The following is a 72,089-nucleotide window of genomic DNA, read 5'->3' on the forward strand; positions in this document are numbered from 1 at the left end:
ATAATAATAATAACAATAATATACCATCAATATAAGGAATAGGAGGTACCAAAATGAAATCAACAGCAAGTACCACTATAGGGCAGGCAAATATGCTAAGAAAAATAGGACTCAAACCCAAATGATACACCCATAGGTAAATATCAATGTGGATCAAATCCATCCACTACTAAAAAAATAATCTATGGGGGTAGTCAAATAATCATGTACTCTATACCAAAACACACAACAATCAATATAAACCAACAAAGGAATAAAATCATCGATAGGTACGAGAACGCAAATACACATAAATAAAAAGGTCAGGGCAGGAAATAAAAGCACACCTATCATGATAAAATCAAAAGTCACATATCTTATAAGTATGAGAGAGAATGAATCTGAATGATTTCAAACTTGGACTGATCGTCTGAATTATCAACTGTGGCACTAAGAGTATTGCCTCTGATAGAAGGTGCCACAATACTACAAGACTAATCTGAATGAGCTGAATCACTAATAATCCTACATAAGGGACACTCTATGGAAAAGTGGCTGATCTCTCTACGATCATAGCAAATACCTAAATCCCTAACCTGGCAACAAACATGAGCTAACCCCAACTGGCTAACCAACTATTGAGATAGATATCCTCCCCATAATTATAGCATACCTTAGGAAATCTAGACTGGAGAGGAACATAGACTAACTCAGTCTTAACAATTAACTCGCATTTAGGAACTCTCTAGACTAATGTACCATCTCATCCCAATTAAAATAAGCTCTTAGAATACTCTGAGATCCTGCCCTTACTGATCCAAGATGGTCATCGTGGCCTAAAAACCCATACCAAAAAATCCAAAAGGTCAGATGAGAACTTTGCCCATTGTGACCACCACCACTAACCTAGAGCTATCCATAGTCTGAGATGCTACCTGTGTAGAACCGATAGGCTACAAGTAAAGATGACCTCCGCCAGGAGGATCCTTACTCCCAAATAGAATAGAATTCCAATAACACTGTACTGATGATATGTTCTCTTACCATTACCTCCATAAGTCTAAATGCATGCTCCATATATGGACCTCACATGATCAACTACCTGAGGGAAGGAAGACCTAGCTGCTATCAAATGCTCGGATGCCAAATAGAGTGGCAACTCTTATCCTTTAATAAATACATGGACCATGTCATGCTCTGAAGGATATAGCATAGCAATATTCCTGGTCCACATAAGAAGCCCAATCTCCTATTTTGAAATCAACAAGGAACCTTGATGAACACCAACAAACCCAACTTTAGCCTAAGAAATGCTCGATGAATCGAATGGTATCCCTGGCTGTGAGGTTTCCACAAAAATACTTGGTATCCCCATTGCTGACTCTCAAAAGGTTGAAGCAATCTTAAACTCTACTTGAGCCTGGGTTGGCCCTAAATCGTTTGACTGATGTTGAAGATCTTCAACATCTATCCCTGATTCCCTAGCCCAATAATGTACTAAAACTCTGGAAATATATGCCAAAGTCCTGCTCACCTATATTGACAACACCACATCATCCTTTTGGTATAGAATAGAGTCAATAAATGTACTTTAGGCTCAATGAAATATAGATACATGACAAGGAATCAAGAATAGAATTTCCTAAAAATATCCTATAGCCTTCCTAGGATAGGATATGGATGTCTTCATCCCGATCCACAGGGCTCTACTAGTCACTTAAATCTTGTACCAACACACCAATAAACTTAGACTCTAATACAAGTTTGTCACGACCCAATTCTCAAGTCATGATGGCACCTACTATAACCCATCAGTAGCTAAGCCAACTCGTAGTTCGAAACTTCTAGTCACGGACTAGCAAGAGAAATGAAGGAAGAATGCAAAATAAATTTAGTAAAAAGGCTAAAATACACAACATAGTCCAAAAACTTGGTAGAATATCTATAAGAGATTCTAATGTAATAAAGTTGCAACATAATGTACTAAATGAATATACTGATACAATATATCTCTGAGTAAAACATCAAAATTAGTCTAGAACATAGGAGGTAGAATAATAATACTCTAAACACCAGGAGCTCACCTTATATATCTGAACCATAGTTGCCCCGTATGACTCACATAATAGAGATGAGAACCTATACTATGATTTACAGACTGTAGAATTGTAGTATGAGTACCTAACATGTGGTACTCAGTAGGAAACTACCAACTAAGCTTAAAATATTATGCAATATAAACAACATGGAAATAGGAATGTAAGTTATGCTTAAATATCCAGGGACTATTATATTAAAGCTAAGGAGACAATAAGGATAAAACGTTCTAGTTTAGCCATACTCAGGAGCCTAAGCACTATACTCTATAACATTGGAAAATATGTGAATAAAAAGAAGAAGAAGGATATATAATAGTATACAATGCCAAGGAATAGACAAACAATATGAATGAATGAAGAGAGAGAGGTATATATGGAAATACCATGGACTAATGATATGTAATGTGCATACAAGGATGAATATGTATAATCCATACTACCATATAACAAGTTGATTTTTATGACTTATGTGAAATATTCATTTTGTGTGGTTTGACCATCTTACCTCTTCCCGTGGTTGCTCTATCGTATTTCTAGTGTGTGGAGATGATTCATGGTTTCCAATTCATATCAGTGTGATTTATATGATATTATGGTTTTTGGTAGCTTATGAAGCCTTATAGTTGACTTTGGTTAAATTTTGGTGATCTGTGTGTTGGATGGAAAAACAGACTGTGCTAGAAGATTTAGAGCATTGATTTTAGGCTAGTAACCTAGTTGGTATGGTTTTATGGCTTTTATATCTCATTTTTAGTCTTAATTTGAAAAGTTATGAAATTGGGTTTCGGGGGTCAACTTTAGAAAAATAACATTTTTTTAAAATATGATATTTTCATTGAGTTTAGGGCATCAAATTTTATAGGGTTGCATAGTTCATTTAGGTTCATAGGATGCAGCATAGGAAGGTAATTTCCTATGCTTCTAGGAAGTTGAAGGTATATGAGAGGAATTATCCTACTTATGACTTAGAGTTGTTGGAGGCTGTGTTTGATTTGAAAATATGGCGGCATTATTTGTATGGTGTTTACGTAGATATCTTTACTGATCACAAGAGTCTTCAGTACGTGTACTTAGAAAAGCTTAATCTTAGGTAGAGGAGGTAGCTTGAGCTTCTGAAGGATTATTATATGAGTCTTCACTACCACCTAGGTAAGGCTAATGTGGTTGCTGATTCTCTTAGTAGGTTATCCGTGGCAATTTTAGATCACGTGTAGGAAAGTAAGCAGGAATTAGTAAAGGATATTCACAACTTGGATAATCTTGGAGTTCATCTCTTGGAGTCTAAGGATAGTGGTGTGATGGTGAAAGGAGTGGTTTGGTCGTCTCTTGGTGAAGAGATTAAAGACAAGAAAGTGTTGGATCCTGCCTTTGTACTCTTACAAACATATATTGATTTCAAGATTGACTTTTGATCTTAGGATCCTTGTATTCTTGGATAGTTGGTTGATTATTAACTTAAGACTTTGGGTTTTCTTCGTAAATTATTGTGAGATTATTACTATGCGTCCTTTATTGAATTCCATGGAGTTTCTTGCAACTATGAGTGGTTAATTCTATTAGCTAGGATTGTGGAAATCCTAGTGGATTAATGAAATCAGGGAAGTGCGAGATTTGTCTAGATCACTGTGAATGCATGTATTGTGATCTTCTTCGAATCGTTTGCTCCCTTATCTACTACAGAAACTAAGAACTTGCCTTTATTCTTGATCATCTTTATAAGGGAGGTCAAGATTGGGACAAAAAGATCACAACAGTGATTTGAGGCTACCAACCCTCGTCTAATAACTTGATACTTACATGGTGATATTTAAACTAGGAGTGAAGACAAGGGTTTGAAAGGTGACATTCTGAAACTCATAAGGTGAAGAGTGAGATTCACTAAGGCATTCACAAGACGGTTGGCGATACCTATCTTGTTAGATTCAGCATACATATCACTAAGATAGTCAGATTGAGCACGAGAAACCTATTAAGTTAGGAAGCCAAGGGGAACATAGTCCTAATTTTCATCTCAGTTTGATTAAAACCAAAAGTGTTCCAAACTTGTGAACTGTTTAGATTTAGTGGCAACTCTCCCCCATTTACTTTCCTGTATTATTCGGCTATTTCAGTATGTTTGAGAGAGACTTTTGTCCTATTTTGAGTGGGTTAGACCCCAACCTAGTTGGGTTACTATAATTTGACAGTGACCGCATTATACTTCACTAAGCGGTCATTTGATTTGAGGTATAAAAAAATCTAAGGGATAAGTTATCCTGGGATAAAATAAAAGTTCACTTAATCTCTTATTTAGTTGGAGGGATTAATCCAACCCGAGATAACTTATCCCACCATTTTTCCCTTAGTGATGGGATAACTTATCCCATATACATGGTGGGATAAGTTATCCCGGGTAATCCCAGGATGACAATTTCACAACCAAACGACCCCTAAGGGTATAGTTTTTGGCGACATCAAATTTTGATGTTGTTGCCAGGAAATATGATTGTGGATTGATTGATTAAAGTTGTTGAGGTTATCGAGTTTTACTTTTCTAATTTTATTTCAGCGTACATCAGTGTATGAACTGTACTAGGATTCAATGCAATCCCTTTATCCTAATTAATTAAGATCCAGAAAAAATCCTATAATAGAATCGTAGGATGACGGACCACGAACGTGAAGCTTATTTTGAGGAGCTTCGGAATAATCCAACTGACTTGCCTTACCCTCCTCTGCCTAGTGTAGTTCAAGAGACTAGATCATACCTGTAACATCTTAGAAAATAAGTCCCGGAGCATTACACGGTGCTTGAGGCTACGAGTAGTCCCAAGCTAACCCTTTGAGGCATTTTCATTCAGTTCGACACAAATCAATGGGGTTTCCATAAATAACCCTCAAATATCAACAGAGTAATCATCATCCAAGAATAAAAGAATTTAAAAAAGATAACAAAATATGACTTATTAGTCAACTCCCAACATCTATACTAGTCTGACAAGCCTCTAAGAAAATCAATAAAACCAGCGAGCCATTGAGACATACCCCAACTAACTCATACTCAGTTATCAAATGTGAACAATTTCGTGAAACCAACATCAGACATCACGTCCTTGGAACATGAGGACTCACCACAACAGAGGATGTAAAACATCATGCCCGAAGAATCACTGTCGAACTTGGAACTGAGCACCTGAACTTACATTCTGAGAAAACGCAGCCCACATCCGAAGATGTGGGTCAGTACCATGGAAAGGAACCGAGTATATGGGGGTATATGCAGTTATATAAACATCATCATCATAAATATTTATAAGAAATATGCAGGATGTATGAAAGAGTCAAATAGCTCGAAGAAAATCATCATAATCATAAGAGAATGAAATAAGTACAATAACACATGTGAGTCATCATATAATTTGTCAATCACTTTCAGTTCATCAAGAATATCAATTCTTATAATATAAATATCATTTAAATCTTTCGAAAGAATAACTTTCACAATTCCACTTTCAAATCATTTCACCATTCACCATAGACACAAGGAAACACACACACACTGGGAGATCCTATAACCGACATAAACCATGTGAGCTACATAGAGTCCAACATACAAACCACGTTGGGGAGAGCCGTCCTATCCTTGCCATCAAAGTAGGACTATCGATATCAAATCCACACAAACTAGTGATCAGTATATAAATTAGCCTCAGGCTTACTCCTACGGGGGCACGTAGTTCTAGGAAAGTAAGGTCGTTTTATATCTCCCACTCGGTGCTAAAGATATCTCTCGGACTTAGCTCAGATCATTTCAAAGACAATCCACAACAAAACAATTTCAGTAATATATAAATATACATCGGGAGCCATTATGCTTCCCATCTATCAAAATCAACCACGTTGTGGATTTCTTTCACACTCGAGTTCAAAACAACTCCATTAAGACCAAAAGGTAAAATCATTCAAAATATCTTCAATATTAAACATCAACGTGCTTATAACACACACTTTCTCAAAAAAACACAATTTCTAATGGGGATTCACGACCCAAATATCAAATCATGATAAATATCGTTCAAGATTCATGCTTTATATCTCCACACATGTAAATTCATCTTTCAAAATCATAAACATCAAGATTTCATAATAATCATCATAAGATATGGGTTATTGCTTCAAATTCGTAAAAATCAAATAAAAATTATGCCTTTGTAAAGAAAATTACTTTTGGGCACAAGAACGAAAGAGAGTTCTTGTTGAAAAATCCCACATACCTTGAATGATGAAATTTAGATTGATAATTATTTTTGAGATGTTAATCGTGCCTTTGAATGATGGTTCTTGGACTTCTTGAACTAGGAACTTGAAATCTTGAATAAATTTGCAGAATTAATGGTGAACTTTGGAGGTTCTTGAAGTTGGATGTAGGAGCTTAGAGTTTTCTTTTTGAGGTAATTTGATGAAATATAACATATAATGCTTTTAATAGGCTTTAATATAGGGTTTGGACGGATTTTGGGTTAGGGGCGATGACCAAAATGCCCCTAAAAATTAAATAATTATTGAATTTGTCCTTTGGTGGACTGTTTTGATAGTTTGAAGTAGATCAACCATAACGTTTTACTCTGATAGCCAAATTGGATGTAACCAATTTCATTAGAAAGAGGACTCTCATATCTTTCTGTTGATATATAGTATCTCACCCAGATCATTGTGTACAAGGAGTTATGATCATTTGAAATTGACCTAAAAATTCACTTTTGGTGGGCTGAAGTAGATCGACCATAACTTTTTACTCCAATAGACAAATAGGATGAAACCAATTTCATTAGAAAGAGGACTCATAGAGCTTTCCGTTGATATATAGTAGATCATGCAGATCATTATGTACAAGGAGTTATGATTGTTTAAAGTTAGAGAAAAAATAGCCTAGGCCTCAGTACTTTTTCCTTCACGTTTTACTGTTCACTACTATTCACAGTTCGATCGGAATGTTCATAACTTGTCGCTCGGGTGTCTGTTTTGGATGATCCACATATCGTTGGAACGCTTATTCAATACTCTACGCAATGGTGGGTCATAATCTAAGACATTACACATGAAAAATTTATAATTCATTCTAGAAGAGAGAACCCAACACGTTTACGCACCAAAGTTCAACAAAAAATTTCCCGGGGTATTACATCATCGCCCCCCGGAAACATTCACCCTCAAATGACACTAGACATGACAAGATTAGATATGGAATAGTGAATACAGCTGAAACCATTAGTTAGACTCATTACCACATCGTTTCTCACTCCGAATGCAACATAGAATGCATAAATTCCAGAAACTACAGTTGAACATATAATAAATGACAGCTGAACTGCTGCAACTTTTATCAAAAGTGCATGATTAGGAAAGAACGGTACCTTCAGCTTGATCGGAGTTCGCGGAAAATAGGTGTGGGTAGTTGGATCGTATATCTGCCTCAGCTTCCTAAGTTGCACCCTCAACTGATTGGTTTCGCCACAACACCTTGACCAAGGGAACTTCTTTTCCTTAGTCTTCGGACACTGAAATCAAGAATGTCAATAGGAATCTCATCAAAAGAAAGATTTTCTTGAATGTCAGTACTCACAGAGGAATCCACTACCACAACATAGCTAATATGCTTTCTAAGCATGGAGACATGGAATATTGGATGAACAGGGGACAACTCGGAAGGCAACTCGACCTCATAAGCTACCTTACCAACACGGCTAAGAATTTTTTAAGGACCAACATAACGGGGACTAAGTTTCCCCTTCTTTCCGAATCTCTTCACCCCCCTCATGGGTGAAATTTTTAGATACACTAGGTCACCAACTTCAAACTCAAGGTCTCTCCTTCTAACATCCGCATATGACTTCTGACGACTCGGTGCAGTTTTCAACCTTTCCCTAATAAACTTAACTTTTTCCATTGCCTCAAATACCGAATTAGGACCATTCACAACCGCTTCATCCATCTCGAACCAACCTATGGGTGATCTACACTTCCTTCTATATAAGGCTTCAAATGGAGCCATGCCAATACTAGAGTGGAAACTGTTATTGTAAGCAAACTCTATCAATGGTAAGTGATCATCCCAACTTCCCTTAAAGTCAAGTGCACAAGATCTCAACATATACTCTAAGGTCTGGATGGTCCGCTCAGCCTGACCTTCGGTCTACGTATGAAAAGCAGAACTGAAAAGAACTTGGGTACCAAGACCCTTCTAAAAAGCTTTCCAAAATTGCGAAGTGAACTGAGTACCCCTATCCGAAATGATAGACAAGGGAACTCTATGCAGTTTGACTAGCTCTCGGATATACAATCTAGCGTAATCCTCAGTAGTATATGAAGTATAAACAGGTAAGAAATGAGCAGACTTAGTCAACCTATCAACCACAACCCAAATGGAATCATGATGGCGTCGGGAAGGAGGTAAACCAATCACGAAGTCCATATTTATCTCTTCCCACTTCCAGGTAGGAATACTAAACTCTTGCATCATACCACCAGGTCTTTGGTATTCAACCTTAACCTGTTGGCATGTTGCACGCTTAGCTACAAACGCTGCTATATCTTTCTTCATGCCACTCCACTAATAGATTTCTCGCAATTCTCGGTACATCTTGGTGGCACCAGGATGAATAGAATATCGCACCCCATGTGCTTCAGCCATAATCCTCTGTCTCAGATCATCAACATTCGGGACACACAATTTACCCTGCAATCTCAACACACCATCTCCCCCTTAGGAGAAAACCTCTACTTTTTGGTCCTTGACTGACTCCTTCAGTCTGACCAAACTAGCATCTAAGTATTGCTTTTCCTTCACTTCCAAAACCAAGGAGGATTTGGAACTACTCTGAGCCCCTATACTACCTTCAGCAGAGTCAAACAAACTAACCCCCAATCTAGCCAAACGATGTAAATCACGAGCCAACTCTTTCTTACCTTCTACCACATGCGAAACACCACCCATGGACACTCTACTTAGGGCATCCGCCACAACATTGGCCTTGCCCGAATGGTACATCACACTCATATCATAGTCCTTTAACAATTCTAACCACCGTCTCTGCCTAAGATTCAATTTTCTCTGGGTAAACACATACTGTAGACTCTTATGATTAGTGAAAACATCAACATGGACACCATACAAATAGTGTCACCAGATTTTAAAAGCAAACACAACAACAGCCAACTCAAGGTTATGGTTGGGGTAATTTTTCTCATGGGATTTCAATTATCTAGAAGTATAAGCTATCACCTTACCCTTCTGCATCAATACGCAACCCAACCAAACTCTCGAAGCATCACAGTTTACCACAAAACCATCAACAACATCAGGCAAAGTCAAAATAGGGGCTGAAGTGAGTGAAGTCTTGAACTCCTGAAAACTCTTCTCACAAGATTCGGACCACAAGAACTTCACTTTCTTTTGGGTCAATCGAGTCATAGGAGATGATATATAGGAGAAACCCTCAATAAAACGGCGGTAATATCTAGCTAAACCCAATAAACTTCAGATATCAATTGGAGAAATAGGTCTAGGCCAATTTGTAACAGCTTTGGTCTTTTGGGGATCAACTCTAATACCCTCGAAAGAAATGATATGACCTAGAAAAGCAACTGACCTTAGCCAAAACTCACACTTACTGAACTTGGCAAATAACTTGTGATCTCTAAGGGTTCACAAGACAGTTCGGAGATGATCAGAATATTCATCCTCACTACGGGAGTACACCAGTATATCATCAATGAACACTATGACAAACATATCCAAATATGGTATGAACACTCAATTCATGAGGTCCATGAAAGCTGCTGGGGCATTAGTTAACCCGAAAGACATAACAAGAAACTCAAAATGGCCATAACAAGTTCGAAAAGCGGTTTTTGGGATGTCACACTCCCTAAATTTGAGTTGATGATAGTCGAAACGAAGATCTATCTTTGAGAAATAACTTGCACCTTGCAATTGGTCAAACAAATTATCTATTCTCGGAAGGAGGTACTAATTTTTGATGGTGACTATATTCAGTTGGCGGTAATCAATGCACATATGCAAAGAGCCATCTTTCTTTCTCACAAACAACACAGGAGCACCCCAAGGAGAAATACTGGGCCTTATGAAACCCTTATCTAGTAGATCTTTGAGTTGCTCTTTCAACTCTTTAAGTTCTGAAGGGGCCATACGATAAGGAGGAATAGAAATAGGATGAGTATCGAGAAAAAGAACAATCCCAAACTTTATCTCTCTATCAGGAGGTATCCCTGGGAGATTATCTGGAAAGAAATCATAAAACTCATTGACGACGTTAACAAACTGGAGAGTTGGAGTCTCAGACTTAGTGTCTTTGACTCTAACCAAATGGTAAATACACCCCTTGGAAATAAGCTTTCTAGCTTTGAGGTAAGAGATAAAATGACTCTTGGGTGACACAGAATTCCCAGACCACTCAAACACGGATGCACCCAGAAACTGAAACTTGACCACTCGGGTCCGACAATCAATAGAGGCATAAGAAAATACAGCCAGTCCATACCCAGAATCACATCAAAATCTACCATGTCTAACTCAATCAGATCAGCCAACAAGACTCTATGAAGAACGGTAACAGGACACTTTTTATACACTTTTTGGGCAACAATCGAATCACCCACTGGGGTAGAAACTAGGATAGGCTCAGGAATAATCTCAGGACTTATTTCAAAATTCATAGCAATCAAAGGTGTATCATATGAGAAACTGGATCCAGGATCCAATAAAGCATACACATCAAACTGAAATATATGAAGCATACCAGTAACAACATTGGGAGAGTCCTTCTATTCCTGGTGGGATGGTAAAGCATAGAATCTATTCTGGCGCTGCCCGCCAGCATTGCTAGAAGAGGCACCCTAAGCTAGGGCTGGGTGAGTCGCTGGAACTGGAGCACTAATAGTCTGAGTCTGGGTCTGAAGGCAATAGTCACGATTCCCTTGTCCATCCTGTGGACAATCTCTAACTCTGTGACCGATGTCACCACATCGGAAACAACCTCTCTTCTCACCCCAACACTCACCCGAATAAGCCCTACCACACTTAGGACACAGGGGACGATTTGGCTTACTACTAGCACTGTACTGGGACTTGGATGCATATGACCTGCTACCTTGCTCCTGCCTATCTCCAGGCACGGGAGCACTAGCAGATAACAGTGCTGGCATAGATGAACGATTCTGATACTGAGGGCAACTCCCTCCCTACGATCTATTCTAACCTTGTCCGTACTGCTCAAACCTAGCTCTCTTATTCCCCCTTATTCTATCTCTCTCCTTAATCTTGTCTGCCTTACTCTGTTGGGCATGAGTCATCAGCCTAGAAAGATTCATCTCACTATTCAGCATAGCAGACCTACACTCCATAACCACATAACTAGACACTCCAGTCACAAACTTACCCATACTAGCCCGATTATCAGCCACTAAGTCAGGAGCATACTTGGCCAACTAATTGAACTTTAGACAGTACTCCCTAACAGTCATAGAGCCCTGTCGAAGGTTTATAAACTCTTCCACCTTTACCTCCCTCATCTTGAAAGGGAAAAACTTATCCAAGAATGTATCCTGGAACTCTTGCCAAGTTGTAGGGACAGCTCCCTCACCTCTACTTTTCCTCCAAGCAACAACCCAGTCATAAGCAAGGTCTTTCAACCATGGATCCTCATCAAACTTGGACTCATAAAATTCCAGCAGATTCATCTGCATAAAGTCACGAATCTTGGTAGCAGCTGAATCACCTCCCTGCACTGTGGAGCCGGGTCCCCGTTGGCTTGAACATTTGTAGAAACAGCTTGGGCCAATGCCTGAAAGGCTACCTAAAATTCATCATGAGACACATTTTTATTCAATGGGTCAGTGGATTGAGGTTGCTGACCATCATTATTTCTTCTCGCTCAACGTGGAGGCATATTTCTAAAAGAGGATAGCACGAATCAATAGCAGAGAGAGACACTTTTTCCGAAAATATCTTATAGCCTCTAGCTCATAGATGTGACGCGCTATACACCGATGATCAAGACTCTACTTAACACAGCTTGTCAGACTCCCTAGGACACCTTAAAACCTTAGGATTTGATAACAAGTTTGTAACACCCCGGAAAAAGGGTCTCGGAGCGTCACACGGTGCTTGAGGCTACGAGTATCCCCAAGCTAACCCTTTGAGCCATTTTCATTCAGTTCAACACAAATCAATGGGGTTTCCATAAATAACCCTCAAATATCAACAGAGTAATCATCATTCAAGAATAAAAGAATTTTAGAAAGATAATAAAATATAACTTATTAGTCAACTCCTAACATCTATACTAGTCTAACAAGCCTCTAAGAAAATCAATAAAACTAGCGAGCCATTGAGAGATGCCTCAACTGACTCATATTCAGTTATCAAATGTGAATAATTCGGTGAAACCAACATCAGACATCACGTCCTCGGAATATGAGGACTCACCACAACAGAGGATGTAGAACAGTATGCTCAAAGAATCACTGTCGAACCTGGAACTGAGCACCTAAACCTACATTCTGAGAAAATGCAGCCCACATCCGAAGATGTGGGTCAGTACCATGGAAAGGAACCGAGTATATGGGGGTGTTTGCAGTTGTATAAACATCATCATCATAAATATTTATAAGAAATATGCAGGATGTATGAAAGACTCGCATAGCCCGAAGAAAATCATCATAATCATGAGAGGATGAAATAATTATAATAACACATGTGAGTCATCATATAATTTGTCAATCACTTTAAGTTCATCAAGAATATCAATTCTCATAATGTAAATATCATTTAAATCTTTCGAAAGAATAACTTTCATAATTCCACTTTCAAATCACTTCACCATTCACCACAGACACAAGGAAACACACATATACTGGGAGATACTATAACCGACATAAATCATGTGAGCTACATGGAGTCCAATGTACAACCCACGTTGGGGAGAGCCGTCCTATCCTTGCCATCGGAATAGGACTATCGATATCAAATCCACACAAACTAGTGATCACTATATAAATTAGCCTCAGGCTCACTCCTACGGGGCACGTAGTTCTAGGGAAGTAAGGTCGCTTTATACATCCCACTCGGTGCTAAAGATTTCTCCCAAACTTAGCTCAAATCATTTCAAAGACAATCCACAACAAAAAAATTTCAGTAATATATATATACATCGGGAGCCATCATGCTTCCCATCTATCAAAATCAACCACGTTGTAGATTTCTTTCACACTCGAGTTCAAAACAACTCCATTAAGACCAAAAGGTCAAATCATTCAAAATATCTCAAATATTTAACATCAACGTGCTTATAACACACACTTTCTCAAAAAAACACAATTTTCATTGGGGATTCACGACCCAAATATCAAATCATGATAAATATCTTTTAAGATTCATGCTTAATATCTCCACACATGTATATTCACCTTTCAAAATCATAAACATCAAGATTTCATAATAATCATCATAAGATATGGGTTCATGCTTCAAATTCATAAAAATCAAATAAAAATCATGCCTTTGTAAAGAAAATTACTTTTGGGCACAAGAACGAAAGAGAGTTCTTGTTGAAAAACCCCACATACCTTGAATGATGAACTTTAGATCGATACTCATTTTTGAGATGTTAATCATTCCTTTAAATGATAGTTCTTGTAGTTCTTGAACTAGGAACTTGGAATCTTGAATAAATTTGCAAAATTAATGGTGAACTTTGGAGGTTCTTGAAGTTGGATGTAGGAGCTTAGGGCTTTATTTTTGAGGAAATTTGATGAAATATAACATATAATGCTTCTAATAGGCTTTAATATAGGGTTTGGATGGATTTTGGGTGGGGAGAATGACCAAAACTCCCCTAAAAATTAAATAATTCTTGAATCTCTCCTTTGGTGGACTATTTTGATAGTCTGAAGTAGATCAACCATAATGTTTTACTCCGATATCCAAATTGAATGAAACCAATTTTATTAGAAAGAGGACTCTCATATCTTTCCATTGATATATAGTATTTCACCCAAATCATTGTGTACAAGGAGTTATGATCATTTGAAGTTGACCCAAAAATTCACTTTTGATAGGCTGAAGTAGATCGACCGTAACTTTTTGCTCCGATAGACAAATTGGATGAAACCAATTTCATTGGAAAGAGGACTCATAGAGATTTTCATTAATATATAGTAGATCAACCAAATGATTATATACAACGAGTTATGATCATTTAAAGTTAGACCAAAAATACGCCAGGCCTCAGTACTTTTTCCTTCAAGTTTTACTGTTCACTACTTTTCACAATTCGATCAGAATATTCATAACTTGTCGCTCAGGTTTCCGTTTTGGATGATCCACATATCATTGGAAAGCTTATTCGATACTCTACGTAATGGTGGTTCATAATCTAAGATATTCCACATGGAAAATTTATAATTCATTCTAGAATATAGAACCCAACACGTTTATGCATAAAATTTCAACAAAAAATTTCCTGAGGTATTACAATACCACTGATTGATTATTAGCAAAAACTAGTGCAAGGAGGAATGTGGATTTCCATTGTGCAGCTTAGGAGACAGTGCTAGCAAGATAGAGACAGGAATAACAACGTCGAGCAGAACTTAATGGAAACCAAGATAAAGGTAGAAGGGATAGAGCTCAAGTACTCCCAACCTATTAGCACTTGCCAGCATATGATGATATAGAAGAGGACATAGGGTACGTTGAGCCTATCGAGATAGGAGTTATCATTCTTTCACCATTTTTACTGAGTGTAAAGTTTGATATCACTAGTTCTATGATTTAGCTACTAAATATGAAGGGTATGTTTGTGAGTTTGCTAACAAATGATGCAGTCATGCACCTCATAAAATTTGTCGGAATCTGCACTTTATGAAATATCCCTGGGGTGAATCGAAAAGCTTTAGACTAAGGTTGTTGCTATTCTCTCTAACTGGTGAAGTGATATTATGGTTAGGGTAACTAACTCGTGGGTCTTTTACTAATTAGAACAAGTTACAAAAATAATTCTTAAACCGATTCTTCCCTCCCACCAGAATGCTACAATTGAAGGATGAGATCTATAATTTCAGGCAATTGCAGTCTGAGCTATTGTATGAGGCATGGTTTAGGTTTAAGAAAAAGTTGATGATGGTGCCCAATCATAGATTTATAGGGAGCAGCTTACTTGAAATATTCTATGAAACCCTAAATACCAGTTCCAAACCTATGGTGGATACTATTATTGGTAGAGCATGCAGACGCCTGCATTGAGAGGTAGCATCAGAAATATTAGATCAAATCTCTCTTACCAACCGAGTATGTTATATTCGAGAGGTAGAGAGAGGTACTGGTACTTATGTTATTGGGTATTGCAGTGAGCGCAAAATTGTAGATGACATAGTGGCTCAAGAGGTCGCACAACTAAGGACTAAGATTGGATTACTGATAAAATAATTTGTAACTATGAATTCTGAGAAGATGATGTTGTGAGTGCTCAAGGTAGAGCTTCCAGGTCATATGATTTTGATGTGGATGAATAGGCAATGTATCGAGATAGAGAGTTAGTGGGTTTCCAAACTAAGGGAAAATCATCTGCTCAAGGAACTCGAGGTAAGAAAATTAAGGTTGGAACTACTATGGAGATAAATATAGGGATTGGAGCAGAGAGAGAGATGGTGAGTGGAGGTGTGAGGATGATTATAAATACAAGGGTGGTGCGGATATTCCATCAGGAAACTGAGTTATTGATTCAAGGATGGAGGCGTTTCTTACTAAACTGGTTAAGGGGTTAAAGAATCAAAAGAGTTGCCTTAAGGAGATTAAGACAGCCATTTCAGGTTTGACCCAGAAATGGAATTTCATGCTACTACAATCAAGCAACTTGAGCAATAATTTGGTTAGATGTCGGCAAACTTATATTAGCATCTACTGGGTATATTTTTGAGTAATATGGTGCAAAATCCTAAGAATGATAATCATTGTTTGGCCATCACCACACAAAGTAGTAAGGCCACTATTGATCTCCTCATGCATGTAGTTAATAAAGCTAGGGATGATGTTTTTGATGCTGATAAGGCACCTGAAGCAAAATTAGAAAAACTAGTGACTAGTGCTGAGTCATAACGTAAATTTACAGGTGTTCACAAAGAAGCTTCCAAGAATAGAGGTAAGAAGAAGGTAGATAAGCCTGTACTGAAGACCATTCCATAACCACTCCAAAATTTTCCATAGAGGTTGAAGCAGAAGAAATAAGAAAGGAAGTATAAAAAGTTTAGTGCTATGCTAAAAGAGTTGCATTTGAATATCCCTCTTCTTGAGGCTCTTGTGTAGTTGATAGGGTATGTAAAATTTATGAAGTATTTGGTAAAAAAATAAATAACAGTCAGTTATAAGGATGTTGGTGGGTTGCATCACTATAGTATGATTACATTGCAATATTTGGCATAAAAAAGGTGATCCCAGAGCTTTGACAATTCCCCGCACCATTGGGACATCTAGATTTGCTAGAGCAATGTGTGACTTAGGTGACATCATTAACTTGATGCTACTGGCGATGTTTAACCAAATAAGCTTGAGACCTCCCAAACCAACAATGATGTTGTTATTTATGGCAGATCTCACAGTGAAAAAGGCCATGGACATATCATTTGATGTTCTGGTAAAGGTGAACAACTTTATATTTTTGATCGAATTTGTTGTCTTATATTGTGAAGTTGATTTTACGATGCCCATAACTTCGCAGAGACACTTTTTGGCCACGGGTAGAGCATTAGTGGACATGGAAAGAGGTGAGCTTAAGTTCAGGTTGAATGATGAGGAAGTCATATTTGATGTTCGCAGAACCATGAAGCAGCCAATTGACATGAGGGTGGTTTCGGTAATCAACCTTTTGGCTACCTTGATGAATTCAAAGTGATCAAGGTACCCACGTCATGCTGCAATATTAAATCATGAGTTGCTTGGTCAGCCCAAGTTATCTTGTTTTTTTTTACATTTGTGACATATTCGTGTTAGTGTGATTGACGTCAGCTCTGTAAAACTAAGGTGCCATAGGTATGTTCCTAACTACCTTGATCTTTAGATTCCTAATCTATTTGGGACAATGCATATCTATTTGATGGGGGTGAGGATACTTGTGCGTCTAGATGTCCTTTTGGGGTTTTTGTTGTTGTATCTCTTTCATCGGAGTCTATTCTTAGTAGAGTCGGCATGTATTGTTTCGTGATATTTTGTGTTGTCTTTTAAATTAGGAGAAAAATAAGTACCTAAGGTAGTTGATGTATTTTGTTTGTGTTTAAAGAGTTTTTGAGAAAAAAATAATACCCCTTCAAAAATTTTATGTTTGAACTATGTGTTGTGTATATATATGTAACCACTGTAAATCTCGTTATGGCATTAGGATTAGAGACATAATAATCATAGCCAGAATTTGCATGAACCGGTTAGATAGTAGATTTTGATACAACCCCGTGTCATGTGTGTGTGAGATGCTTACTTAGTTCCTCTTGTCTGTAGAATCCAGAACCTACCCGGTTAGTCTTTTCTAAAGTTGTAGGCTAGTAAATTAGGAAAGGATCATAGATTATTCTTGAAATTAGTCAATTTTTAGCCTAAACAGCCTCCCAAATGAAAATAAGTATCCCCTGATCCCTAATTTGAGCCTATAGAGACCTATTTTCTTATTTTCACCTTTCACCTTCCCTGTTTAATTACAATGAACTTGTTCTGGCCCTGGTCCTCCTTGGACATTGTGAACTTCAATTCAAGCAAATTGCCTAAGTTGAGGGTGGCTATCATACGGGTGTGTGATTATAAGTGGGTATAAAGAAGGGAGTAAATAAGAAAAAGGAAAGTAGGGTTGGGTGTGGTAGAAAAAAATGGAAAAAAACAAAAAGAAAGAAAAAGAAATTTAAAAAGAAAAAAATAAAGAATAAAATTGCACTCAACTTGAGTAAGCAAATAAAAAGAAAAAGGGGAGAAATAAGGATGGAATAAAAGAAAAGTAGTTATAAGTGGACCCCAAAATGTAATTGTAGTGCCAAGGAGGCTTAGTCACTTAATTCCCAAATGTACCATACCATCCCCTAAGTCTATGTTACAAGCTGAGTAAAGTCCAATAGTAATCCTAACTCAAGTGTCTAAAAATTAAGGTAAAGAAAAGAAGGGCAAGTCTTGAACCCTTGGATGGCCTACTTCTTATAAACCCTAAGTACGGATATTTGAGAGAATTTAAGAGAGATTTGGGAGTATTTGAGTACATTAAGGATGAAATATAACTCCCCTTAAGTTCTTTATGAATGTGGGGTTTTAATTGGGTGAGAAGGGAATTGTCCAAAGTGCCCTCAATTAAAAGCTAGAATTTAGTCGTCAGTGACTATGGGTCACTATATGACTCGTATAGACTCATTATGAATCATCACCATGATCGTAGACAAGAAAGTTCCCAAGACATCCACACACTATTGACCCTATGAATCAAATAGTACCACTCGCAATGGGACTTTTTGACTCGCAGGGTCTAAACGTAGTCAACATAGAATCCAATTGGGTAAACACTAGATATTCTACAATTTGCGCCTAACGAGTCATAATAAGTCCTTACGACTATTAGTGAGCCACTCATACTCAAAGTAGAACTTTGCCACTTACTTTCTGATTTGGTTACGATTGGGTCCTTAGGACCTGTTAAGACTCCATATGACTCCTAAGGTGAGTCGTAGTCAAGAAAGTGAGGATAAAATTTTAGAAATTTTCAAGGAACAAAAACCCTAGAGCATTACATATTCCCCTCTCAGGATCATTCATCCTCGAATGACAGGATAAGTTATTTATTAACACAATTTGACTTCTCACACAATCACATTTACCTTTAACAAGACAGAAAATAAAGATGTTAAGGAATACACACACCTCAAGCACTATTATTCGGAATATTGAACAAGAATGCATACTTGGATTTTATGTCCTCCTCAGCTTCCCAAGTGGCTTCTTTAACATTTTGGTTCCTCCATAAAACCTTTATCGATGCCACATCCTTGGTCCATAATCAATAGACTTGACTATAAAAAATCTCAACTGGGAATTCCTCACAAGATAAGAAATCCCAAATACCTACATTTTCAAAATCACCCAGACACTTTCTCAACATCGAAACATAAAATACTGGATGAATGGAGCTCAAGCTAGAAGGCAATTCCAATTTATATACAACATTACCAAACCTGCTTAAACCAAGTACTGACCAACATAATAGGGATTGAGCTTCCTTTTTATGCCAAACCGTATCACTCCTTTCATGGGAGACACCTTTAAGAACATCCAATATCACCAACACTGAACTCCAACTCCCTTCGCCTTACATCTGCATAGGACTTTTGGCAACTTTGGGAGGTCTTAAGTCTATACCGAATCACCTTCACCTTCTCCATGGATTACTAAACCAAATCAGGGCCAAACGAATTATTCTTAACAACCTCAAACTTCCCAATAGGATACCTACACGTCCTACCATATAAGGCCTCAAACGGAGCCATACTAATGCTACAGTGATAACTGTTGTTGTAAGCAAATTTTATGAAAGGTAAGTGATCAACCCAACTACCACCATAGTCAAATAATTTTATGAGAGGCAAGTGGTCAACCCAACTACCACCATAATCAAATACACAAGCCCAAAGCATATCTTCCAAGACCTAAATTATCCCTTTCATTTATCTATCCATATGTGGGTGAAAAGTGGTACTAAGGGCTACCTTAGTCCCTAAACCTCGCTGGAACAATCTCCAAAAGTGAGATGAGAATTGGGTACAACAGTGAAAATATGATGGAGACTATAGTACCATGCAACTTCATGATCTTCTCACTAAACAACTTGGTGTAATCCCCAGAAGAGTAATTAGTTCTCATGGGTAAGAAATAATCAGAATTAGTCATCCTATCCACGATGACCCAAATCGAGTCAAACTGATGGTAAGATCGCAGAAGACCTCTAACAAATTCCATATTAATTATCTCCCATTTCCACACCGCTAGCTCAATCTCTTGAGTCAACCCACCGACCTTCAAGTGCTCTACTTCACTTGCTGACACAACATGTACTTAGCCACAAAATTGGTCACATCTCCGTTCATGTTATTCTACCAATAAATCCCTTTAAGATAATGATACATTTTTATCGAACATGGATGAATAGTATAACATGACTCATAAGCTTTGGCCAAAATTCTTCTTCATAATCCATCAACATCTGGAACAACTAATCTACTTTGGATCTGAAGATATCATCACCACCAATCTAAAAAATGATCACCTTCTATTTACCTACATCCTTCTTAATTTACATCAAAATAGGATCTAACATCTGCTTCTCCTTTACTTCAGCACCAAGAGATGACTTTTCCACCTCTTTAATAATCACACCACTGTTCTTGGAATCCAAGAGACGAACTTTGAGATTACCCAGATGGTGAATATCCTTCACCAAATTCCACTTCTCCTTATCTACAAAAGATAATATTCCCATGGACATCTTGCTATGAGAATTATAAACTATGTTAGCTTTACCTGGATGATAGTGAAGACTCATGTCATAATCCTTGAGAAACTAAAGCCATCTCCTTTGCGTGAGATTTAATTCTTTCTGAGTGAAAACGTATTGCAGGCTCTTACGATCAGAATATAAATGTAATACCCCATGTTATTCTTAGCTTAGTTCAGCCCATAGTGCATGTACAAGAGGCCTAGAACCTAAGAATTTAGTTAAGTATTGAAGACTATGTTTTATTTTTGGCCTCTTAACTTTGATGATTTTTAAAGTGACCTTCCCAACCCCAAGATGATGATGTCTAAGTTAATTCATGTTCAGGGGTGTAAGTATCATGTCTTGGGGAAGTTTTGAATTTTTTGAATGAGGATTGAGGCATGTTTAGATTTAAATTCCATAACCTCACTGCGATTGTGATGCGTCGTGGTGGGTTTAGCGGTAGCATCCTTAACGCTTTGTGATGATGGCCTAATCTGCATCCCAGTTATGAATTTAAATTTTAAAGGGCCAGTCTTATCTTTTCCCAACATCTTAATTCATAAAAACATAGGATTAAACTGCTGATAGGTCATTATTTGCTCACTTTCCATAATTTTATTCTCAAATAAACCCTAACCCTTCCCCAAATTCATTAAGTTCAATTACTATTCCTTTAAGAAAACTTAAGAATTCAAGCTTCACCACCCAAGGACTATCAAGAAAGTTGATTCTCTTGTAAGATTAAAGCTTTAAGGTATGTTATATGTTCATCAATGGGCCCTTTTCATCCATGGAGTCCAAGAAACTATTTTTATGTTTAAACCAGGAATTTACATGTTTACAATGAATTTTACAATGAGTTATTTTCATGAAGCTTTTATGAATTTTGATTATACATGATGTTTGCAAGTGATTTTAGTTGAAAAGTAGCCTTTACACATTTGAAGCATGAAATTCTATGTTAAATCCCCAATGTATGGTTTTATTGTTGTGATAATGTTATTCCCACATGTTTTAGTCATCTCTATGCCTAAGTTCATGAATTTCAAGTGTTTGATGAAATTCCTAAATGATTGGATTTTGAACAATGGCTACTTACTATCTTTGAAGCTTTAGTATGTTTCTACTATTAATGTTATCGAGTATTGGGGGTTATGAATACCCAAAAACATAGCTGTTTACTTAGTCTCAGTATTTTCAGAATGGTTTCGGATATATTAGAGTATTATCAATCCAATCAATTATCATATTAGTAAGCTTAGTTCAATAAAGTAATCAGTTAGTCCAGTTGGGAGTAGGATTTAGCACCGAGCAAACCTAGGGATGGGGGGGATCACCTGCCAGTTGAGGGTGTGAACTTTAGAAGCATTCCTTGCATTCAAAAATAGTATAACCAGTGGAGGTTGAGATGCTAACCTGCCAGTTAAGGGTTAACATATATCTCACTAAAGAACCTGCTAGTACAGGGTGACTCTTTAGTCTTTGGGACTTCACTTTAGTGGATCCATACAACCAGTGTTAGTACCCATGGCATGGTATTGACACCCTTCTAAATGGGTCACAGTTTGGACCCTAATTAGCTCATATTGGGGCATGTAGGTTTGATAATAGCTCCAACAATCTTAGTCCAGTCTCAGTTCGAAAGTCAGTTCAGGTTTGCTTAACCAAAGCATACAGTTTATTAGTTAAATCAATACTCAGATTTCAGTATTTCAGTTTACAGACTATTCCAATATCAAGTTATATGCTTGGTCATGCATTCTATAATTTTATAGCCTTCACACAACTATGCATCAGTTATCTCATGCTATTTATTCAGTCAGTTATTATTCATGCACATGACCCTATTCATATCAGCCTAACCGAATTTAGCATACCAGTACATTAAAAGTATTAACCATATACTCATTTCTTACGCTATGATGTTCATATCATATGTTCAAACGCTTAGCTTCCCGATCGCACATAGACATTCCAACACATCAGCAACAGTAGAAGTGGTGAGTCCTCATATTTTGAAGACCGATTATATTTACTTTAGTATTTTACTTTATTTAGACAGTGGGAGTCAGTTGGGGCCTATCCTTTCAACTCTTATTCAGTCAGTTTAGAGGCTTTCCAATACTTTCAGATAGTTTAGTTAGTTTTGTCATTATTTTACAAGTTTTCAGACACTTGTTTCCAGGCTTATAATTTCAAAGATATTTTTGTATTTAAAACCTTATGGCATATTCAGCTATTTCCGCAGATGTTCATTACCAGTATATTATTCATTGCTCACAGTAAGTACTAGCTTATGGGTTATCTTGTGGTCACTTATGATCGTAACCACCATGAGGCATCTAGGGTGTACTCCCAAGGCGTTACAATATATCAACATGGACCTATGTCATTGGATTTTTAATGCAAATACCACAGCTAACAATTCCAAATCACGAGTCAGATAATTCTTCTCATGAACTTTCAACTATCTAGAAGCATAAGCAACCACCTTGCCATGCCGCATCAACATATAGCCCAACCCTAACAAAGATGCATCACAATAGACAACAAAACCATCAGTGCCCTCAAGTAGAACCAAGACCAGAGCCAAAGTCAATTATCCTTTAGCTTTTCGAAACTACCCTTGCAAGCATCAGACCACAAGAACTCTACCTTCTTCTGAGTCAACTTTGTCAATTGGGCAATAGTAGAATAGAAACTTTCCACAAACTGATGTGGCATAGAAGCACAACACTTTTGATTCTTAAAATCACAAATTTATGCGTGAACTTAGGGTGTTTTGACAGATATGATGCACTTTGGTGATATTGAAGGTAAAATAAGTCTACAACAGTGTTTGAATAAAAAAGGAGAAAGAGATCTGAAAAAGACCAAAATTGATTAAGATACGAGTCAAAGACATAAGTCGTGTACTCAACATATGACTTGTAGGAGAAATCATACCCATAGACATAAGTTGTGTACTCAACATATGACTTGTAGGAGGAATCATACCCATAATAGAAGCGAACACCAAGAGAAAATGCTAAGCGAACACCAAGAGAAAATGCTAAGTGAGGAAAAGATGCGACTCATGTATACGAGTCGTAAGATGAGTATACGAGTTGTGTCAAACAATCTTAAGCATTCAAAAATTGAGGACCCAATCAAAAGACCTAGTGAAGAAAAGATACAACTCTTCCATATGAGCCATACACTGTGGATAGGATAAATACAAAATGGTCGTGAGCTTAATGAAACCAAATAAACTATTCAAAGATTAAAGTGTCAGAAGTATACGAGTCGAAAGTATGAGTATGAATTGTATAGAGATGTCGTATACTAGAAAGGATAAAAGTCCCAGGTGGATACGGCTAGAGGACACAATCATACACTTTGATATAACTCATAAGAAGAAATCATATACTGAATAGAAAGTTGAAGCCGTGAGAAGATCAGACACTGGAACAAATACGATAAGGCAGGGTACGACTCGTATGATATCGATATAAGTAAAGAACGAGTCATACCGACTGCTGAATTCACTTTACCTTTCTTGTTCTTATTAGGATTTTAAGGTTATTTTGAGATACTATAAATACCCTAGGGTTTATATTTTATTAGGTTACACTCTTGAACATTCTTTTACATATTATTACAATACTTTCACAACTTTTCTTCAGAATTTAGAGTTTACTCAATTAAAGACTTTGGAGTTTAATCATCTTATTCTTGTGTAATTGGTTTTATGTGTTCTTCTTTAATAATTCATGATTTCTTGCTCAAACATAAGCGGCTAATGTCATCGACTAGGGTTGTGGGAACCCTGGCGGATTAGCTACATAGAGAAAGTATGATATTCAACTATTCTAGGGTTTCTGATGTATTTTAATATTCTTCATAATAATTAATCTCAAGTATATCCAGTACCTTGAGATAGCCTGCATTCGTATCCATCCCTACCAAGGATCTTGCGATTGGGAAAAAAAGATGAGGATAGTGATTTGGGATTCATCTCCACTTTTTAGTTCCCTCCATCTCATCTAATCACTCGATCCTACCCAGATGAGTGAAAAAAGGTCTTAAAAAGGGGAAATAAGATGACACCCTGAGATTTACCCAGTAAAGGGTGAAATTTATCTTTTAGCTTACCCGATAGTTGATAATACCTATCTTGTAGACTTTGAATGCAGAACAACAGAACAATTGTGTTGATTATGAGAAATTTATGGAGTTGAGAAGCCAGGGGGAATATAAATTTAGTGTTCGTATCTTATTGATTAAAACTCAAAAGTACTCAAGATTTGGTTACTACTTACTATTGATACTACAAATCCCTTATTTACTTTCCTATACTGCTCATGGATTACATCAAGCTAAGAAAATATTCATGATTTACCTATGGGATCGACCTCAACCTAGTTGGGTTATTATATTTACAATCAACCGAGTTATACTTCTGAGAGGAGTGTAGTTTTGGGAGACATCAAATTTTAGCACTATTGTCAGGAAAGATGGTGTGAGTAGTTAATTAAATTAGTAAAGTTCTCAAGTTTTTAGTTTCTATTTCTGATTTGGCATACGTCGGTGTATGCCAAGTACTAGGAGTAGAGGCAATCCCTTGCTCCTGTTTGATCCAACCCTGCAGCTCAATGATGAACAAGTGACATTCAACATATGCAAATCTATGAACCGGCCTGATGAATTGAGAATGGTATCTGTGATTGATGTATATGATAAGGATAAAGATTTATTCCATGATGTTAATGAAGTTACTCTATGGGATAATGGTTCTGATATAATTGTTCCTATTGATAAAGAGACTAGGTGTTGAAGCTCTGGCAGCTATGATCATGAATTTTTACTTTGATGGTATCGAAGAGTATGAGGATCAAGTAAGTGCACTGCATGAGAGTGGTTATAATTTTGCACCAAAGAAGCTTGATTTAGTCTTGAAGAATAGAACTACTCTACCTGCTCACTCATTCATTGAGGAACCACCGGTGTTAGAGTTGAAGGCCCTCCCATCTTACTTGTGATATGCATTTTTAGGGGCCAACAACACTTTGCCAGTCATTATTGTAGCTGATTTGAGACAGATTGAAGTGGAACAATATTGTCAGTATTGCAGAGATTCAAAAGGGCCATTGGATGGTCTATTGTAGATATTGTGGTATTCCATCCGATTCGTGTACTCACAAAATACAACTTGAACTAGATCATGTTCCATCTATTAAACATCAATGTTGACTCAATCTTTCTATGTAGGAGGTGGTGAAAAAGGAAATAATTAAGTAGTTGAATACTGGTGTAATGTATCCCATTATTGATAGCAGGTAGGTTAGTTCGATATAATGTATTTCAAAAAAAGGTGGAATTACTGTGGTGCCTAATGAAAAGAATGATCTAGTGCGTATGAGGCTAATCAATGGATGAAGAGTGTGCATGTATTATAGAAAATTGAAAGCATGAACTCAGAAGGACCATTTTCCTATGCCTTTCATGTATCAGATATTAGCTAGGTTAGTAGGAAGAGGATGGCATTTTTTTCTTGATGGGTACTCAGGCTATAATCAGATCACTATTGCACCTGAGGACCAAGAGAAAACTACTTTTACATGTCCTTATGGGACCTTTCCATTCAAGAAAATTCCATTTTGGCTATGCAACGCCCCAGCCACGTTTCAGAGATGTGTGATTTCTATTTTCTTTGATATGGTCGAACACATCATTGAAATTTTTATGGATGATTTTTTGGTTGTTGGTGATTCTTTTGAAGATTGCCTAAAGCACTTGGCAAATGCTCTCCAAAGGTGTGAACAATGCAACTTGGTACTTAACTGGGAAAAGTGCCACTTTATGGTAAAATAAGGACTTGCGATAGGGAACAATATTTCAAAGAGAGGCATAGAGGTTGATCGAGCGAATATTGAGGTGATTGAAAAATTACCTTACCCTATTTATGTAAAGGGAATTTGGAGTTTTCTAGGGCATGCAAGTTTTTATAGGCGATTTATCAAGTACTTCTTGAATATTGCTAGTCCGTTTTGCAAGTTTCTTTATAAAGAGGTAAAATTTAATCTTGATGATGCATGTAAGAAGGCTTTTGAAAGCCTAAAAGAGAAGTTGGTGACTACTCCAATCATTGTGTCTCCCGATCGGTCTTCACCTTTCGAGATTATGTACGACACTAGTAGATTGGACTTAGGGGTTGTACTAGGCCAACAGAAAGAAAAGATCCTTTATCCCATCTACTATGCTAGTAAGGCACTAAATCTTTCTCATAAGAACAATACCGTGATGGAGCAAGAGTTACTGGCAGTGGTTTTTGCCTTTGAAAAGTTTAGATCTTAAATTATTAGGACAAAGGTAATTATGCACACTAATCATGTAGCATTGTAGTGCCTAATGGCTAAAAAGGATGCAAAGACTAGGCTTATTAGGTGGGTGCTGTTGTTGCAAGAATTTGACTTTGAGGTGAAGGAAAGAAAAGGCACAGAGAATCAAGTTGCAGATCACTTGTCTAGACTAGAGGAGGAAGCTATGTAGAAGGTTGCTACTGGGGTAAAGATTGATGATAGTTTTCCAGACAAGCAGATATTAGCAACTTCCCAAGGTCTAATTCCATTATTTGTAGACTATGCAAATTACTTAGCCAGTGATCTAGTCCCTGAAGATCTTTCATAGCATCAAAGAAAAAAATTCATGCATGAGGCAAGAAAATTTTTCTGGGATGAACCTTACTTATTTAAAATTTGTGTTGATAGAATAATTCGTAGATGCATACCTGAGGTGGAGATAATGAGCATACTTCAAGCATGTCATTTATTGCCAGTTGGGGGCATTATGGAGGGGCCCACATAACTCATAAAATCCGATATGTGACTATTATTGGCCAACCATATACAAAGATGCTCATGATTTTGCATCTGCTTATGATCAATGTCAACATCATGGTACTATTTCTAGAGGTGATGAACTACCTGTGAGTCCTATTTTTGAATTAGAAGTTTTTGATGTATTGGGCATAAATTTCATGGGACCTTTTATGAGTTCGTGTGGCATGAAATACATACTTGTGGTTGTAGACTGTGTCAAAATGGGTGGAAGCAATTGCGCTTCCTAATAATGAAACTCGTAGTGTCACTGCATTTTTTAGAAAGAACATCTTTTCTCAATTTGGTATGCCACATGCTATTATTAATGATGGTGGGTCATATTCTTGCAAAGTACCTGTTCAAAGCCTGCTTGAAAAATATGGAGTGAAATATAGGGTGGCAACACCCTATCATTCTCAGACTAGTGGACAGGTTGAAATATCTAATAGAGAAATCAAGTCCATATTAGCGATGACTGTGATGCCAATAGGACTGATTGGGCAAAAAGTTTAGATGATGCATTGTGGGTTTACCGCATAGCTTACAAGACCTCCCCAGGTGCTTCACCTTATCATCTTGTGTATGGAAAAGCTTGCCATTTACCAATTGAAATTGAACATAAAGCACTATGAGCATTAAAGAAGCTGAATCTAGAGTGGAAGGATGTAACAAAGTCAAGGGTGAATAGCATCAATGATTTAGATGAATCCGTCTCTGAGCATACAAAAGTTTAGGACTTTACAAGGAAAAGATGAAGTTATATCATGACCGAAAGATTGAGAAAAGGGTATTTGAAAAAGGTGACCAAATGCTACTATATAATTCCAAGATTTATTTGTATCCACGTAAGCAAAGGTTGAGATGGTACGGTCCATTTACAGTTATAAGAGTTTATCCCAATGGTGCTTTAGAACTGTAGAGGTGTGGTGATCGCCCATTCAAGGTAAATGGAGAAAGAGTAAAGAACTATTTGGGAAATTCTGAAGAAATAAATTAGTGGCTGAACTTGACTTTAATGAAGTTTGAGTAACCAAGGCAATTAAGTCGTGCCACGACGTTGAATCAAGCGCTGCATGGGAGGCAACCCAGGATAGTTGGAGAAATTTGAGTACCCAACTTAGTCACGTCGAGCCATGATGTTAAATCAAGTGCTTCATGAGAGGTAGCTTATGTTTTGGTATTTATTTTTATAAGGTAATATGTTTATTCAGTGTGCAGGGTTAATGATTGCAGCAAATATCAAGCAAAGTTGAAAACGTTTTTGGTCATATAGACTCTTTACGAATTTTATCTAGAGGGTACGACTCACAAATAGGAGTCGTATAAACCTGGGAGGAAAATCAAAAATTAAGGTAAAAGGGTTAACCAACTGATCTGTTTCTTTGCATGCAAAGTGTACAAGATAGGTATTATTAACTACTGGGTAAGCTAGAAGATGAATTTCACCCTTTACCGGGTAAGTCTCAGGGTGTCACCTTGTTCCCCCTTGTTAAGATCTAATTTCACTATCACTGGATAGGATCAAGTGATTAGATGGGATGCGGGTACCAAAAGGTGGAGGTATAAGGATCTTAAATCACTTTTTAACGTTCTTTTACATATTATTACAAGACCTTCACAATTGTTCTTGAGATTTTAGGGTTTATTCAATTAAAGACTTTGGAGTTTGATAATCTTATTCTTGTGCAATTCCTTTTATATTTTTTTCATTGATAATCATTGTTTCTTGCACAAACATGAGCAGCTAATCTCCTAGACTAGGGTTGTGGGAACCCTGGCAAATTAGCTACGTAGAGAAAGTGTGAGATTCAACTGTTCTAGGGTTTCTACATGTATCTTAATCTTTTTCATAATAATTAATCTCAATTATCTACAGTACCTTGAGATATCCTGTATTCACAGTGATATCATCTAGCATTTCCTATAGCATCCCAGCGAAGATGCATAAATGCTTCTCCTGAAATAGTATCTATCATAGCTCTTGATAATCATGTTTTTTTGCACAAACATGAGTAGATAATCTCCTGAACTAGGGTTGTGGGAACCATGGAGGATTAGCTATGTAGAGAAAGTGTGAGATTCAATTGTTCTAGGGTTTCTACAAGTATCTTAATCTTCTTCATAATAATTAATATCAAGTATCTGCAGTATCTTGAGATGGCCTATATTTGTATCCATCCCTACTGAACGAGTCGTACCCTTAAGGTGCGATTCATCACCTTGCATCGTACCCACTCCAAAAACCCAGGTAAGTACCAGGTCTGTACGAGTTAAAGAAAAGACTCATACGACTAGGTAAGAGCCGTATACACAACTTGTACCCATTCTTACTAGGTCAAATCTTGGGTTGACACGACTCTATTATTCAATTAAAAGAAAAAAAGGCACTCGATTGAACTCATCATACTCGTTTTCTTTGTGGAATAAATTTCAAACTTCAATCGATAAAATCTCAATGTTTTCAACTTGATAAAGATACCAACAACTCTAAATATTTCAATTTGTGTGATTTAAACTCAAATTTTGAGAAATAGGATTTGAAATTGAGATCTGCTACTAATCACTCACCAACTAAGTTCCTAAACTTATTTTCTCTACTTTGCAAGTTAATATAAGTAGTATTTGATATTGTAAACTTGGTTTAAGAAAGAATTATGCAATTATTGAAATTGTTGGTACCCTATATGTGTTATTTTTGTAGAAAATAGGAACTTAGGGAAGAACTAGAGTTTGGAAATGGATTTTGATATGTTTGTGTAGGATTAGATGATGGATATAGCTGAGAATTATAGTGGGTATTTTAGGAAATTGCTAAGGAGTCAAACTTTAAAGTTGGACTTCTACGCTGCAGTGGATATAAGACTCTTATGACTCGTACCCACCAGTATGGGAGTCGTAATGGGACTCGTATCCACTGATAACATAGAAGTCTAATAAATTTAATATTTTGGAATGGATACGACTTGACCAAACGAGTAGTACCTAGACCACACGACTCGTACTGTATTAGTCAAACCTACCTGGGATGATTAAATTTAGAATAAGTGTTCCTGATTAACTTACGACTGTCGGTAACAAGTTGTACCATGTCGTAATGACTGGTTAGGAGGAGTAGTAATCCCACTAGTAAACAAAGTTCATGCACTGTACATGATATGACTCAGTTATACGAGTCGTTCCCAGTTGGTACGACCAGTACCCACCGCTCGTACCGACTCAGAACAAGCACATTGAACTTTAGTTTTGAATTTTTCGTTCATTTTCTTTTCTTAGTTACTAATAATGGTGTGCTTGCAGGAACCATGCCTCCCAAGAAACCTTTCTCATCCAAGAAAGATATGAAGAAGAATACTAAGGAAACACCAGCTGCTAGCATAGAATCCTGTGAGTCTAAATATGAGACTTTATCTGAAAGCAGTGGGGAAATATATGATGGAACTACCATGAAGAAAGCTACACAAAAAGGAAAGGCAGCTACTAAAGCAAAGGGAAAAAGGTAGTGCCCCAGAAGTCTAAGTCACCTACCCCAAAGGGCTCACAGAGGAAGAATCTTACTACATCGCCTCCCCCCACACCTCAACCACCTTCTGATAATGATAATATTGAGAATGAGATGATAATGATAATAAGGTTGAGTCTAGTTCGAAAGAGGTAAATTTTGAGCATGCTAAAGATGAGGGAGATATAAATAAAGTGCCACTGTAGCTCGACAGGACCCACTACTAGCACTCACCACTGCCCTGGTGCCAATCTTGAATGATGGGGGTACCCTGGAATGCAAAATACGTTCAACAGTAGGTTTTTCAAGCTTCCAGGTGGCAAGATAAAAAAGGTGTTATATTCTCAAAGAAGAAAGACCACCTTAAAGATGTCAGAATTGCTTGGATTTCAGGAGAGCTTTAGATTTTATGGATTTGAATGGATGACACGGGTACCAGGAAAATATAGAGAAGTATTAGTCCTTGAATTTTATGTCGCACACAAAGGAGAATTTCAGAGGCAATATCTACAAGGTCAATTATGGAAAGGTGGTGATCCGATTGAGTCACTAATGAGTCGAGGCATTTGGGTAAACATCTCTCCCCATACCATTGGGTGATTTTTATGTGACCCAGAGTACTAAGATTTGGTCAACACAAAAGAGATGGATTACCAAATGGAGGATATGAGGAAAGTTACATAAAGGTCATCGTATTTGGATGACAAGATAGTGACATTTAGATGGATTGCAAAACACCAGAATACTAAAAAGAATACCGTTAACTTTGAGGGAAAAACATGGTGGACAGTGGCTTAGCACAGGTTGTACCTTACTACAGGTGATGATGTATTAAACCCAGTCTGAGCAGCCATGATAGCAGGTTTCATAGCCGGTTATGAGTTCAATGTTGGTAAGTTTTTGTCTTAGGAGCTGCGAGATAGGTTATTAGGGAATCGAAAGATATTGCTGGCCTACCCCTGCAGGATTACTCAAATTTGTCTTGCTGCGAGAGTGCTAGAAACCTCTGAGATTGATTAAATAATTGAGGTGTGGAGGACGTTTGATATCGATTTTATTAAAGATGCTTCCAACCCTTTAGACTGACCTATGAAATAGGAAGAAGAAGTTATAGTGGATTATTCCTGCAAAATGATTAGATGGACTCCTCTGCTACAACTGAGGCTACTAAGGCAGGAGCACAGATAGAAGGTATACATACAAAGGCAGCGGGTACTTTTAGTACCCCACCACCAGTCCGGTCAGTACCACTTAGTCCATGGGGTATGCCTCCAGGTATCATGATGATCTCTCAGGCTGCATGGACTAAGGTTGTGACCTAGTTAACTATGCTTAATTCGAATGTAGGTCACATGAAAGAAGGCGTGAGAAATTAGCTTGACAAAAGGCTTGGGAAGTAGGATAGGTGAGTTCAAGGGATCCTAGATGCTTTTGAGTCGAGTATCACTCGATAGTTGACCAGAGGGCAGATGAATGATGTTTCTGATATCATAATCGAGGTTATGGAGATTAATAAAATGGTGTTGGAGGTTAACTTAAGACTGGTGGTTGCTGCACTCGCTATTGAGACAGTGATTCCTAATGTCCATGTTCCTAGTATTTAGGTAGACCCGATAGACATTTAGGTTTAAGAGACCAAAAAATAAAGAAGAGAGAGAAAGAGAAAAAGGAAATAAGAGCAAAAAACTGAGAAGAAAGCCAGAGCAGATAGTATTCAGGATGAACGAGACCGCGAGATAAGCATTCGTGAGATGGCCACTGGAGTTGGTGGATCAAGAGCTCTGGTTATTGATATTGCAGATGTTGATGTTGTGCCCCCGTCTATGGTTGATTCAGTCCTAGTTTATGGATGATAGCTAATAAGAGTTGGACTCGATATGCGGGCCCACATATAGATATTGATATACAGGCATCTTAAGCGCCTAAGTATGACCCATATCCTTACTTTATTTTTTTTATAGTACTGGGGATGGTACAATAATTTTTAGCTGGGGGTGGGGGTTATCCCAAAAGATTTGGGAGTAGCTGAAATGATGTAGCTAAAAATTGAAAGTCTTTTATGGCTTGTAGGTTTGATGCAAGCAACTGAGATAGGGGGTAGATCAGCGCGCCTATGGCAGCGAATTGATTATTTTTGTTAAGAATTTTGAAAAAATTTCATTTGTAATAAAAAATTATATTTTTATGTTTATGATAAGGGTGATTTGACTTATGGATGATTATGCTAAATTTTATGTTTTAATGAAAATTGTGTTGAAAAAGTGACCCCTCAGAAATTTTGTGTTTGATTGCGTGATTGGTATACTTATGTGAACTGTTGTGAATCTGAAAACGGCATTAGGATTAAGGATAGAATAGTGAGGGGCAAAATAGTTACATATTTTGATAACTAGTACTCAGTAATATAGCTATGTGCAAGTGCGTGTGAGATATATTGAGTTCCCGGTGTGTTGGAATCTAGAACTTGCCTTGTTGCTTTTACCTAGGTCTAGGATAGTTAGGTAGGAAAGGATCATAGTCCATTTTTTATATTAGTTTATATTTAGCCAAATTGACCTTCCATGTGTGTATGATCTCTTGATCCCGATTTTGAGCCTATATGCCTATTTTTCTTGTTACACCTATCACCTTCTCATTTGTATTACAATGAACCTATTTTGGCCCTAATATTCCTTGGACACTGTGTACTTCAACTTAGGCCAATCGCCTAAGTTGAGGGTGACTATCATAAGGGCGTGTGATGTAAAATGGGTATGAACAAGGGTACAATAAAAGAAAAGAAAGTAAGGCTGAGTGTGGTAGAAAAAAGAAAAGAAAAAGAAATTTTTTGAAAAACAAAATGAAATACTAAAAGACCACACCCAACCTGAATATGCTTTAAAATAAAAGGGAGAAATATGGATGGAAATCAATAAAGTGAAAAATTGGTTAAGTGTGGACCCCAAAAGTTAGTATAGTGTGAAGGAGGGTTAGTCACTTCAAATGTCCATACGTACCATACCAGCCTACTAAGCCTAACAAGCCGAACAAAGTCCTATAGTGATCCTATCGTGACTTTCTGAAAGCTTAGGAAAAGAGCATAAGGTCAAGCCTATGGTATTTTGCATACACAAGTGGTACTTATTTATGAGCGAGAGAGTTTTTTGTTATACCCATGAATAGATTGAGTTATCCAAAAAGAGAGTGAATGGGATTTCTTTGAATATGAGCGCACATAGGTTATGATCAAGTGTCTATTGCTAATGTAATGCCATTATCGGATTCCCTCATGTTTCTATGTGTGTTAATTGTTATACGCAACTGAGTTTTGAAAGTTGGAATGAAAGTGGAGAACAACAAGATTGAAATTAAGTTCAAAATCACTGCCATAGGTTGCTTGAGAACTTCCCGCTTAAGCATTGTCTCAGTACTAGATAATATTTATTTGGTTTTGTTTGCATGAGGACATGCAAAATTTTAAGTTTAGGGTGTTGATGTGGCATGGAAACACGACACTTTCGATGCTTAAAATTACGAATTTATGCATGAACTTAGGGTGTTTTGTTAGATATGATGCACTTTGATGTATCTTGCAGGTAAAACAGGTCTACAATAGTGTTTGAATGAAAAGAGAAGAAAAAGATCTGAAAAAGACCAAAACTGATTAAGATATAAGTCAGCTCATGAGTCGTGTACTCAACATACGACTTGTAGGAGGAATTGTACCCATAATAGAAGCAAACACCAGGACAAAATGCTAATTGAGGAAAAGATACGACTCATATATACAAGTCGTAAGAAGAGTATACGAGTTGTGTCAAATAATCGTAAGCATTCTAGAATCGAGGGCCCATTAAAAAGGCCAAGTGAAGAAAAGATACGACTCATCCCTAAGAGCCTTACACTATGGATATGATACATATATAGCAGTCGTGAGCTTAACAGAACCAAAGATACTTTTCAAAAATTAAAGTGTTAGAAGTATATGAGTCAGAAGTCTGAGTACGACTTGTATAGAGACGTCATATACAAACCAGTGTTCAAGACTAGGAAGAATAAAAGTCCTAGGTGAATACGGATGGAGGACATAAGTCGTACACTCAGGTATGACTCATAAGAAGAAGTCGTATGCTGAACAGAAAGTTAAAGCCGTGGGAAGATCAAACACTGGAACAGAAATGACAAGGCATAGTACGACTCGGACAATGCCGATACAAGTGATGACCGCATCGTACCGACTTCCAACTTAACTTTACCTTTCTCATTTTTATTAGGATTTTAAGGTTATTTTGAGATACTATAAATACCCTAGGGTTTATCTTTTATTAGGTTACACTCTTGAACATTCTTTTAAATATTATTTCAATACTTTCACAATTGTTCTTGAGATTTTAGGGTTTATTCAATTAAAGACTTTGGAGTTTAATCATCTTATTCTTGTGCAATTGATTTTATGTGTTCTTCATTGATAATCATGGTTTCTTGCACAAACATGAGAGGCTAATCTCCTCGACTAGGATTGTGGGAACCATGATAGATTAGCTACGTAGAGGAAGGGTGAGATTCAACTATTCTAGGGTTTCTGCAGGTATCTTAATCTTCTTCATACTAATTAATCTCAAGTATCTGCAGTACCTTGAGATAGTTTGTATTCGAATCCATCCCTACCAAGGAGTTTCTGGTTGGGAAAAGAAAATTAGGATAGTGATTTAGGATTCATACCCACCTTTTAGTTCCCACATTCTTATCTAATCACTTGATCCTACCCAGACGAGTGAACTGAGGTCTTAGCAAGGGCCAACAAGGCGACACACTGAGACTTACCCGGTAAAGGGTGAAATTTATCTTCTAGCTTACCCGGTAGTTGATAATACCTATCTTGTATACTTTTCATGCAGAATAACGTAATAGTTGGGTTGATCACAAGAAATTTATAAAGTTGAGAAGCCAGGGGAAACACAAACCTAGTGTTCATATCTTATTGATTACAACTCAAAATCACTCAAGATTTGGTTACTACTTACAATTTATACTACAGATCCCCATATTTACTTTCCTACAATGCTCATTGATTACATCAAGACAAGAAACTATTCATGTTTTCCCTATGGGATCGAACCCAACCTTGTTGGGTTATTATATTTGCTATCATCCATATTATACTTCTGAGAAGAGAGTAGTTTTGGGCAACATCGCAAAACTTTTATAATAACTGGCTAAATCCAAAAAGCTCTGAATGCCAGTTGGAGTCGTGGATCTAGGCCACTTTATAACCGCTTCAACCTTCTGTGGATCCACCATGATACCTTCACTTGAAACAAAATGTCCTAGATAAGTCACAATTTTTAGCCAGAACTCACACTTAGAAAATTTTGCATACAATTGCTGATCTTTCAAGGTTTGCAATACAAGGTAGATGTGATCGGCATGATCCACCGCGCTCTTAGAATATACCAAAATATCATCAATAAAGACAATGACAAATAAATTCAAAGACTGATGGAAAATCTGATTCCTAAGATCCATAAATGCTGCCATAGAATTAGTCAAACCAAAGGACATCACCAAAAACTCAAAATGACCATATCGGTTTCGAAAGGTAGTTTTATGGATATCTGCCTCCCTAATCTTCAACTGATGGTAACTCGACTGAAGATCAATATTAGAAAAGAACTTAGCACCCTGAAGTTGATCAAAGAGATCATTAATCCTCGAAAGCGGATACTTATTCTTTATGGTCAGCTTATTCAATTGGCGATAATCAATACACATCCAAAGGGACCCATCCTTCTTAAGTACGAAAAGAAAAGGAACAACCCACGGAGACACACTAGGGTGGATAAAACCCTTGTCAAAAAGATCTTTCAACTTCTCCTTGAGTTCTTTCAATTCAGTCGTAGTCATTCTTTAAGGAGGGATAGAAATAGGATGAGTGTTAGGAAGAAGATCAATTCCTAAATAAATTTCCTATTGGGAGAAATACCAGGAAGATCATCAGGGAACACCTCGAGAAATTCACAGACCATAGGGACAATCTGCAAAGAAGGACCTTCAGCTCTAGAATCCTTAACATGCACTAAGTGATAGAGGTACCTTTAGAAACTGATTTCTAAGGTCTAATATATGAAATGAGACTTCGCTTAGGCACTAGGGAACTACCTTCCCACTTGATCATTGGCTCATTAGGGAAAATAAAACTAACCCTTCGGGTTCAATAATCAAGAGACTCATAGCATGAATGGAACCAATCCAACCCCAAAATCATATCAAAGTCTAACATGTCCAACTCTATCAGGTCTACCAAGGTATCTCTACCATAAACCAGCATCACACAACCCTGTAGACTCTTTTAGTTACAATGGAGTCGCCCATCGGGGTGGACATAGATAAGGAGTCCAAAATGCATTTAGGATCAAAGCCAAAATAGATAGCCACATAAGAGAAAGTAGACTTAGGATCAAGTAGACAATATACATCATGAGAGAAAAGTTTATGCATACAAGTAACAACATCGGAGGTTATCTCAGAATTTTGGCAAGTGGAAAAAGTGTACATGTGGTTTCACGTAGTGCCAGATACAGAAGTACAAGCAACACCTTTTGGTGCGGGAGTTGATAAAGTAGCAATAGGAATCTTATTTTCCCTAGAAGAAACCCTAGAAGGACAATCCCTCTGTATAAGACCAATCTGACCATATTTAAAGCAATTATTTCTCCCCTATTCACAAACACCATGGTGTACCTGACCATAGAATCTATAAGGAGGATACGATAGAGCTGTCTGAGCCCCACTAGCCTAAGTCTAGGCTCTCGGTGCTCTAAACCCACTATTATACTGAGAATGATGATCACCCAATGGATTTGGATAAGGAGCACCAGCTGTAGAGTAGGAACCAGAATTACCCTATTTCTTCTTAGACCACTTTCCACCATCTCTACCACTCTGCTGCTGACCTCATCCCTAATCCGAGTAGCGAAAATTCTTATTCTTCCTTTCACTCATCTCCAATTGCTTCTTCTTTTCTTTTTCTACTTGTTGCATATACACCACAATTCTAGGGATGTCCATATCCTTTTTCAACAAGGCAACCTTGTTTTTCCAAGATCAATTCATGGGACAACCCAGAGGCAAACTTCCTAATTCTAGTCCTCATGCTAAACACTAATTCTAGAGTATAACATAGCAACTGATGAAACTTCAAGGCATACTTTTTCACTAACATCCTGCATTACTTCAAATTCACGAACACCTTGGCCTTTGCCTCTCTTTACTCCTAACGAAAGAAGCAACCAAGAAAAGTACTAGAGAAGTTATCCAACAAAGCTGACTCAACATCATCACCCTCAAGCTGCTCCCACTCTTCATACCACTAGTATGCTATATTCTTTAACTAATAAAAAGCAAACTTTACACTCTCTATATCAGTAGCATAAATCATACGAAAGATTTTATTTTATTTCATTAATAAAATTTTAAAGATCCTCTTCAACTTTAAAACGAACAAAAGTAGGAGGACTCAAACTCATAAATTGTTCAACTCTAGTAGCCTCAGATGATGGAGCCACAGAAGCAACAAGCTCAGTTAGGGAGGCCACCAACTGGGTAAGCAAATGAATCAATTGATGAAAATCAACATTAGATACACCAACTTGGGTACCTATTAAGGGATAGAGGGAACTGGTGAAGTTCCATTAGGACAATCAGAAGCAGTGACCCTAGACCCGATATAAAATCCTGGAGTTGGATGAGCTCCATACATATTATCCTCAGATAGGACAGAAGGGTTTCTACGAGCATCAAATATTCTGGGAGGCATGATCTGAAAAATGAACATATAGAAATTAGAGAAGATTCAAGACCTTAGACTCTATGGCTTAAAAATAGAACAACCAAAATAGAAAATACTCCTAAATGCCTTGTAGCCTCTCCCTTATAAGTGTGGAGTGCTCCACACCCATAAATGAGACTCTACTTAGCAGTACTTTGTTGGAAACCTAATAAAACCAAACATAGGCTCTGGTACCTTCTTTATCATAACCTAAACTAGGGCCTGACCGTGACGGGTATCTTAAGTCCCACATGAACTGGAGATCACCCATGAACCTAACCAAAACAAATATAATATCCCCTAATGTCGGATGAATTCTGAAGATATAACAAGATAGCATGCAATAAGTTTAAGAAAATTCAAAGCATGTCTACAATCGACGATCGATAATAGGCAAAACAATCGACCAACATTACCCAATATCCACAATAATCCAAACAAAGCCTCTACCAAAATTGAATATCAATAAAGCATCGGGACATGCCCTTGACTATAGCCAAAAACAATTCTAAACAGTCCTAGACATACGAAACTAAAACATAAATATGGACTTTTGAAGTATGGAAGCTCACCACTTCAATGTCAACTCACTAACTGATCCCATATCCTAGTCACTAAGCAGGAGAAGTAGAAGTATGGTTGATTCCTGCATCATGTAGGGATACAACATCTGAAGATGGTTAGTAAGGTGAACACTAGAACGTAACTTAGGGATAAAGATTACATAATGTCATGATCAATAATTTCTAATCATTCAAATCCAATGGACATAATCAAATACATATACATACATATATATATATATATATCACATATTGGGATAGGGAGAAATACTTAACATGCATTTCAAAACTTTAGCCAAGATTGAATAGCTCAACCACCATAACATAAAAGACACCTACAGGCTATATGGGCCCAGCTCTCCCCTAGATATTAGACCCCCTGTGTATGTGGCCACATGAACCAGAGGGTATACATATGCACTATAGGGGAATTGAACCTCCTAGAATATCAAGGTGACACGAGCACCAAATTATGTAATATAATGTGGGAGACTCGAACCTCCCAATCATATGATAATAATATTAAGAGGGACTCAAACCTCCTGATCATATAGACCCCTGCATCGGCACTTGTAATTTCTAGTAGTGGTCCCTCAATACCTCTACTTTCACCACTTAGATATACAACCCTCATTATACATTAAGATATACATGTTTGGTATCGTCATACCAACTACAATTGCAAGTTAACAACAACGTGACAAACTAATCTCATTACTTGGGGGATTTCACAACCCCCTTGATTCAATTATACATTAGCTTAGGGACTCATGCAACCCCATAATATAGGGTTTTAATTGGTTTAGAAGGGAATTTTCCAAAGTGCCCTGAATTGAAAGCTAAAATTTAGTCGTCAATGACTATGAGTCACTATACGAATCTTATTGAACCACTTAAACTCAAAGAAGAACTTTTCCACTTGCTTTTTGATTTGGTTATGATTGGGTCCCTAGGACCCGTCAAGACTCCTAAGGCTCGTAGGGTGAGTTGTAGTCAAGATAGTGAGGATAAAATTTTAGAAATTATCAATGGCCAAAAACCTCGAGGCATTACAGTTCCTTTGAGGGCCTGGAGTTTCAAACAATGGGAAGATCAAGTCCTTATGTGGGATTGCTTACGTATCTTGCTGGAACAAGAATTAGGTTAGATATAGTTTGGGGCTAAAACTGATTTAAAGAATGCATGATTTGATCAACAAGATGAAGGACTGGATTCATCAATATACACAAAAATTTAGAAGTTGATTCGTTGAGCTTCCTGATCTTTTGGATTGAATCCTCAAACTTTAAGAGGATCCATTGCATTATTTTGTAGAGATGGTCTTACATAATGACACCTGCATAGCTCAAACAACACTCACTAATAAATAATAATTTGTTGTAACTATGCCAAGAGTGTAACAAAAGAAAGAGTTTAAAGATAAAGTTATTTGACCTATGACTACATGGAGAGAGTAATTTGGATTATATCTCCATATCTGTAGTTATATCCAACTATTTCCCAATAAAAATCAGAGAAAGTGTTAGGAATCATAATTAAGAAATAGAAACATCACTCATAAGAGATAAAAGATGTTTTTCTAGATTTTATGAGAAGGCCACGGTGGATCTGTTAATGCCTTTTGCATGCTTAATGTTGTCAACTTTGTGACTTCATCGTTATTGCATCCAAAGAAAAATTCTTCATTTTGAGAGACTGATTATGTTGGCTTTGCCTTGCTCTCTTGATGCTTCTTGTTGAACCTGACTTACAAGCTTTTCCAATCAGAAAGTGCAACCTTTGCAAAAATTTAAAGTTTTTTTCTAAAAAAATTCTGTCCTAGTGTATAACAAAGAAACTCACAAATTTTCTTGTAACTTGTGTATTTGGTATGAAAATTTTGAGATATTTTAAAACATTTTGCCCTAGTCTAGAATGCAAAATACTTGACTTCTCTCTAACATAGCTTAGCTTGGAATTTTGAGAACTTCTAAAAAACAATACCCTGGTTTCAACTTTAGAGATATATGGTGTTTAACTTTGTAGTAAATGCCAAGTTTTATGGAATTTGTGAGACCTTCTCAAAAAGTCTACCCCAGTTACATATTTCAATGGTATCTCTATTCAACTTGGGAAAAAAATCCTCTTGATGAACTTTTGAGATCCTCTCAAAAATTCTTCCCAGTTTCTATGGAAATTTGACATGGAATATGATCGAGATGATGTGGCACCTACGTATCTCAATGAGGTAGGAATCATGTCAAAAATATTTTGAACATAAAACTGGAAAGATATTTTTTAAGGGGTTGATTGAAGCTGACATAGACTGCCTACTGTAATACCCCGAGAAATTTTTCGTTGAAATTTTGTGCATAAACGTGTTGGGTTCTATCTTCTAGAATGAATTATAAATTTTCCGTGTGGAATGTCTTCGATTATGAACCACCATTGCATGGAGTATCAAATAATCTTTCCAACGATATGTGGATCATCCAAAACGGACACCCGAGTGACGAGTTATGAACATTTCGATCGAACCATGAATAGCAGTGAACAGTAAAACTTGCAGGAAAAAGTACTGAGGCCTGGCGTATTTTTGCTCCAACTTTAAATGATCATAAATCCTTGTACATAATGATCTAGGTGATCTACTGTATATCAACGGAAAGATCTACGAGTCCTCTTTCCAATGAAATTAGTTTCATCCAATTTATCTATCGAAGCAAAATATTATGGTCGATCTACTTCAGCCTATCAAAAGTAAATTTTTGGGTCAACTTCAAATGATCATAAATCCTTGTACACAATGATCTAGGTGATATACTATATATTAATGGAAATATATGAAAGTCCTCTTTCTAATGAAATTAGTTTCATCCAATTTGGATAGCGGAGTAAAATGTTATGATTGATCTACTTCAGACTATCAAAACAGTCCACCAAAGGATAGATTCAACATTTTTTTTAATTTTTAGGGGCATTTTGGTCATTCCCCCTCACCCAAAATCCATCCAAACCCTATATTAAATCCTATTAGAAGTATTATATGTTATATTTCATCAAATTCCCTAAAAAAGAAAACCCTAAGCTCCTACATCCAACTTCAAGAACTTGCAAAGTTCACCATTAATTCTGCAAATTTATTCAAGATTCCAAGTTCCTAGTTCAAGAAATCCAAGAACCATCATTCAAAGGCACGATTAACATCTCAAAAACAAGTATCGATCTAAAGTTCATCATTCAAGGTATGTGGGATTTTTCAACAAGAACTATCTTTCGTTCTTGTGCCCAAAAGTAATTTTCTTTACAAAGGCATGATTTTTATTTGATTTTTACGAATTTGAAGCATGAACCCATATCTTATGATGATTACTATGAAATCTATATGTTTATGATTTTGAAAGATGAATTTACATGTATGGAGATATAAAGCATGAATCTTGAATGATATTTATCATGATTTGATATTTGGATCGTGAATCCCCATTGGAAATTGTGTTATTTTGAGAAAGTGTGTGTTATAAGCACGTTGATGTTGAATATTTGAGACATTTTGAATGATTTGACCTTGTGGTCTTAATGGAGTTGTTTTGAACTCAAGTGTAAAAGAAATCCACAGTGTGGTTGATTCTGATAGATGGGAAGCATGGTGGCTTCCGATGTATATTTATATATTACTAAAACTGTTTTATTGTGGATTATCTTTGAAATGATCTGAGCTAAGTCTGAGAGAAATCTTCAGCATCGAGTGGGAGGTATAAAGCGACCTTACTTCCCTAGAACTATGTATCCCCGTAGGAGTGAGCCTGAGGCTGATTTATATAACAATCACTAGTTTGTATGGATTTGATATCGATAGTCCTACTTTGATGGCAAGGATAGGAAGGCTCTCCCCAAAATGGGTTGTATGTTGGACTCTATGTAGCTCACATGGTTTATGTCGGTTATAGGATCTCCCAGTGTGTGTGTGTTTTCTTGTGTCTATGGTGAATGGTGAAGTGATTTGAAAGTGGAATTGTGAAAGTTATTCTTTCGAAAGATTTAAATGATATTTACATTATGAGAATTGATATTCTTGATGAACTGAAAGTGATTGACAAATTATATGATGACTCACATGTGTTATTGTACTTATTTCATCCTCTTATAATTATGATGATTTTTTTTGGGCTATGTGAGTCTTGCATACATCCTGCATATTTCTTATAAATATTTATGATGATGATGTTTATACAACTGCATACACCCCCATATACTTGGTTTCTTTCCGTGGTACTAACCCACATCTTTGGATGTGGGCTGCATTTTCTCAGACTGTAGGTTTAGGTGCTCAGTTCTAGGTTTGACAGTGATTCTTCGGGCACGCTGCTCTACATCCTCTATTGTGATGAGCCCTCATGTTCCGAGGACATGATGTCTGATGTTAGTTTCATGGAATTGTTTACATTTGATAACTGAGTATGAGTCGGTTGGGGCATGTCTCAATGGCTCGCTGGTTTTATTGATTTTCTTAGAGGCTTGTCAGACTAGTATAGATGTTGGGAGTTGACTAATAAGTCATATTTTGTTATCTTTCTGAAATTCTTTTATTCTTGGATGATGATTACTCTGTTGATATTTGAAGGTTATTTATGGAAACTCCATTGATTTGTGTTGAACTGAATGAAAATGGCTCAAAGGGTTAGCTTGGGGCTACTCGTATCCTTAAGCACCGTGTGACGCTCCGGGACCTATTTTCCGGAGCGTTGCACCTACATATTCCCTTCTTGAGAATTCAGATCAAACATAGTTCTTATGAAGCAAAAAGGATATTTATATTTTTGATAATGTGACCAAAGAAAATACAAGTCTCCCATGTATTACACTAGAAAAACTAGGTCAAAAATAGTTCATTACAACTAAAAGTGTGATTACAAGAAAATAAAGCAACAAGGTACAACTACAAGGAACTAAAAATGATAAAGTACGATTACAAAACATGAAAACAATAACTGTAAAATGCAAGATAGAAGAACGCTAAAAGTGCACCTTTGAGGAAACTTTATTCTTTTTAGCGAATGATTGTGCCAATTTCTACTATAATGGATTGTTGTTAACATGGTTGGAACTTTTATAAATGTTATCACCTAGTTGTCAATTAGATCCTGAATTTTGTGCTTGAGAGTGATATATTTCTCGGTATTATGTACAATAATTCCAGAGTGGTAAGGACATCAATTTTTTAAATAATACCAATTAGCAAAAGTATTCTTTGGCTTTTCTTCCAATGGATAAAGTATCCCTGCTTATTTCAACCTTTTATTGAGTTGAGTCAGCCAGCGAAGTGAAGATGCTGGGAGGATTTTTTTCATGGTTGGGATGAGGTGCATTGTTTTCGTAGTTTTGTGGTAGAGGTTGAGCATGATATGTTGTCTGTGCATCGTAGATTGGGCATGAAGTATGTTGAGCATTGGACTGGTACTTTGGTATCGTTTGCGGTGGAATGTACTCCCTTGAGTCATCACTCTAATAACTTATTTCTCCTTCTTTTATCTATTTCCAAAAGAGCCAATATTATAATACTTATGAGTGGATTGGAGTTCTGTCAAATTTATCATCCTCCTTGTCTTGATGCCATCCTCAATTATTTCTCCAATTTTGATAGTTTCAAAAAATATTTTTCTATCCATCATCATCGTACAATCAAAATATTCTAAATTTAAGGCATGGATAAAATAACTGGTAAATAACTGGTCATTTTAGCTTCCTCTACCAAAAAAAGATATACCCTAATTATCTTTTTTCTCCACCATATGGCATATTCACAACAACCTTCATTTGATTTCTTCCTTGAAACTTCCAGTGATCCATAAATTGGGATATAGATTCTTTCAGGAATAATATCAACATAAAACTTCCAGTGATCCATAAATTTATTTTTCCAAGTCATCCCAAGTGTGCCATTTGGTCATATCTTGTTTATCGTACCATTTAAAGCCTTACCCCTCAAGCTTAACTGAATAGCTTGGCCCTTATTCATTCATTTTTGCCAACACCAATCAACTTTTCATGATAAATTTTCAAATGAACGAAGGGATTTTTAAACCCATCAAGATTCTTATCTTTTGGGATCTTGTAATTGGGAGGCAACTCGCTCTCGAGAAATACACACAACTCTTCATAATTTATACTTTGGTTAATTTTGAGCCCTCAGAGACTTCTCATTGTATATTCCAAGACCTTGAACTTTCTATTCACCATCTTATTAGTGTTTTCCCTTGGATCATTCTTAGTTTTAACATAGTGATAAACATCTAGGAGGAATAAACCTTGAATTTGTATTATTTATGGGGAGGTAATATAGGTGTACACTGGTGGAGCGGTGTGACAATGATATATTATAAACCTTTGGAGGATCAAATGTGTACATAAAAGTAGTATTATGAGAAGCATGAGAATTTAGAGAAGTGGTAAACTGACCTCGTTGATCAACTCTTTCTGAGTTAAAAAATATATGCATTTTTTACCAAGCATCAGGAGGCAGAGAAATGTTTGGTGGAGTTTGAAAAGGTGTGTTGCTTTGCATCACCATGATCCTTAGTTCGACTATTTGTTGTTCTAGACCAGTGGTGACCTCTGAGGTTGACCTACCTGATTAACTCCTTTTATTGTAAAAAAGATAGGCCTTTTTTGCTGAGTATCAGGAGGCAGTGCCATATTTAAGGGAGTCTAAGAAAGTAATCCTCTTTGCTTCACAATTAGCCTTAGCTCGACTATTTATTATTTTAGACCAGCAACGACTGCTGGGTTTTTTCTCTTCCAATCGGGGCACTAGGGTTTAATACCACACACAAGGTGAGAACTGGCTCAGATGAAACATTTGTGTTGATCAAACTAGGATTCATAGTTGAAAGAGTCTTTCTGTCAGCCGAAGTAATAACTGATGAGTCTATAGTTGCTTTCTTGACCTTAGGTCATGTGAAATACTGATGTCCTATCAATAATTACTTGAAACTAATTTTCTTTTACTTTTTGTAAAATGAACAAGTTTGATTACCAGCACAAATCAGCCTCTCTCTCTAAAAGAAAAACACTAAAAATTTGAAAATGTTAGTTCAAGAATCATAATAATTGACCAAAGTAATATTTTGAACAAATGACATATATGTGGTTCAAAACAGATTAGTCCAGAATTCAAAAAATACAATGCTTTGGGAAAGTGACTGAATGATCAAAATTTTGACTATTTTGATGGACTTTGAATTTGAATTAAGTGATTTTGAAGAAATTGTGTGTTCAAAAATAAACTTCCTACCAAGGCTTATTTGTAAATTTCTTTTGAAAATAATGCAGTACTATTATTTATTAAGCATTTGGTTAGCTCTGGCTATAATTAAGTGCGAGAAGGCAATTTATTAGAGAAACATGGTCAATATGATCGAAAAATAAACTAATTAATTTTTGAATAAAACTAGGGGAGAATTGGAAGAGATTTTGGATGGACTTTTAATGATATTTTAGGAGGATTCAAATTTTTAGCCTGAAATGCCTAATAACATTTGATGTACTAGCTATCTGTTAGCATATATAAGGCTTTTAACTAAGAATAACTATAAGTTCTAAAGTGACAGTTGTTGTTCCTAGTAGAGCCGACATATTTAGGCGTATTGTGTTGTTTTATGATGTGTTGTGGTTAACTAGGGGAAAAATAATTATCTAGGACAATAAAATAGTAGAAGAGTGTGAAGATGAGGATCCTATATTCTTGATTTTACATTAGACAAGCAACATAAAAACACACCCCACTTTAAGGCGGAGTGGTTTACAATGCTCAATCCATTACTCGACTTCTTAATTTTTGTACCACCCCCTATAAGCAAAGCAAGATGTAACACCCCACATTTCGGTCTAGAATAAAAACCATGACTCTGATGCGTTGATGATCCCAGAGCCTTAAATCCTATGCCAATTTGGCATGTTTATGTAGTATGTGAATCCATTTGAGCATGAATTTGGACCATAGAGGTCCTTCAACTCAAGGATGCGTTGAAAACTACTTCGATCGATTAAGTTTAAGTGGACATTATAATTTGTATCAAATTCTATCGACCATGACTCTTTGTATATGTCAAATTAGAGAGCCAACTATGTGTCAAATGATAGGTCTTCGAGTTAACTTTCCAATGATACCAATTTTGCTAAAATCCAAAACCCGAGCAAGAAGTTATGGCCTTTCAAAATAAAAACCCAAGTAGTTCAAGATTCAACCATAGGTTTTCAAAACAAATTAAAGATTTGGAATCTCTTCAACGTAGGCTTAAAGAAACACCTATCATATTAGCTTATAGAGGTACGTGGGGTAATTCGAAAATCTCATGGGTTTAGTTTTATGAACATGCATTCTTTTAAATGGGGATTTTGAATAAAATGCTAATAACATGCTTTTAATATGATTTCTAAGTCATTTTTTGAATGTCATGGGAATTGTTTGCCTATATACTTCAATGGTTGAAACCATGCATATGTGATTTGAGATTTTCCATGAAAGTTTGATAAATATGAATGATAAATTTCTTTCAAATTTTCATGATAATGTTTTGATACCCGATATTATATTGTGACCAACAAAAGAGAGCATGAATTTGAAATGATTATTATTCATTACTTGTAAATGATGAAGCATCTTGATTTTTACATGATTATGCACATGTTGATGTGATATTGATGACTTGTAAGTCGGGTATAACGATACCCTACAAAATTTGATACGTGATTAAAACAGATAAAATTTGAATGCATTGATTTTTCATGAGATAGGTGGATACCCAAAGAAGGCATTTGAGTGTAAGGGCTCATCGTGGAAAACCGTGTTTGCCAACATGGGGATTTGGTACCCTGCTTTGTGATCTTGTGTACCTAACTTTATGTCATTCCCAAATTGTGATTATGGTTAGGAGCCTGATCTTGTGCACTACCATTGGGTCGAGACACCCTGTTGTGTGATCTTGTGTGTCTTCCCCACACGTATACTCTAATCTCGACAGCAACCGAGGTTTGACAGTTGGTGTAAATGTGATATATAGGGTATTCTACCTAGCTCAGCTGCATTGTATTGTTGTTGAAAACAATTACATTACGCCCATGTATTTTCAAATGATTTGATATGAAAATGCGTAATAATGGCTCTCAACTATATTTTGTAAAAATATTATGTTTTGTTTTAATATCTCTGCATACCAGTACTTTTGTATTAACCCTCTTCCCTTCCAGGTTCATAGGCACAGTCTAGGGGTCCAGAAAATCAATAGATTTCCTCAGACAGATTTGTAGAGTCACTTGGTGAGCCTTCTATATTTTGGAAGGCTTGATATCTGGCAGTTTCATTTATCATTTATTAGTTTTGGGTCTACTAGGGGCCTTGTCCCAATTTTTAGATAGATATTTATTTCAGTTATGTAGTAGAGTCTGTTATTGCTTCAAAGTGTATTGGTTCTATTGTGAACCTTGATCTTGACGAAATCGTGCTTTTTATCCTTCTGTATTGAGTATATTCAGCCCTTTTCAGAAATTTATGTTGCAGATGTCATGCTTAAGGAAAAAGATGTGTAGTAGAAGTATTGGAATTGTATTTCTATCCAAATAGTAGTATAATTTAAAGTGTTGGTGTCATGACCTATTGGTAGGTAGTAGTGTGTGTGGATTGTATGATAATCTATGGGGCTCTTTCGATTCACTAGCATAGTTGACTTGTCATTCATCCCATTTTCTTGTTCAAAAAAAAAATCAAAGTCTAGTGAAGCCGTGTGAGGACTATTTCGATTCACTAACAATTTGTCGTTCAATATGTTTTTCTTGTGTTGGTTGAATATATGTATAGATGAATCTTTTTGCATGAGATAGAGTTGGTAATGAAGTAATTAGTCCTTGTGTGTTATTAGTAGAAGGTAGAGAAAAAGTTGTTGGTCAGGGTGATTTATTGGTTGCTTGAATATGAAAATGGCTATATTAGCGAGTAAGTTATGATTATAGACTCATGGTTGTTTGAGTAATTTGAAGGTAGTGTAAATGTACACTTAGGTAAGTAATTGTGATATGAGAAAGCAGTATAAGTAGATACGATTGTACGGGGTTATAATATAAGGATAAGGTTGACCATGTCTATTATGAGGCTTTAACCCCCTTGACCTTCTTTTCATTGGTAGTTGTAAACTAGTGCTACTTGTGAGAAGTTATGTAGTAGATTTTTGAGATATTTGGGTAGAATGTCCCAATTTGATGGATTAGTATATTTATATTATATTGCATTCTTCATTAGTGGTAAATGATTAATACTAAACTATAGGCTTGAATTTAAATAGTGTGGTCGTAAATAGTGGCAAGAGTTTGATGATACATGTTTTGTGGGATTAAATTAGTAGGCTTTAGGTGCTGAAGTAGTACATACTAATGGATTATGATAAGGAAAACCGTTAGGTCATGGTCGATTACTGTGGTTATGAAGTTCTGTGCACTAGTGTTTCGTGATGTTTATTTATAGTTTCCAAGTGAAAATTTTGTGTAAGGTTGGGTTGTAAATCATGCATTGCACTAGATATTAAGTTTGAATAGTTGATGTCCATGAAGGTGGATGTGAAGATTTCTTGGTTAATGAATTCTAGTTGTATAGAAGTGATCTAATAGGCTTGAATGGTGCATGCAATAGATTAAGTTTATTTGATTCATAGTGATGTATGATATTGTATATGTGATGTAGAAGTATGCCTAAGGTGACATGAGGTTGCGGAATTCTTTCTAAGGCTATTACATATTGCGTGTGGCTAGTAGTACCATTGAGTTGCTAGATGGATAAAGACTAGTAGATGTTATATGGGGTCTAAATAGTTAGGTTAAAGAGTTTTGATTGATAGTGTTGAGCCTTTTATATGATCTTGATTCTTATAGTAATGAGGCATAAGTTGGGTGTCGCAATATTAGTATGTATGCGAAAGTGGTTTGGTTCATCAAAGGCTTGGTGATATCCATGTTAAGTGTTAGAATCTAAGTTTGAGTTTTGAAGGTTGAACCGATAGAAATAAGTATACAAACTAATGTATCCCAGAAGGCAGTCATTCGGGTTATGTTCTATGATATGCATGCATTGTCATTATGTTCTATGATATTCATGCATTGTCTTTCTTTTTTTTTCAAAGCCTAGGGTTCAGTAAGTATAGTTCAGTTAGAATTTGGTAAAGGATCTCCCAAACTCTAGATGATGACGTGAAGTTGAGGGGCAGAAGATAGAATGAATGACCAAGGCTCTCAGATTCTAGTAGTGATGCAATATGATTTATATCATCAGAAAGTGAGGGTGGATCTCAACCCATTCCTACCTCAGTATTTTTTTAGTTATCCGGATGCTTACTCATGCCTTACGATTCAGTTTCGTGATCATAGTTCATGATTTCAGTATATGATAGAGAGTCACGTACTCTTCCAGTTCCAAGATAATGAGTTCTAGTTCATTCAAGTAGTCGGAATCACATTCTTATGTTATGAACTCTAGTTGAGGTCATGCAACTCATGACGCATGTACTCACTCTTTATAGTGTGCTCAGTCCCATATAAAAATCTTTTCATGCTTCAGGATCTTATGTTTTAACCTTTTAGTGACCCTCCCTATGCAATGATAGTGGTGATGATGTAAATGTTCTTGTTGATGGAAGATTATAGTATGCTTGCTTAGATAAGGCCATAAGTATGAAGTAAGAGTTAGGGCCAAGTCTTTGATACACATGATAGTTAGTGGAAAAGTTTGTGTGTGTATGTTTTCGGGTGGCTCATGGGAGTTATATTGACAATAGTTTAGAAACTATGTGAAGTATGTATTTATGGGTGGTTGCCTTGAAGTCAACATATGGTTATAAAATAGGCTTGAATGATGTTTTAGGATTGTAGTAGAAGGTCGCAATATGCATTAGCGACTTCATAGTAAGAGTTCAGAGTAGTCATTGAAGTGGTAAGGCATGTTATACTTAGGATGTGATCTTTAAAGGAGATATAGAAGATCGCATCAGATGGTTTAGAATAATAGCATGGTCTGACATATTGTATTTTTGTGACTTAAAGTTAGGCTTGATCATGGCGAAGAGATTAAGTTATTTCCAACAATAGTAGAAAGATTTGTCAATGCTCATATGAGAATTTTAAGCTTAGTTGAATGAATATGATATTTAAGGAGAATATTATAGTTAAGTGATATTCGAGAAGTGTGCTAAGCTTGAAAGTAAGAAGTTGTAATGCCAAAGGACTGGTAATTCTATCCTAATTCAGGAGTTATATGCCTATGTTCCAGACTGCAGAGTGGTGTCATTGTGATGATTCCTTAGTGGGTGTCTTGTGTAATCCATACCCAAGATTCGTGGCTCCCTATTACTGCTAGAACTTCCTTAGAGAGAGTGTTGAAGAGAATACTCCAGTTAAGTATGAAGGTCCAACATAATTCAGTCTGTATAGTCAGTAAGTCAGTTTAACAAGCAAATTTGCATGGCTGGTTTTCTCGTCTTTTCATTTATTCATGCTACCCGAAATCTCAGACATGCTACTATTTCAAGATAGAGTATACTAGTAATTGCGAGTATAGATCAGTTCATGCGTCATGCATTAAATTCAGATTCCAGATGTTCAGTTATGATTCAATTCGTAGGTGCCTTGTACATCGTCTCAGTTTTTTGAGTATCCTAGTGAATTGAGCATTCATAAAGGCACATGGTGTCCTAAGGGAGAGATACCCCATTCAGTTGTAAGCATAGATTCTTATTACAAGTTTCGCATCAGTTATCACTGCATATTCAGTCGTACGTTCATACGTCAGTTCAGTCAGATATGCATGCATTAGAAATGCATGTTCATTATGAGAATTCAGCTTATGGTAGCTTCAGTCGTGTATTCCATGCATCAGATATGCATGTCCGGCATAAGAATTTAGAACATCAGTAGTTCCAGCCATATGGTCATGTTTCAGATCATTGTATTCTTTATTAGAGGACATGTCGTGTTTGTGTTATTCCATACCTCTAAGCTTCAATATGTTCCTACCCATCATTCGAGGACGAATGATCCCAAGGAGGAAATAATGTAACACCCCGCATTTTGGGCTAGAATAAAAACCATGACTCTGATGCATTGATAATCCTAGATCCTTAAATCGTATGCCAATTTGGCATGTTTATGTAGTATGTGAATCCATTTGAGCATGAATTTAGACCATAGAGGTCCTTCAACTCAAGGACGAGTTGAAAACTACTTCGATCGATTAAGTTTAAGTAGACATTATAATTTGTGTCAACTTCTATCGACCATGATTCTTTATATATGTTGAACTAGAGAGCCAACTATGTGTCAAATGATAGGTCTTTGAGTTAACTTTCCAACGATACCAATTTTGCTAAAATCCGACACCCGAGCAAGAAGTTATGGCCTTTCAAAGTAGTATGCGTCGCCTAACCAATCGCACATGGCCACTGGAAAACATAGGCGATAGCATAGGCGGTGCCTATGTAAATATAGGCGATAGCTTAGGCGGCGCCTATGTAAACATAGGCGATAACATAGGCGACGCCTATGTAAAGGTTTCAAGTGACTTAAAAACTCCATTTTTGGGGCAAAATGGTCTTTTCCCCACCCTTATTTAGCCATAAACACGAAATTGAGTTCCCAAAGACCCAAAAATACACCTTTATTCATCAAAAGTGTTCAAGAACTCTCTCTAGGGTTTCAAAATAAAAACCCAAGTAGTTCAAGATTCAACCATGGGTTTTCAAAACAAATTGAAGATTTGGACTCCCCGCAATGTAGGCTTCAAGAAATACCTATCATATTCACATATAGAGGTACGTGGGGTTATCCAAAAATCTCATGGTTTTAGTTTTATGAACATGCATGCTTTTAAATGGGGGTTTTCAATAAAATGCTAATAACTTGCTTTTAATATGATCTCTAAGTCATTTTTTGAATGTCATGGGAAATGTTTGCCTATATATTTCAATGGTTGAAACCATGTATATGTGATTTGATATTTTTCATGAAAGTTTGATAAATATGAATGATAAATTGCTTTCAAATTTCCATGATAATGTTTTGATACCCCATATCATGTTGTGACCAACAAAAGAGAGCATGAATTTGAAATGATTATTGTTCACTACTTGTAAATGATGAAGCATCCTAATTTTTACATGATTATGCACATGTTGATATGATATTGATAACTTACAAGTTGGGTATGACGATACCATACAGAATAGGATACGAGATTAAAACAAATAAAATTTGAATGCATTGATTTTTCATGAGATAAGTGGATACCCGAAGAAGGCGTTTGAGTGTAAGGGCTCATCGCTAGAAATCGTGTTTGCCGATATGGGGATTTGGTACCTTGCTTTGTGATCTTGCATACCTGACTTTATGTCATTCCCAAATTGGGATTATGGTTAGGAGCCCTGCTTTGTGATCTTGTGCACTACCATTGGGTCGAGACACCCTGCTGTGTGATCTTATGTGTCTTCCCCTCATGTATACTCTAATCTCGGCGACAATAGAGGTTTGACGGTTGGTGTAAATGTGATATATAGGGTATTCCACCTAGCTTAGCGGCATTGCATTGTTGTTGAAAACAATTACATTACGCCCATGTGTTTTCAAATGATTTGATATGAAACTGCTTTATAATGGCTCTCAACTATATTTTGTAAAAATATTATGTTTTGTTTTGATATCTCTGCATACCAGTACTTTTGTATTAACCCCCTTCCCTCTGAGGTTCGGAGGCACAATCTAGGGGTCTAGAAAATTAGTAGATTTCCTTAGATTCCCAGAGTCACTTGGTGAGCCTTCTATATTTTGGAAGGCCTGATATCTGGCAGTTTCATTTATCATTTATTAGTTTTGGTTCTACTAGGGGCCTTGTCCCAGTTTTCAGATAGATATTTGTTTCAGTCATGTAGTAGAGATTTTGTAGATTTTATAGAGATGTTGATTGAGACTGTGGGACATTATTCCCCATTATTGTTTTCATATGATTCTTGACTATGTTTCCATTACATAGTGTATCTTCCGTATTTTTTTTCATACAAGTCATGTGCATGATTACTAGATAGATAAGGGGTGTTTTAGGCCTTGATGGTTCAGAATACTCATCATGGCCAGGGTCCCGGTTTGGATCATGACACAAGAAAATGGACTCTAAGTTAGGGGTGAAATTTATATCCTCAAGGTGGAGGAAAAAGATGAGTTACGTCATGCCGCGACACTAAATTAGACACTTCTAGGGGGAAAACTAAGGTATATTGTTATTGTATTCTAATTATGTGATTGATATCAGATCTTTGGACCCATAGTGCCACAGGTATGTTTCTAACTCTCTTGTTTATGCTTGACGTATTAGGGACATTGCATGATTTTAAGTTGAGGGTGGAGCCACTTGTGGGTGTTGAGGTCCTCGTAGGGTTTTTGTTGTCGTGCCTCTTTTCCCCGGAGTCTTGTTCCTAGTAGAGCTGGTATGTTTAGGCGTATTGTGCTGTTTTGCATTAACTAGGGGAAAAATAAGTATCTAGGACAGTTGACATATTTTTGTTGATTTATCTTGGAATGATAAATACCTCTCTAATTGTCTATCTGGTAACTGTGTGATATGCATCTATATGTGACTACTGTGAATTTTTTTATCTCATTAGTACTAGGCACATGATAATCATTGCAAATAATTGCATGAACCGAATGGGTAGTAGCTTATGATGTACCTTTGTGCCATGTGTGTGTAAGATACTACCTAGTTCCCATTGTGTGTTAAATCCAGGACTTGCCCGGTTGGTCTTGCCTTAGTTGTAGGATAGCGGTTAGGAGAGGACCATAGGCCGTTGTTGATGTTAGTCCGCTTTTAGCCTAAATGACCTTTCATGTGTGAATAATATCCCTTGATCCTGATTTTGAGCCTGAATGCTTATTCTTTTTATTATACCTATCACCTTCCCAGTTATATTATAATTAACCTGTTTTGGCCATGGTCCTCCTTGGACATTGTGCACTTTGACTTAGGCAAATAGCCTAAGTTGAGGTTGGCTATCATAGGGGTGTGTGATGTAAGTGAGTATGAAGAAGGGTAATAAAAAAATATGCAAGGCTGGGTGTGATAGAAAAAGAATGAGAAAAGAAAAGTTGTGAAAAAAAATGAATGAATAAAAACTGCACTCAGCATGAATGTGCTTTAATCAAGAAAGAGAGACCCCAAAAATAGTGTAGTGCCAAGGAGGCTTAGTTACTTTAAATATCCTTGTGTATCATACCAGCCCCAAGCCTACATTAAAAGCTAAAGAAAAGTCCTATAGTGATCCTAACTTAATTGTCTGAAAGCTTTGGTAATGAAAATAAGGGCAAGCTTATGGTATTTGGCATACATTGACTGGAACTTCTTTCTGAGAGTAAGTGTCTCTTGACCATCCCTGCATTGACATGCTTGAGTGCATATATAAGAGAGAAGGGACTTCATTATTATAAGGGCACATCGATTGTATTGCTAGTTGCCTACTTTTTTGGGAAGTGTAATTTGTACATAAGCATGGTTATAGTTGCTAATTTGATGCCATATCTTGATTCCCTTGTGTCACATTGTTGATCTTCATTGATATACACAGTTGGGTTTAAAGTGATTGAACTTGGGGAGTGTAATGTGTTTGGAGCTAAAATTGATGATCAACTATCATAGGTATCTTATGTTTCTCTTGGTTAAGCATCGTAGTATGGTCTCAGGTAGTTGCTTGAGGACAAATAATTTCTTTAAGTTAAGGGTGTTGATGTGATAGCTTTCTATTAGCACATTTAAGGCTTTTAACTCAGAATAATTATAAGTTCATAAGTAACTATTGTTGTTGTTGATGATATTTCATGTGATTTTGTAGGAAAGCCAAGATGCATGAAAATACATAAAAGCTACGTCAAAAAGGATGATTTTTGGTGAAAGATGCAAGAAATTAAGTTCTGACGACATGTCCTGATAAGCTATCAGATCTCTAATAAGCCATCAGGTATGTCATCACTCAGAAGTAGAAGGAAAAAATTTGAAACTTACCTGACGACATGTTCTGATAAGCTATCAGAACTCTGATAAGCCGTCAGGTATGTTGTCACTCAGAAGTAGAGGGCAAAAATTTGAAGCATGCCTGACGACAAGTTCTGATAAGCTATTAGAACTTTGATAAGCCAGCAGACATGTCATCACACATAAGCAGAAGGCAAGAAATGGTAATCATGTCTAAAGACATGGTCTGATAAGCTACCAGATCTCTGATAAGCCGTCAGACATATCGTCAGCTAAGGAGAAAAATCTGAATTTTTAATTTCAATTTTTTCTTAAGTTACGGATATAAATAGTAGCTTTTAGGGTTTCATTGAGGGGGCTTAACATCTTGAACTTATTCCTAAGACTACTTTGCTTCTCTTTGGTCTCTAAACTTGGATTTCAATTTTCAATTCTTTGATTTAGTTGTGGGATATTCTTCTTGAATTTGGGAAGAGAATCAATTTTTGACTACATCTTTTGTAAGTTTAATCACTTTGAATTGTGAATTCAGTTATTGTTATCACTTTCTCTTTCATGTGGAACTAAAATCCACAACTAGGGTTATGGGATCTATGATTACTCTTGTATTGTCTTAATAGTTTGTTAGGGTTCAAGTGATTGTGGGAACATCTTGATAATTCTTTTGAATTAATTATTTTTTGTTGGTGGCAAACAATAGATCTTACCTTATGTTGATTTGCTCAAACTAAGAAATAAAATAAAGGTAGTGAATTATCAATGAGGATTTGGGAAGGTTAAGTTCCTATCTAATGATTAATGTTGTAACAAGATTAATCAACTCGAAATAAAATCAGTGTGAATAGAAGGTTCCTAAGTTCGAGAGAATTAGGGAACTCAACATCTAGGTAGGTTGGTTAACACTTAGATGAACTATCGATACTGATAATTTGGTGTTTTCCATAAGTCACGAGAATCTAATACTACAACTATTATTCAATGGAGGATTACTAATCATCGTGATCACTACTCTAGTTTCTCTATATCATTGATTTGAAATATTGCAGTTTAAGGTTTGAGTTCTAAGGCGAATTGAAGTGTTAATAACTATTGTTCAATCATTAAAAAACCCTCATTTTATCTTTTCGTATCATTTGTTTGAATTTAACTTGTAGCTATAGTTTTAAATTAGTTTAATCGCCACTCACATTGTTCTTCGTGGATTCGACCCACTCCAAAGTTTGGTAAATATATTGACGACGAACGCCTTGCACTAAATTGACGTGCAAGTTGAGCGTTATCAAAAATGGCGCCGTTACCGGGGAACAATTTGGCGTATTGAGTTGGTTTGGAATTTTAGCCTACTTGATTGAATTCAAATATGTAAATATTTGTTTTTAGTTTTCTTTTACTTCTTGTGTTAGGTATATTTTTATTTTAGTTTACTTATTACTATGGCATCGTGGAATAAACATGAGCTTGGTGGTTGGAAATCTTATCTTGATGATCCATGTCCATATTGTAATGGATTTCACTTTTTACAAGATTGTAGATATTGTCCCCAGAGAGAGATATGTGCACCATCTCCATCCTACCGTGAGTATGATTGTTCTTTATGTGGTGCTCAAGATGGACATTGGAGTGATTGCCCAAATGCTCCTCTCTATTACGCTAACCCAAATTCTAGTTCTTCTTATGAGTTTTATAGGTCTTATTATCAAGTAAAGGAAGAATGAAGCACCGAAAAAAGTGGCATTGAACCTATGTTTTAACTAATGTTGGATCTCCAGAAAGAAACGTATGATATCGTATGTGATATGCATCAAAATATGAAGCCAATAATTCATGAAGAGATAGATATAGAGGTCAATCATTCAAAGCATTCTTCTATATTATGTTTAGATGATATCTTGTCTGTGAAATCATTTAAAATAATGGAAGAGTGTGAAGATGAGGAGCAAGAACCCTATATTGATGTTGAGCTTGATGTTGATCAACCCTCAGTGATTTCCCAACCAACCGAACAAACCATGAGAGATGATGCCAAGATTGAGGACATGGTGTTAGAGGCAAAAGAAGAAACCAAGAAAATCTCTAATAAGGACTCTATCCCAATTCAAAGTAAAGATGTCGAGAAGGTGAATAAAAGTAAGTGTGTAGTAGATAGTGTAAATTTTAAAGTAGGATTGATTGGGCCCCATTCAAAGCACTTTTCTACATTATATTTAGATGATATCTTGTCTATGGAATCATTTAAAATAGTAGAAGAGTGTGAAGATGAGGAACAATAATCCTATATTCTTGATTTTACATTAGACAAGCAACATAAAAACACACCTCACTTTAAGGACGAGTGGTTTACCATGCTCAATCCATTACTCGACTTCTTAATTTTTGTAACACCCCCTATGAGTGAGGCAAGAAGATGGACTCTAAGTTGGGGGTGAAATTCATATCCTCAAGGTGGAGGAAAAAACTGAGTTAGGTCATGCCGTGATACCAAAATAGAAGATCAGTCCCGGTATGTTGGTCCATACTTGATTTTGGGAAAATTTGGCAATGTTGTGTATAATTTACAGTTGCCTTCGTGTTTGATCTCCATTCACCGGTATTCCATGTTTCTATGTTGAGGAAGTGTATGGGTGATCCACCGCAGATTGTACCTATTAAGGATATTGATATTTTAAATTTTTTTATCTTATGAGGAGGTCCCTATTGAAATCTTGGATGGACAGGTTCGTCGATTGTTGACCAAGGACGTAGCTTCGGTAAAAGTTCTATGGAGGAACCACAAGGTGGAAAAGTCTACATGAGAAGCTGAAGAGGATATGAAGTCCAAATATCCGTTCCTATTTTCTTCTCCAGAAATTCATGTGTAAGGTATGTGTTGACCTTATCATCTTTGTTTTCTAACTTAGTTAAAGGTATAAGTAAAGGTGTGTGGGTCCAAATCATTCTTGTACTGCCTTGTTCCATTATTCAGGGATGAATGATCCAAGTGGGGGAGAATGGAAACACCCTGGGTTTTGGCCCTTAGAAAATTTTTGAGCTTTGAGCTCACTATCCTAGAAATGACCCACCATATGAGTCGTATGGTGTGGGTATGGTTAAGGGATCCTAATCATTTGGATCCCAGAGAATGGTGGTTGGGTTTTTGTTATGGTTACGATTTGGTAGGTATGGGTCGTTAGGGGTGGTACAATTCATTTAGGTCAGTCCCTTAATCAAATCAGTAACTTAGTAACTTGACTTGGCTCAGAGTAAAAAAGGCTTACTAAGAGCCGTGAGGATAGGGTACGAGTAGTAAAGTGTAGTCGTATGTTGTTAAGTGTCAATCCCTTTGGATTCTGTCTTGGGTATGACTGGACCATACTAGTTGTATGGCCAGGTCATGAGTTGGGGAAATAGAGTCATATGGTGGACAGTGTGTGGATGTCCAAATTTATGTTCTGGGTATGACTAGATGGTACCAACCGTATGACGTGGTGATGAGTTGTAGGGTCAATTGGTACCTACCTATGAAATTTTTTTTACAGTTTTAAGCAGGGGTATTCTGGACATTTCCCCTCTTTACTCCTTTTGACCCCCATGACATAAAACACCTTTAGGGTCTACATTAACCTATTATTCTAAATCAAGCACTCTTAAAATTTCTTAAAATCCCTCTCAAGCTTTTGGTTCAAGTAAAGGCTAGGGTTTCTACAAGGCTAGCAATTAGGGGCTATCAAGGGTGAATCTCTATGTCTTCCTTGGTGTCTAAGGCATATTAATCCTGCCTTATTTTTAGTTCAACTAAAAGCATGTTTCAATGGATGGTTTTCATAGTATTATTATGGTATCATTTTGGCTTTGAAATAGATGTTAGGGGTTTTGGTTGTTTATAGTTGGATAATATTTTCATACGTTTTTCTTATGATTGTCATGTTATAATTTTGATTTGAACATGTGGTTACATGGGAATGGTCAATTTATGCTTGGTTTTTGGTTTTGGAAACCATATGCCGTTAACCTTTAGTTTGGTTTATTTACTTTGATCCCAACATAATATCCATATATCTATGTGATTGCATATGGTTATTTACTTTGGTTTTGAATTACTGATAATATTTTATCTTATCCCTGAGTACATGCTAGCGTTCACTTTGCTAACAATTTTTGGGCAATGTATCCCCACGTAATTTAGGAACTGACCATACTATCATTCCTCCTGCTTAGTGACTTGGATTCAGGGACAACGTTGAGTCATACTGAATTGGTGAACTTCCATACTCCAAAAGGCCCCATTTCATGCTATGGTCCTCTTTTACCTTTATTATTTCTTTGATTTAGTTTTGGACCCTTTTAATTTTCTTTGAAGTGCTGATTTATAGGCTTTGTCAGACAACCATAGGCATAGATGATGTCGGTATTGGTGTCAACCTTGGTATTAGTATTGGCATTGAGGTTGACACCAGTTAAATATTTGGTCAGATATTTGGTTGGTTATGCTTATGTACTTTATTAAATGTCTTTTAATTTCTATTGTTTTACCTGGTTATATGTTCAGAATTCATCTAACATTGGGTGCAGGATGGTTACGGTTGGGTATTAGGGGTGGTCTTCGATCGCGGTTGGACTTGATATGCCCAACATGAATAGGCCCTAGTTTGGCTCACGTCAGATTGGTATCATATCCCTAGGTTTATAGTCAATTGGGTGTCCGACAAAGCCGTGTTAAGTAGAGTCTCTTTTAAGAGTGTATAGCGCGCCACACTCATAAGGGAGAGGCTACAAGGCAATTAGGAATGTTTATCTTTCTTGTGATCTTTTTTCAAGCTATAGATTCTAAGGTCCTAAAACCTTCTCTAATCCTTGTTTGTTTTCTTTTTAGATCATGCATCCTTGATGATTTAAGCACACAAAAACTCCTCTGTCATACCCGTGGATAATGTTGATGGGACCCGTTCTACTTAGGGGGTCCAAACTTGGCTAGGGGTTCAGTTCCTAATTGTTCTCCTAGAGTTCCATTGGTTCCCTCCATCCCTCCCCGAGATCCTCTGACTGATGTGATGAATGTCGGGTTTTGTCAGTCTATCCATATGTTGGCATAGTTGGTAGCTTCTCAAGCCGAGCATAGTACTTCTATTATTCTATCTTCTGAGGCCACAAAGGTTTATAGTTTATGAGGTAGAACCCTCTTGTGTTCACTGGTGTTAATGTAACGCCCCAAAAAATAGGTCCCGGAGCGTCACACGGTGCTTGAGGCTACGAGTATCCCCAAGCTAACCCTTTGAGCCATTTTCATTCAGTTCAGCACAAATCAACCGGGTTTCCATAAATAACCCTCAAATATCAGCAGAGTAATCATCATCCAAGAATAAAAGAATTTCAGAAAAAGAACAAAATATGACTTATTAGTCAACTCCCAATATCTATACTAGCCTGACAAGCATCTAAGAAAATCAATGAAACCAACGAGCCATTAAGACATTCCTCAACAAACTCATACTCAGTTATCAAATATAAACAATTCTGTGAAACCAACATCAGACATCATGTCCTCGGAACATGAGAACTCACCACAATAGAGGATGTAGAACAACATGCTCGAAGAATCACTGTCAAACCTAGAACTGAGCACCTGAACCTATATTCCAAGAAAATGCAGCCCACATTCGAAGATGTGGGTCAGTACCATGGAAAGGAACCTAGTATATAGGGGTGTATACAGTTGTATAAACATCATCATTATAAATATTTATAAGAAATATGCAGGATGTATGAAAGACTCACATAGCCCGAAGAAAATCATCATAATCATGAGAGGATGAAATAAGAACAATAACACATGTGAGTCATCATATAATTTGTCAATCACTTTCGGTTCATCAAGAATATCAATTCTCATAATGTAAATATTATTTAAATCTTTCAAAAGAATAACTTTCACAATTCCACTTTCAAATCACTTCACCATTCACCATAGACACAAGGAAAAACACACACACTGGGAGATCCTATGACCGACATAAACCATGTGAGCTACATGGAGTCCAACATACAACCCACGTTGGGGAGAGCCGTCCTATCCTTGCCATCGGAGTAGGACTATCGATATCAAATCCACACAAACTAGTGATCACTATATAAATCAGCCTCAGGTTTACTCCTATGGGGGCACGTAGTTCTAGGGAAGTAAGGTCGCTTTATACCTTCCACTCGGTGCTAAAGATTTCTCTCGGACTTAGCTCAGAACATTTCAAAGACAATCCACAATAAAATAATTTCAGTAATATATAAATATACATCGGGAGCCATCATGCTTCCCATCTATCAAAATCAACCACGTTGTAGATTTTTTTCACACTCGAGTTCAAAATAACTCCATTAAGACCAAAAGATGAAATCATTCAAAATATCTCAAATATTCAACATCAACGTGTTTATAACACACACTTTCTCAAGAAAATGCAATTTCCAATGGGGATTCACAATCCAAATATCAAAATCATGATAAATATCGTTCAAGATTTATGTTTTATACCTCCACACATGTAAATTCATATTTCAAAATCATAAACATCAAGATTTCATAATAATCATCATATGATATGGGTTCATGCTTCAAATTCATAAAAATCAAATAAAAATCATGCCTTTGTAAAGAAAATTACTTTTGGGCACAAGAACGAAAGAGAGTTCTTGTTGAAAAACCCCACATACCTTGAATGATGAACTTTAGATCGATACTTATTTTTGAGATGTTAATCGTGCCTTTGGATGATGGTTCTTGGAGTTCTTGAACTGGGAACTTGGAATCTTGAATAAATTTACAGAATTAATGGTGAACTTTGGAGGTTCTTGAAGTTGGATGTAGGATCTTAGGGTTTTCTTTTTGAGGGAATTTGATGAAATATAATATATAATGTTTCTAATAGCCTTTAATATAGGGTTTGGACAGATTTTGGGTGAGGGGGAATGACCAAAATGCCCCTAAAAATTAAATAATTCTCGAATTTGTCCTTATGTGGACTATTTTGATAGTCTGAAGTAGATCAACAATAACGTTTTACTCTGATATCCAAATTGGATGAAACCAATTTCATTAGAAAGAGAAATATCATATATTGCCATTGATATATAGTATCTCACCCAGATCATTGTGTATGAGGAGATATGATCGTTTGAAGTTGACCCAAAAATTTGCTTTTGATAGGCTGAAGTAGATCGACCATAACTTTTTGCTCTGATAGACAAATTGGATGAAACCAATTTCATTGGAAAGAGGACTCATAGAGATTTCCGTTGATATATAGTAGATCACCTAGATCAATATGTACAAGGAGTTATGATCGTTTAAAGTTGGAGCAAAAATATGTCAGGCCTCAGTACTTTTTCCTGCACGTTTTACTGTTCACTACTATTTACGGTTCGATCGAAATGTTCATAACTCGTTGCTCGGATCTCTGTTTTGGTTGACCCACATATAATTGGAAAGATTATTCGATACTCTACGTAATGGTGGGTCATAATCTAAGGCATTCCATATGGAAAATTTATAATTCATTTTAGAAGATAGAACCCAACACGTTACGTACAAAATTTCAACGAAAAATTTCTTGGGGTATTACAGTTAAGGTTGGGGAGGATCCTTAAGCTTTTGTGGATGACATAGAAAATATCTTTTGTGTTATGTCTGCTACTAATGTGGAGGGTGTGGAATTTGCTACCTACCAACTAGAAGATGTAGCATACCAATGGTATGAGAAATGGGAGAAGTCAAGGGGTGGCAATGCTTAGTCAGCCCTGTGGGATGACTTCTATAGTGCTTTTTTGGGCCACTTCTTTCCTCAGGAGTTTAGGAAAGCAAAAATGGAAGATTTTGTTAATCTGAAGCAACGCAAGATGTCAGTCAAAGAGTATGCCTTGAAGCTTCACTAATTACTCGATATACTTCAGAGTTGGTTTCTAGCATAAGGGATAGAATGAGGAAGCTCCCTTTCGGGTTATCTCTAGACTTGATTTTGGAGAGTAAAGTTGTCTTGCTAAACGAGAACATGGATGTTTCCAAGTTGGTTGTGTGCATGCAACAGGTTGAAAAAAGATAAGAAGACACAGGTTGATATAGTAAAAAGACAGAGAAAGAAATTCAAATTTTTTTAGCAGGGTGGTGTCCAATAGTGGGGTGGCAGGGATGGTGGGAAATGGCCTAAGAAGAACTGGGGAAATTTTGGGTCTTACTCGATGGCTTGTTCTCCCTACCCAAAGCCATTGGGTGACCAACTTTAATGAATGACGATAACTATAAGGCACAGGGTGCCCAATCTCAGGCTAGTGGTGCCCAGTCAGCTCTATCATATCCTTCTTGTAAATTATATGGTCGATTTCATCAGGGTTACTATGATGAGATAATAGACAAGTGCTTTAACTGCAGTAAGCCAGGGAACTGTTCTTCTGGTAAGGTTGCTTCTGGGGAAAACAAGTTTTCTGTTGTCTTCTCTTCATCTCCGACACCAAAGGGTGCACTAATAGCTTTGACATTGGTCGGAACTATCTATATGCTCTCACTACTCGCCTGGAGTTTGAGGCATCTCCTGATGTCGTGACTGGTATGTTAAAACTCTTTTCCTGTGATGTGCATTGTTTACTTGATCTGGGGTCTATTCTTTCTTATGTGACCCAATTTATGGTTGTGCATTATGACTTTGGTGTCTACTGTGTTTCGGACCCTTTTTCTATTTCAACCCTAATGGGTGACTTTGTGGTGGCTAGAAGGGTCTATAGGGGTTGTGTGGTTTCTGTGGGTGGTCAGGAGACCTTAGTGGATCTGATTGGATTAGGCATAATTGATTTTGATGTCATATTAGGGATGGATTGGCTACACTCATGCTATGCTTCTTTAGACTGTCGAACCCATATGTTTGTCTTTAAATTCCCTAGAAATCCAAGTATTGAATAGGAGGGTGGTTCCTTAGCTCCTAGAAAGAAGTTCATATCCTATCTTAGAGCTTGAAGTTTGATTTCCAAGGGGTGTCTCTATCATCTAGTTTGGGCTAAAGATTCTAACTCGGATGGTCCTTCTTTAGATACTATCCTGGTGGTGAATAAATTCCCTGAGGTCTTCCCTAATGACCTTTCTAGTATTCCTCTCGATAGGAAGCTTGAGTTTGGGAATGATTTTATTTTGGACACTCGTCTAATTTCTATTCCCTCGTATAGAATGGCTCACTTCAAAAATAGGTCAAATTGCGGGGGTTTATTTATGGGGGTTATTTTAACCTTCATAAAATTATATGAAATGCGGGGATTAAAAATTTGTCGCTAAAATATATAAAGTTGCAGAGGTTATAGACCCCCACTATAAATTGTGGGGATTTTAAACCCCCTGTATCTACCTAGAAAAATAACAAACTCTTATTTGCCATAAAAATATAAATTTACGGGGGTTTTAGACCCCCTGCTTTAATCAAAAAAAATAGCTTAACATTTTCCCTTTTTTCCCCTCACTTCCCCAAATTGGTAGGCAGCCCCCAATTATCATCGACCCTCTCTCATTTTCCATCTCACTTTCCCTCCCTCATTTCCTAAAAGAGTCATTGAGCTTGGATATGGCTATGGCTAAGGTGGATTGATCATTGTAATGACCACAAAAGCATGGGAAATCCCCACTGATTATTCCACGGTACGACCATGCACTCATTCCGTGGTAGTTATTATTTGCAGTTTTTGCAATTTTAGTAAACCAGGAATAATCTCAACTAAACTTGAATTCACTTCTTCTTCTATAAACCAAGATCCATCTTGAATTCAAATTGGAACTGAGTTTGGTGTTGTAAGTCAAATTAGGGATTATTTTTTATTGGAGGTTTTTTGAGTTTATCCATGTTTTGAGCCTGTTTTAGTGTTTCTTTATATTGAAACTATGTTGCATTTTGTGGTTGAAGTAGGGATTTTTTTTTCCAGAAGACTAGTTAAAAGACGACCACATAAAAGTATGAAAATTATTGTGTATTCATATATCTTTTATGTTCTTGAAAAATTAAATCGTATTGATGATTAAGAAAATTGTAATTCATTGAATCAGGCAATGAGGATAAATTTTCATTCTTTAGCATATCCTGGGAATTAGTTTGGGACTGAAGCACTATTGATTGATTGTAAAGATTAGCGCATGAGCTGATAGAATTGACATTCAGATAGCCTTGGTTATTGTCAATGCCAAATAGGTGATCAGTTTTTGAAAATTCAGTGTAAGAACTAGCTAAAGATCTTCGCGTGCCTTGATGAAGTTAGTTCACTCAGTTAGCTCCAAAACTTTACTAGTTCTCTATCCAAAAAAACATCCAAAAGAAAGAGTTATTTAGATTCAGAACCTTAGGTCTAATCTAGTGAAACGTCAGACAGAAACACTTCATTGAATTGGGAATGTGGGATTAACATATTTATGTTGCGATATTATTTCAGTTAGCAAAGCCTATTTGTTTGACAACTATTAAAAGATTATAGGCCAATGATGATCATCATTTTTAATGGTAGTTTAATAGTTAGATTATTATAGAAAGAGAATAATTTACATAGCTAGGCCTCAGGAATTCCGACTGCTTAAGGTTGTGAACAAGGGTTACAATTAATCATATGTTCTTTTATGGGGCTGTCTACTCTGTTTTATCTGGTTGTAAATGTTGGTACCTAAAAGGCTAAGATGTGATAGAACATTTGCAGTGTTAACTAGGTGAAACACTTTTGGAGGGAACTGCACAAAGTGAAATACCTTTTCAGAAATTTTTTGTGATATTTTAAGATGTGCTCTTCCATGTTTCTATTGCTTTAAAATTCTACTCGTCCTAGCTTACATATTGGGAAAATCTGAGATCCTCAATTATATGGCGTCAAACCTTTTGTTGGTAAAACTTATCAAAAGTATGTGTCATGAGCGCATGACTAATAGAGGACAACAAAATCATCTTGGATTTGCCTAGATAAGCTAAAAACTAAATTCTACCATCATGCTTTACAACAAACTTTATTATATGCTATATTAACCAACTTATTTTTCGTCTTTGCTGATGTTCTAGTTTCATTTATCTCGGTTGACTGATCATTAATTGCCAAATTTTTACTTCTCTTAAATAGGTACTCACAACATTCAGTACTTTCACACTTGTTTCTTGATCATGTTATGTCTGTCATCAATCAGATGCCGACTCTCGGAGATGCCTACTTGTTAGAAGATAATATTACAAGAGCAACTATTGTTATTGTTACTTCTTTTTTCAGGTATTGTCTTCAATTGCATTGTCTTTTCCCTTTTCATTCTTGTCAAATTTATCGCCTTATCATTTATTTCCAATTCATCAAGGGTGGTGGTAAAGTTGGTAAAAAAGCAATTGAACAAAGTTACGCTTCTGTTCTTGCAACACTAATGCTTCAATTGGGCAACTGTCATGGCTTAGCTAGTACCGGTGAACTAGAACCGCTGCAGTAATATGCTAGAGAACTCACCTTTTTTACTTGGTTATCAGAATATTTTCAAAAGCGTGTTATTTGTTATTAGCTATTTACGGTTATCTCACCTGTTTTCTACCTTCCCTAGTGCACTACTGGCTATATTTCAAGCATTTTGTGAATGTGTTGGTGATCTAGAAAAGGGAAAGGTGAGGATTTTTTATACTAGCTTCCTGGAGATCTTCTTAAATAATTGAACTTTTTAAAAATGGTTTTGATGATAAGGATTCTCTGCTACGATTAAATTCTTGCATGAGATAGAGAGCAAAGTGAAAATGAGAAGTGGATCAACCTTATTGTAAGAGATCTGGCTGGCTCTCTTTCTATAAAAAGACCAAAAAAGGTAGGATGATCCTATAAAAACACCCCTCTTGTTTAATTCTTCCATTATTTGCTATTTCTATCTTATTGTGTCCCTCTACACATACCTTTGTCAAGATTATGAACTAGAGTCGAAAGACTAACTTTATATTCTGAACTAATAGAACTTGCTGAATTGATACTTACAGAAGGAAAAGGAACTTTTTAAAATGACAAAACTCCCATGCTTCAATATTTTCTTCCTTTTCTTTCCTATTTGTATCCTTCTGCCCCATTCTTTTTTCACCCAACAGCTCAAGAAGATTGGAAGAGTCCTTTTTCTACTAGTGCATGTGTAGACATTTTGTTCCTTAATTTAATTTGTGTGCGAAGTTTGCAAATTTCAATAGGAATATTTTCTCAGGTCCCATTCATATGTTTGATATTGAACAAAGCACTGGATCGATCTTTGAGATTTCAATGGGAATCAGCTGCTAGGGCTTTATCAGAGTATATAAGGTTCACTTCCTTTGTTGTTTTTTGTAAATGTTTTACAGGTATTTGATCGAACAAAGACTGATGGGAGTAGGATGGATCACACCAGATAGAGGATGTATGTAGCACATATAAAGGATAAAGAAGAGAGGATTGCGTAAAGTGGTTTGTTCATATCCAATGTAGACACATTGTGCACTGGTTCATATGTGTGATAATGCAATGATTGGGAATATTTTGAAAAGAGACGTGATATACCTAGACTTGCAGATAAAAAGAAACATGATCACTGAATACAAACTTCATTAAGAATGGAACATAATGTAAGAAAATGATAGGTGATTCCTACCTATTTGTTGTGTCTTAGGTTTAGTTGTTGTTGTACTTGCACTATATCTGGTGCTTGCTAAGTTGGCTGAATGAAGTTTATTTTTGTGCGTGTGTATGATTGGAGGCTGTACCTGAACATTTGATGTATCTATGAGAAATAGAGAACCTTTGATCTAGAAAGACCCTACTTTTCACCGCTATGTCTCAGAGCTTTTATTTGAGTTCGTCCTAATCTGCAAGTACTTTTCCTTGGTGTTCTGCTATGCTCTAAGTCCAAATGATGGTACAGAGTTTAGGATTCACATCCAGTTAAAAGGGAGCATTTTATTAACGTGTCATCCTTGACATTTGATGCCACAGAAAGGAGGATTAATGAAGATCAAATACAAGTTCTTATAGATCTTAATGGTTATACTAAGGTACATGTTGAACTTCATCCATATCAATCCTAATTTGGTTACTTTTGTGTTTTGGTAGTATTGTTTTTTGTGTACCCAAAGACAATCTTGCTCCGAATTAATATGCCAGAACTGTCTATGAAGATTTGGTTAGCCTGGCTCCATGTTTATATTTTGGAGAAATGAATTTAGTATAAAAAACTTGCCCAACTAAGCTGCAAACCTGTGAAAAGTTCTCATTAGGTGCACATCTGTTGGTTTATATTTTGTGTACAGTGATTCTACATTTATTGTTTTAAGCAGAATTACAACATGATATTGATGATAAACATCATTCTGTCAGTTGTTTTACAATAGAATAAACATGATATAGATGATCTTACTTCAAATTCTTCTTGGTGTTGTTTTGGAATTCCTTATAAATAATTATATTGTTTCCATAATATATTTATTCAGATTGCTAAGTCTGACTCGCTTAATGTCCCCTTTACTTATATTAAAAGCAGTTTATCGATTGATTTTTATACTTTGTATTTTTATGTAGCCAACTGATGCGGCTAGTGGACCCATTTAGCCCATGGATGCAAGGAGATCATGCGATGATAATGATCCTAATGACATTCTTTGATTTTGTTGAATTTGTCTTGGATATTCAATTATGATGATGTAATTATGTGGTTGGAGTGAATCTTAGAATATTAAAGTTTTTGTGTTTAAATTTAATTTTGGAGTTTGAAGATACTAGTTAATGTTGAAAATTTAGAGTTTGAAGATGTTAATGTTGAAAATTTAATTTTGAAGTTTAACGTTCAATGTATTTTTGATATGCTTGTCAATTATAATATTTAATTACTCATGTTGTATTAATGATATATGAATTGAACAAATATTGAGGTTATGTCTAAAAAAACAATTAAATTTGAACTAAAATTAGAATCTATAACTAGTTATTGAAAATTGATGGGCATATTAAATTTTAAAAAAAAATTATGGAGGTTTTAAACCCCTCAACTTTTAAATAAAAATTTATTATAAAAATAATTAATTTAGAGTAACGGGGGTCAAAGGTTTTTAACCCCCGCAACTTTTAAATAAAAATTTATTATACAAGTAATTAAATTTAGAGTAACGAGGGTCAACTGTCGCAAATTAATTATGGGGGTCTAAAAAAATCATTGCAACTTGGTTATGATGGCTCGAATTATGAGGGTTTTGGGAACCGTCGGAATTATATTTTGCAGGGGTTTACAACCCCCACAAATCATAAAATTAACCCCTGCAATTGGACCCATTTTTTATAGTGGCTCCAGCTGAGTTGAAGTAGCTTAAGAAGAAATTAAAGGATCTTTTAGAGAAGGGTTTCATCTGTCCTAGTATGTCCCCATGGGGTGCACCAGTGTTATTCATGCACAATAAGGATGGTTCCCTTCAGATATGTATTGACTATCAGCAATTAATTAAGGTGACGATAAAGAATAAGTACTTTTTTCCAAGAATAGATGATTTATTTTATTAGTTTTGGGGTGCTAAGTTTTTATCTAAGATTGATCTTCATTCTAGGTATCATCAGTTAAATATTAGGCAGGTGGATATCCCTAAGACTACTTTTCGAACCTGGTATTGGCATTTTGAGTTTTTGGTTATGTCATTCGAGTTGACTAATGCCCCAGTGGCATCTATAGATTTGATAAATAGGGTGTTTTGTCAGTTTTTGGATCTATTCATCATTGTGTTCATAGATGACATTCTAGTGTACTCAAAGAGTGAGGTGGATTATGCTAACTACCTCTGTGTAGTGTTACAGACCTAAAAGGGCAGCAGTTGTACGCCGAATTCTCAAAATGTGAGTTATGGTTGAACTCTGTCACTTTTCTGGGTCATGTCATTTATAATGAAGGGATCATGATGGATCCACAGAAAGTTGCAGTAGTTAAGAAGTGGCCTATATCCACGACTTCAATTGATGTTCGGAACTCCTTGGGTTTTGCTGGTTACTATAGAAGGTTTGTGGAGAGTTTTTCTTTTATAGCTACCCCATTGACTAAGTTGACTCAGAAAAAAGGTAAGGTTCTTATGGTCTAATCTTTGTGAGGGTAGTTTTGAAAAGCTGAAGGATAAGCTAAATTCAGCTCCGATCTTCACCTTGCCCGAAGGATGGATTTGTGGTATATTGTGATGCTACCCATATGGGGCTTGGTTGCATCCATATGCATCTTGGCAAGGTGATAGCTTATGCCTCTAGACAATTGAAGGTGCATGAGAAGAATTATTCCACTCATGACTTAGAATTGTTGGTTGTGGTATTCGCATTGAAAATATAGTGTCACTATTTGTATGGCATGTATGTAGATATTTTTTCCGATCATAAGAGCCTGTGTGTTTACTCAGAAAAAGCTGAACCTCAGGCAAAGGAGATGGCTTGAGCTGCTAAAGGATGCTGACAAGAGTCTTCACTACTATCCAGGTGTGGTTGTTGATTCTATTAGCAGGTTATCCATGGGAAGCCTAGCTAATGTGGAGGAAGGGAAACGGGAGTTGGTAAAAGATATTCACAGTTTGGCTAACCTTGAAGTTTGTCTCTTGAACTCTGAGGATGGTGGTGTGTTTATTCAAGAGGTGGCGTGGTCATCTCTTGGTGCTGAAATCAAGGAGAAGTAGATGCTAGATCCTATCTTAATAGGGATCAAGGGTGATATAGGTGGACAGAAGGAGA

Source organism: Capsicum annuum, chromosome 4 (genome assembly GCF_002878395.1).
Source record: "Capsicum annuum cultivar UCD-10X-F1 chromosome 4, UCD10Xv1.1, whole genome shotgun sequence".
Taxonomy (NCBI): Eukaryota; Viridiplantae; Streptophyta; class Magnoliopsida; order Solanales; family Solanaceae; genus Capsicum; species Capsicum annuum.